The sequence below is a fragment of the Ipomoea triloba genome, chromosome 9, assembly GCF_003576645.1.
Source record: "Ipomoea triloba cultivar NCNSP0323 chromosome 9, ASM357664v1".
Taxonomy (NCBI): Eukaryota; Viridiplantae; Streptophyta; class Magnoliopsida; order Solanales; family Convolvulaceae; genus Ipomoea; species Ipomoea triloba.
Window position 1 is genome coordinate 12,572,067 of NC_044924.1, and position 71,112 is coordinate 12,643,178.

Genomic DNA, 71,112 nt, shown 5'->3' on the forward strand with positions numbered 1-71,112 from the left:
AGGTCATAGGGTTTTGGGAAAATGAACCTTTTATATTGGGAGCAAAATAGGGGCAAAATAGAGAATTCTGCAAAGCAAAAATCTGTACTGCGCAGGATTTTCGACGCGTCAAGCCCTAATCTTGGCTCAAAACGTTGCACACTGGAAATTATGGATGCGTCGAATCTGATCCTGGACGCGACGAGGCCTCAATGTAAGCATTCTTCATCCATTTTGACTCCAAACATGTCTTCAAATGTTCCCTTGCTTTTGAATTTGATCTAAAATGATTCCAAAACACTAACAAACACCATAAAAGCACTCAATTCAAGAATGAAACCATATTTACATGAGAAAGAAAGGAAATATGCATTGAAGATGGCAAATTAACACACTTAAGCTCAAAAGTTGATCCAAATCAATTAGAAAAATATGCACAATTGAGATTATATCAGCCGGCTCCGTGAGAGCGAAGAACACCATGAACATAATGCTAACCAATGTGATCACCACCACCGTTGGCGTCCTCTTCTACTTCCTCTTCGACTTCGCGAACATGACCCACCCGGATACTCTGTCATCGACGGGCTGGCCATGGGGATAGAGCCATTTGCGGTCAGGCTTACAACGGGAAACAAATGAAGTTTCATGGGCTAACCTTACAGAGAACGGTGTTCCTCATCTTATCCACCTCTCATCTCCTTCGTGTGGCTTAACATGACGAACATCTTGTTATGGTGCGGGCAAGATTGGGAAATCGCGTCAATGGCGCACACTTTCATCATCTTTGCCATCCTAATGCGGCATAAATGGAAGTTCTCCATTCACCGCCGATTAAGAGATTAATGAACTCATGGTCATCGCATAACCCATAGTTGGGTTGTGCAAGCTTGGAAAATGTCGTGCTGTTATGGATGTGCATTGCTGCTAGTGGAGAAAATCTGTCGTCTGATGCAATATGATCTGTTGTTGCGCATTCTGGAATATTAGAAGCTACACTGCCATGGCCCATGAGGAATAATAATAATAATAATAATAATAATAATAATAGTCAAAGGATAAGAGGTCATGGCAAGAAAATAGGGAAGACTGTACTAAGTTGCAATTGTACGAAAGTGACATTATATAAAGGCTGGGAAGACAAAGGATCCCTGACTCATATTCAGTCCTAAATAACCTCTCTTCTACGTATTCTTCTTCCTCTTTTAGTCTATGGTCTTAACTGGCTTTGTACATGTACTACACCTACATCATACATATTGAATTTCGGCTTGGCTTAGCCCAAAAAGACTCGTGGTTTTCACCGTTTTAGTTTCCACGTTAAATATCTTTGTGTCCTGCTTATTTATCAATTCCTGTAAATACCTTATCATCTTATATTATTCATTTTTATCTATAGAGAAATCTATTTTCTCCATCACTTTTTTTAAAAAAAACAATTTACTAAACTTTTTTTTTTGTTTAGTAAAGAGGAAAATCCGCAATCACTACCCGATGGTGTGCACTGAGTAAACTCCGTCTTATAATCCCAGTCGACAAAGGGTCGACAAAGGGCCACAAGAAGGTAGACTTCCGGTTTGTTCCAGCAGAGTAAGGTCTCATCTGGCCGCAAGGTGGCCTTCTTTGGAAGGGGTTACAATTAATAACATTATGGATATCCTTGTAATACTTTCTGATCCAAGTGGTCTTCTAATTGATATGAATATTTTCCTTCTTGAAGACCAAAGTGTTCTTCCATTTCCAAATCTACCAGCAAATGACACTAAAAGTTGCATTCCATTCCGGAAAACCATGCTTCGCTCCTTTGGCTTTCAGGTTCACCTCGATCCACTTCATGCAGGCTTTCCTTTGATCACGTTCGACAATCTGAGGAGGGATGATGACCTTCCAATTAAACCTCCAGGGCAGCAGTGTAGTTTCTCAAGACATGTTCAATGTTTTCGCTGGTATCACGACAGAGGTGGCAGTCATAAGAGTGTGTGAAATGCTTCCTCTTTCTTTCAGTGTTGCACATGATTCGGACATGCATGACAAGCTAGATAAAGTGTAAGTGTACAAATGATATACATTGGACCCTTTTATATTGGCTTAATTATTTGTCAAAACATATGTTAAAATTATTATATTGTATTAAGTTCTGGACTTGAGTCATGATCATACACGAAGCAGTCTGGATCTCAGTCAGGACGATATCCAGAGTGGACGAATTTTCTGTAACAGAATTCTGGTTTTCAAACTAGCTTTTCAGGTAGTTTTGAATTAATTAGAACAGCTTAATTTGAGGACTATTCAACTCTATTCAGACAAAGTGGTTATTGGTTTAAGCTATAAAAAGGACGCATTTATTTCTACATTTGATGAAGAAGTTGATTAAACTAATGAATTAATTCTCCAAATCCTCTACAAATTTATTCTCTATATTTCGAGTGGTTTAATCAGTGGTGCACGATTATCCGGAATGTATTTTTGTTGATTGGAAGGTTGTTGAAATCGACATGCGTCTGGAGTACAAAAAGAGGCATTTGCGTTTGGAGTACGTCAGACGCATATGCCGTAGACGCAATTGGTCCGGCCTATCTCCGGACGCAGCTGGTAATTTTTTATTTTTCTTTAAATAGCCTATCTGCGTCTAGAACTTCCCAGTTCCAGACGCAGATAGTCATTATTATTTTAAAAAAATAAAATTATTTGATAAAAATTTGAATTGATAATAATAATAAATACAATTTTTTTTCCCTGTACAAAATTGATAGTCATTACACATTACAAAAACCTCAATGGATAATCCACAAAAATTATACAAAAATTCAAAAAAATAAATATTTAAAAAATTATTATGCTAAAACATGCCCAGTTATCAATAATAGTGAGTAAAGCTCTTCCAGAGTTTGAGTTGGATCATGAATGCCTTTGCCCTACATAAAATGAACATAATATGTAATAAACAAGTCAAATTAACAATCTAACAAGGAAAAATGGTGACCTTTTCAGGACCATACCCTAAAGTATTTCAAGGAAAATAATATAATTAAACCCAGTAATTCAAGCAGCACTAGAATCAAAGCTTGTGAATTGTATTTAGTCCACGTAAGTTATGCAAATAGAACTCTCTACTTAGAATGAATGTAAATGACCCAAATTTTAGTTACCAATTATATGCATTTATAATTACAGTAAGCAACGGCCTGAACAGAGTTGGACACGAAATTAGCAAAGAAATGCCTTACTAGTTAATTTCCTTATTCAATATTTAAAGTTAAATGTTTTTTTATGGGAGTCTATCCGAGGTATGAAACAATCTGTCAGAATGTGAAAACTCACTGGGTTCTTTGAAAAAAAAAATGTATTACAATGCATAGAGTGCAATAGATCTGTCCTACAAAATAAAATTCTTTTGTAATTCATTTCAATAACTAATTAACTGCTAATATTGTATGTAATGTCCTATTCAACTCCACAAAACTATCAGCTGTCATAATCTTTTACTCCTCAGTGGCAATGCCATTAGTATTGCCATAAGTCAAACAATAACTACAACTCCCATGGCAATGAAACAAAAAGTAGAAAGCATAACATACCGTACAAGCAAGTGCATCACAGCCTGCATCATTTAGAGAATCGACATTTATCAAAGGAAGTGCATCACAGCCTACATCAAAAGATTTTGTATATTTTGCTTTCAATAGTTTGCCCAACATAAAATACCTTCCCAGTTATATAGGCAGCATAATACTTCCCATCAGCAGTTCCATATTCTCCCAAGACCCAACAAATGACCTTCAAGTCATGCAAAAAAAATCAAATAGCATTCATTAAATTGAATTGTCAAATTTAGGAGGAAAATGGAGTTGTGTGTAGTAACTTATAACTTAAATAAGAGGGAAAATAAAATATACTCCACATATTTCAGCACCATAAAGCCATGATTTCAGCATTATTTCGGCAACATACTAAAATTTTCATACAAAAGACATTATTTCGGCAACAACATAAGGCACAAGGAATTTACTTGTTCATTAAACCTTACAAGGCCATTTGGAAAAACTTGAAGGAGTTTACTTGTTCATTAAACTGACAATCGTATACTAAGTAGTGGAAAAAAAAAATGAAACCCCAAATTCCCTTTCTCTCATAGGAATCCAAAACCAATAAATTCCTGAATTAGCTAAATGGAACCTATGGAAAAAAAATGAAAAATGAAAAGCACTTTTGCAAACTTAAAAGCTTAAGCAGGAACCAGCCAGATTAATTCCTTCAAACCCAATCAACATTCAATAGTGTCCAAAATTTAATTGTGTAACCAGTAATCCAAAATCTCAAAAAGAAAAACTACAGAAACACAAATTAAATAAATTTTCCAATCCTCTATAAGCCAAAATAACTGCAATGTCCTCGCTACTTATACAGACAAACAGTGAACTGCATCTGAACAGAACAGAGAGTCCCACTATGGCATGAATCTAGAGCTGTTTATTATGCTAGCTAAATGCGGTCAGAATAGCGTGTTTAACTGGACAAGTGTAGAAAATAGAGTTACACAGGAGAAATAGCCACTTAATTATTGAGGTAACCATGAAATGTAAAGAGCAGCATGCACCTTGACAATAGGTGTGATGAACTCCACTAAGAATGATGGAACGTTCAGCAATGATGGCCAGAATGTGTGAATGAAATTGATTAGAAGCCCATTGATGTGAGAACCATCATGATCCTGAAAATCAGATTTGGAATCCTGTTAGAAAAGAAGCTTAAAATAGTGCATATATGTTGTTACAAGTCTTTAACATAAAAATAACCTAATCCGTCATTATAATTAAATGTCCATATCTCAACGTTTTGACACTGTTGGTTTTCTTTCCATCAGCTTTAGTCCGTGCTTTTCTTTGTTGGAATTCATAAGTTGCATCTGCATGTGAAGGCCTGTATGCAAGTGACATTTCACTGTAGTCTGAGGATACAAGATAATGAAAACCCAAAGTTACTTGGTAATGTAAAGTAGGAAATTCACATGACACCCCATGGGAAATGTTCAAAACATGAGAACTTATATTTCTAGCGACTTTAGCACAATACATAATACCATACATGTCTTTTCACATACTTCATACAGAGCACTGGACCATTACAGGTAAGCATAGAAAAACCTTCCTTTTGAAATATAAGGCATAACGACAGAGTTTCAACCTTTCAAATAACAAGCAAGTAAAAATTATAAAATATATTACGTCATTAAGCCATGAGAAATGCACATATATACTATCTTAGAATATAATTCAATCAAAATATAGAATCACTGTAATCAAGACAAATGATACTCTAGCCTTACATAATTTCAGAAATCAGAAAACTAAATACATCAGAAAACTATTAAAATACCAGAATGAAACAATCACTAAAAACTTCTAGTTTTATTCCCTCTTTTGAGTGATTGAGTCTAAAAGGCAGTAGTATAAATCCTTACATTCCCTCTCTGATCAGTGTTTGGTTCTTCAACTTGAAACTAAGAAACAGATATATGTGCTTCATCAGTTCAATGTCATTTGAAGTTTAAATTAAAAACAGTTAAATAAATTGTGCAATATTACAGCTAAACAACCAATAGCAAGAGATGAAGCAGAAGCAAAATGGTAAGAATCACAAAGGTGTTAAGACCATGAGATCAACAGACCTATAGATCATTGTTAAACGAAGTCACCAAGTAATTAAAAATTGAGTATTATATTTGTTAGCAAACTAGTAATGCTTATGACATCAAACTATAATATGAGAACAAGTGAATGATAAGTAGTCACTTAAGTAAATTTGACAATTACATCCTTGATTTGTTCTATCTTGCCCAGTTGCCCATAAATAAACAAAGACAAAATAGAGGAAGCCAATTAACCACAGCTTTATTAAATTCCACTTTGCTTACCCCGTCCAGAGACTGCTGTTCATTTTGATTCATTCAAAACCATCATCTCAAGGCTAAAGTTTTATCTTGTATTCTTGTTTGTGAGAATAGAAGACATTAAGATAGATTACCTTTATAGGAAGGTTAGAGACAGAATCAAGCCAAGTAATAGTCCCTGAGAAAGAAGAAAATAAATTAGTTATCAATTATCTTGAAGATATTTGGTCCATGAAACTATGAAGAAATAAAAATCGGAGTGGCTTTTACCAATCCTTCAAGCACTCTTCTCCCTTTAATTACTACCTCCTGGATCTAGTTTCAAATTTAAACCCAGTGGAAAAAATTAAAGCAAAGAAAAGCAATTTTACAAATATTTATTATTTTAGAGAACAAAATCACAGAAACGCTAGCAATTGAATATATAAACGCATATATTTATGTTTAACGTACATGTGCGAACGGCGAACGGCGGTGGTAGCGTCGGCATCGCAGGGGAGCCGGTGGTTGCGTCACGGTGGTGGAGATCTCGACGAAGCAGATCGGTAGGGGAGGCGTCGTTGGTCTCGACTACTGCTCCGAAACGACGAAGCTGCAGATCGACAGAGGGCTGTAGACCGGCGGCAATGCAGCTAATGGCTAGGGGTGGAGGCAGCGGCTCTATGAGGGAAGATGGAGCTGAAGGCGGCGCTGTGGGAGAAGAAGACGAGCGACCGTGGCGACGGGAGGCGGAGGCTGTGGACGACGAGCGATCTGAATGGTGCGGTGGTAATGGGATTCTCTGCGATGGAAGCCGATTTTGCCCTATCCGCGATGTGTTGTTATTTTAAGGAGGAAGAAGCCAATTTTGCCCTAATTCTCTGCGTCCGAAGTGGGACTTGGGACGCAGATGATGTAACGTGCCTATCAGCTGCGTCCGAAGTGGGTACTTCGGACGCAGCTGGTCCATTTTTCAAAAAAAAAAAAAATTAAATATGGGATAACCACCGCGTCACTTTATGCGTCTGGAGTTGAAACTCCGGACGCAAATTGTCTTATATTTTTGATAAATTTTGTACTAGTGAGAATACATAGAATGTTTGTCCAGAATATTCACACAAAATACACAAAACTCATCCTCCTAACATTCGAATGCACAAACGCATCGCAACATGTGTTAATAACATGAATACATAGAATATTGACACAAAATACACAGAACTCATCCTCCTAAACATTTGAATGCACAAACACATCACAACACGTGTTACTAACATGGATACACAGAACGGTTGCCTAGAATACACAGAATGATTACCTGGAATACACAGAACGATTACCTAGAATACACAGAATATTAACTTAAATACATAGACCGGCCGAAACAGGAAACTTGATTTCCAAAAAAAAGGGACGGTTAATTTACAATGCTCAAAACAACGTCGTTTACATACGTGGTGCACGGTATAATTTGCCGTTTAGTGCTCCAGATGAGATTCAAGTTGGTACCATCCAGGTCCATCTTGTGAGTAGTAGACAGCTTGTAAGTCGACGTAGGGGTTTGTTTTCACATAAGGCCTTCCCCAATAGTGATCGGGTTTTGAGGAGATTTTACAGGTGTGATTAGAAAAGAGAAAATGTAAGGGGAAGAAAAAAGAAAAAAAAAACAAAATAAAATCTGAAATTTAAAACAAAACGAAAATAAAAAACAAACTGAGAGACTTACGCGCCCCGACGCAGATTTTGCGCGCAACGCACTAACTTTTGCGTTGTTCTCTTGCCACATCTCTGCTACACCTCTGCCAAAATTCATACACTTGCAGGAAGAAAATCTCAACAAAATTTCAAACATCACATTCGTTAAAAACTTAATCTGTGGATTTTACTGTTCCAAAACCCTCCCCAATATCACTATTGGGGAAGGCCTAATGGAATCATTGAGATTAGGATCACTTGAAAGCATAATATTTCTCAACTTGCTTCTTAACTTATTTTTTTATCTTTTAGAAATTATTATACAAGTCAAGATCTTCTGATTTAGTGGCACCCGGTTGCATCCCATATGGAAGGGGGTGATTTCGAGTCTTTAGTAGGTTGAGAAAGTAGATATGAACAGATATTGCATTGTAACAGAACCAGTTATACTAAAAAACAGAAGAAATTATTTGTACAAAATTTTCAATTTATAGCCCAAGCGACCCACATTTGAATACATGTTCACGTCGAAACCTCGTTAGTGATAAATAGTAATTAGAACTCATGACTTTCAAATAGGAAAATGCCTCACCATCACGGCTACCTATTTTAGGGTGAATTTTACTATTTTAAACACTGAATTTAATAAACCTTTTTGGCAAATTATACTATGAATTAGAATCTACCTTGTATTGTAGACTCTATTTCAAAAGTAACTTTTGAATTTGAGATAAAGTACAAACAAGCCATTGTACTATTTGAAAAATAGTAATTAACCCATCGAACTCGAATAACCCCAAATAAGTTATCGAACTCGGAAAAAAAAAGCAATTAAGCCACTGAAATTGGAAAAAAGAGCAATTAACATTTTTAACAGGTTAACTTCATGTTAAAGTACAAATACTGAACTATCTAGGAAACATCAATTAAGCCATCAAACTCAAATAACTCCCAAATAAGTCATTTTTTTTACTTTATTTTATGAGTTAATTCCATGTTTTGACCTAGATTTATAAGTGACAATCTACTTTTAGTCTTTTTTTAACAGAACATTCTTATTTATTTATTTGTTTTTTTTTATGAATTATGGCCAAGCATTTATTTAATCAAATGAAAAAAAAAAAAAGTAAAACAAAAATTAATTCGGCCATGGTATAACAATTGAACCTTTTTGGATCGAAATTTTTTTGGGCTTTCCAATTAACTAGGCTTGATCATGAAGAATTGGTCTGGGCTTCTGCCCAATTTACTTTAAAGAATTTCCATCTTCCACCAATCATTTGTCTATAGTTGAAAGAAAAGTGAAATACGACCCGTCTCCAACCTCGCAATCAAACAACTTCGAAGACTGGAAGATCAATTTCAACTCCAACGAAAGTAAGCCATCTCTCTCTCCATATGCATGTGAAGGTGTAGATATATCTTTTCCATTTTTATACATACAGGTTTGTGTGTATTTGTTGATGTAGAGGATATACTGTATTCGTACATATTGCGTGAGAAGAAATCTATTTGTTTTGCTTGATGAGATTTTCGCCAAGAACCGAAGTAGAGAAATTGAAATTATTTATTGAGTTTATGGATGAGTTCATGAAGTACAAAATTGACTTTAAGAAATTGAAAAAAAATGTTGAATTGATGATCGGAAATCAATGGTATAGCCGTTCAAATTAGATCATAATGCAAACCTATAAAATGAGAAGAGTTAGTGTATAATTTTATTTATGTGATTTGACAATAAATGTTACTTGAACTGAGTAATCATAACGAGCAGTTAAAATGGAATGTTGTTTTTTTTTTTTTTTGGTATGGATATGTTTTAGAAGCCGGAGTTAGTGTCATTATCATGTTTAAGATGGTTATCCATTGAATAGTACAGGCCAGGAATTTGCACTAGATATTCTTTAGTTTAAGTGTTTAACAAACTGCTCTGGTTGGACATATTTTTTCTGTGATCAGTAATTACTATGTTTTTGCTAAACCATAGAAAAACAACCTTTTTAGTGGGTTTGCTTTCTCAAAAAAATTTTCAGGCAGGATTAGTTTTTGGAGACATTGAGGCTGGTTCCTGTTTGGAATGGCTAATGATGATGATTTCACATTTTGTCAGGTGAGTTCTTTTAAGTTTGACAAGTTTGACCGACAGTGGATTTTAGATACTGTTTGTTGACCTTGAACCGTATCAACTTTTCTCATAACATTGTTGTAAGATCAATGTCAGCTTGTATAGTTTCTCTCTCTCTCTCTCTCTCCCTGTTAATTAAAAGTTTGTTTACTGTGATAGGTTGCTCGCCCAAATTACCAAGAGGGTACTGAAGCAGAAAAGGTTGTTCAAGATATAAATGGGATCAGAATAGAAGAAAACCCGTCAAATTGTGTTGCTGCTAGCCAGAGTAATGGTGACTTTTGGCAGGACAAATTGCCAAGTACTGCTACCTTAAATAAGCAGGGGAGAGTTGGTTCTTTATCTTTCAACGTTATAGACACTTCTCAAAAACAAGTGAGTGAAAGTTCTAGTCAAGGAGCATCAGGAAACATTAAGACTCCAGTTAAAGCTTCACAGGGGCCAATAAATTCTGCAAGGAAGCCTGCACCTCGAGCAAAAGTGCCTTTTGAGAAAGGGTATAGCCAGATGGACTGGCTTAAGCTTACAACAACACACCCTGACCTTGCAGGTATGAGTCTTCATGAAATGTTTTTGTTCCATGTCAAAACTTTTTCATGCTTTCTCTCATTCTGCTGAAATACATGTGAGTCAGATTGTTTCTTGCTTTTTTTATCTGGAAAAGTATCTTGTGTTGTTCTTTTTTTATTTATACTTGTTTACATGTGCTGTTTGTTTTATGGGTAAACATTTACCTGTGAGAAATTCTGTCCATCATATGGTTTTTTCCTACATAGTTAGAAATCTGAGGGTTTGTCTCACTAGAAAGAGAAATATTAGTCCCATAACAAATGAAAATATAAAATCTTAACAAATCTTTTTTGTCTAACTACAGTAAAAATATTCTAAAAATTTTGAGTCCCATAAATGAACAAAATTTGGATGATCAATTTCTGTTTGAGTATCATGCTGGTATTCTAAGAAACATGATTTCTGGTGCTTGTGTTGTCAACCTATGAGGCTATGATGGCCTTGATCTCTATGCATTGATTCATATTCCAGTCCTTCGCTTTTCTTAACCTCAGGACTGAAAGGGCATTCAAATAGACGACTCATATCTATAAATGAAGTTAAACAGCACCAAAGTGAGGGTTCAATGTGGACTGTTCTTAAAGGCCGTGTTTACAATATATCACCATATATGAAATTTCATCCAGGAGGTATGCCTCTTTTTTATTGTCCAATGTTGTAGCAGTAATATGAACAATTTCCCTTCATTTTCTCAGCTTCTGCTGCTAGTTGTTGCAAATTTGTTGGTGGGTAGATGGATACTTCTCTCCTTATCAGATGTGTTTTAATTTTTTTATAAATTTCACACAGAATTAAAGTTCAAAAATTTTTCTGAGTAGTAGCAGAAAGTGAACTGTCAATCTTGAGTGGATTGCTATACTGTAGTATTGGTACTGCAAAAAATCCACTTCTATACTCTATTGCTAAAAGTTTCAGCATCAGCTAGGCCTTAGTTTGTAACGTGGTTATTGTTAACTACAGTTTAATAACTAAAAGTTGACATTTTCTTGTGCAATATTATTCCTCAGGTGTTGACATGCTGATGAAGGCTGTTGGAAAAGATTGCACAGCTTTATTCAGTATCCTTTGCTAGAATTTGGAAATGTCAGTAGTTCTCTTTGCAATATTAGAATGTCTGAACCTGATAGCAAACTAGTTGAATAAGTCATGAGAATAGCCTTTTTATTTGATCACATTCCTTTACATTAACTCAATGAATTAGTCAATGAAAAAAACAAGATTCTAAAATGAATGACTTAAAATGATATCTGCGTCCCATGCTATCACCAATAGATGATTCAAATGTCTTATTACTGCCTGAAACAAAGCATTAGTGCTGTGTTGTACTTTACCTGCTGGTTTCTAATTCACTTGAAAACTCACTTATAAGCTTAAGATTATTTGATTTAATTGATTTCAATTTAAGACGGTTCAGGGTAATTTGGTTACCAACTTAGCATAGAAGGTACAATTTGGAGTGGACTTGTTCTGCACTTAAAACTTTATAGTTGTTATGATATGGGTCCCTATCTCCATATCTAAATGAAGAAGCTAAATTTTCTAGAGTAGTCAGTCTGTAAAGAAAAAAAAAAAAAAAGGGACCCTTTAAACTTTTTAATCTCTATAAATATCAATTGTAATATGAGTATGTAAATGTGTCAACTAGAGGTCTGTATAAATTGCAAATACTGGTGTTGCTTTCTAATGCTCTCTAACAATTGCTCATTGTCTCAGACAGTTGCAATCCTTAGTACTTCTTTTAGATAAATACCATGCTTGGGTTAATGCAGAATTTTTATTGGAGAAGTGTCTTGTTGGCATTCTAGATGAGAGCCAGTGAAGATGTTTGTATTCCAAGATTCAAGTATGATTCTCAGCAAAAAGTATAATCATCTCCAACATACTGACCTTGAAGAGAAGGCATATTTATCTTCTTTAAATAAAGGCCTTAAATTGTTTGCCTTATTCGCTGTGAAAAAATAAAAAGTTGGCAGAAGAATCTACAATTTGGTTTTTAGATAAAAACCCTGAGAATGGGAATTGTTGTGCTACTTCATTTCATTCTAATATGAGGAAAAATAGAAAAAGATACGAAAAGAAAATGAAAAGCAAAGAAACACCTTCTGGACATGTTGTATAACTATTGCTGTTCTTGGGATTTGCTAATATAAGTTTATCTGCTCATGGCATTTCCTCACATGAATTGGATTTTGTAGTGGTGCTTCTGTCTTGTTCATTGATCAACTGTGTTTTTGTGTGTGATAAGCTAATCTTTGTTAATGCTTTTAGAGTGAAAAAATAGTATCCTGATAAGAAATGCAGAATAGAAAATGTTTTCAGGAAGGTGCACTAGTGGAAATGACAATCTATAGAAGCTATGCTGCGATGAGGTAAGGCTAATACAAGTTCATAAAGTAATGCTTATAGGTTAGTGTCAAGCAGATGGCATTTATTTGGACTGATTTTACATGCTTATTGTGCAAACTTGATTCTTTTGATTTCTTCCATTCTAAATTTTAGTTTAAGCAATTACAAAGTTGCAACATGTGCCTCACAGTGTTCATTTCTCATGTGAGGTGTAAATGAAAAGTTCATATGACCATTACAAACTGGCTGTATAGTTCTGAGGATGATAAACCTAAGCAACAGGGGATACTTTAACTTCATCAATAATAGGACCACAAAGAGTTCCAAAGTTGTTCATCCTAGCATGATAGAAGGAACTGAAGAATGTTAACCTAGTCCTAATGCCTAACGCTGTAAACTTGAAGCTTATGGTCTTGAAATTGCCCTTTCCTACAGATTTGAATGGAACTTTGAAGGCATGCGTTCCTACAAATGCTTCAACCATCATGTCTCCATGGCAATCGTTTTTTGCATCTCCTACAGTGAATGTAAGGATGTAGTTCTTGTTTGGGAGTGTTCTGATGATTTGTGCAATGGCACTCTCTTTCCCTGCTACTAATTCTATGGCTGCACGGCCAAAGGGGACTTTGAAGTGTACTCTGTCAATGTACTTGACAGCTTTTAGTGATTCGATGATCCAGCCTGGAAGTGGGGATTCTACATCTTCTGTCTTCGGGGGGATTAGGATACCATCTGATGCATTTCTTAGACGGTGGGGGCCCTCCTCAAAACCACCATTCTTGACCAAGTTATCTGCAAGAAGTCCAGAAAATTATCAGAAACACAGAATCAGAAAAATTGAGAGAAGCAAAAGGCAAATAGGTTGTTGAAAAGTGAATTATACTTCTAGTGAACCGTGGAGGCAAAAGTTCTTTGATAGCAATCGCATCTATAAGTGGGCCACAAGCAGGATCTTCTTGCATTCCAGGATTGTGTATGATCACCTTTGCAAATTTGGAAGTGGCTCTGAAGGCCCAACCATAAACATCACCGCCGTTGCTACTATACACAGTCTGCATAGGAATGTCCCCAGATGCTGGTGGCACTGAGACCCTCAGCACCTCTTGTTGTGCGCAGGTTCTCGAGGCTGCAAATGTGAGTGCATACAGAGTCCCCTTCTTCACCCGGATTGTCTGAGAAATTGAGGCCTCATTCCCAAGCCTAACAGCATGGATGCCGTTTGACACCGGAAAGTACATCCCGCTCGGCTGCACCCCACCAGAGATGTACTCAACAATTCCAGAGGTTTCCCATTTCGGTAAGGCATATTTCCCTTGAAGTACTGTATGCTTGACATTAGTTGCCTTTGGTTGCTTTTCAAAGTTCCCATTTGGTAGAAAACCTATATAAAAAAAATAAATCATAAATAAAAGCCAAATGAATGTATTTGCTTTAGAAGTCTTTTTTTTTTAAACCTGGAACACTGGAGGATTATGAACCCAAGATTAAGGTTATTTTTTACTAGCAATTCAATATTTGGTTTGGTTCAGGGAATTGGAGATGAGATTAAGTATAGTTGAGATTACCTTCAAGAGGAGCTTTAAGAGCAGAAACTGTGAAGAGTAAGCAGAAAAAAAGCACTAGAGAAATCTTCACTACCATCTTGTAGGCTTGCAGCACCTAGAAGGTGAACAAAACACAGAACCTACAAGTCTGGATAGAAAGGATGAAAAGATTAGCAGTAGGGCCTAATTCTACTACCTACATTTATACACTAGTCTCCAACTCTCCATGGGGAAGAGAGAGAAAGATGGAAACTATGGAGGAAGGGGAAGGGAACAAGAACATAATGAACCACCCTGTATCTTTCATTATTGTTTTCTGTTTGTCTCCAATGGGTTCCCTGATCTAGAAACCCCACTCTTTCTCCATAATCCATGCTGCAGACTTTCATTCTTTAATAGGAGAAACCACTAAACCTGGATGTGTTTAGACTGATAGCCATAAACAAATCCTAATAAGAATATTAGCGTTAGCGAGAATTAAGTTATACTAGTTAGAACACCTTGCTGTTAGCTAACTGCTATTGTTTTTAATATCTTTTAGGGATCAATTTATTTACAAACTCTGTATATGTTTATGCCATAGGCATTCAAACCAATGGCATGAAGATGAATACTAGTATACTAGTATGTGTGACGCTTTATGAATTTAATTACGTCAGGTAGTGATGCATGTTTTTTTTTTTTTTTTAAACTATGGTTCATGACCTCAAATTTTAAATTTTAATACTCATTGGGTTATAGCTAATTCTATATCCAGTTATTGTTGAACATCATATGGGAGATATTTCTCCTAGCTCATGTTGCTAGGAGAAATCTCTCCCATATGACTATATGAGGTTCAACAACTGGATATAGAATTCGATATAACCCAATGAGAGTATTGAACCTTTAAAGAATTGATTTGGAACACAAGTCATTAGTGAGTAACACGATTAATAGGGGATATTAGTGATGATTGATTTTGATTGATCATAACAATTTTCAATTGGTGTATCATGCACACTTTGGTTTACCTTAGTATGTGAGAAGACCTTAATCTTCTTCCAAAAGATTGAATCCCAGACTCCAGGAGCCCCCACATCCAGGCCCAATAAAGTATTTAGGAGGATGTAAATCGCGGTAACTCAGTGGGTCAGTAGATAAGATTAAATACCGTTGTGCACAAAGGATTGAGACATAGTAGGACACAGATTGCTGTGATAATCCAGGGTCAATATCTGATTTTGGCGTCAGGGGCTCGTAGCTTACTTTAAGATTGTAAGAACATATATACAATAGTTTATTCTAGTTTTCTGTCGGTCCTAATAACAAAATTAGCATTTGTCATTAGCCAAAATCTGACTTGTTGCCGTGGTTTTCTCTTTGCCCACGTGTGCTCGTGGCATTTTCTTGCCCATCTGTCATCCGTTTAATAAAAAAAATTTCTATACAATAATACAAATCAAACTTGTTTAAATTTTGCATTCAGTTCTCAGTTATAGGAAAATAGTAGATCTAATTTCTATGTTAGAGGTGTTATCACCTTATAGTTTTCGAGTTAATAAAACGACATTATCAATCCGATTTTGTTAAAATTTATTATGAGAAACTCTAGTTGATCAATGTTAAAGATGTATAATTTCATTAGTAACTCCATAGGACCATACCATAATGGTCAAAAAAATCAAAAATATAAATTACTAACATCCATTAGACTGATTGGAAATTCTTTTTTTTTTTTTTAAGTGTAATTAAGATTAGTGAAATTTCATTAGTAGTTTTGATCAATTAGAGTTTTCAAATAGTAACATAAATTTTGTAATAAGTTCGAGCCTCAGTGGAGACAACTGTTGACTCTTTGTGTTTCAATAGATTGAGAAAGTAGCTATAAACATATACTACATTGTAACAGAGTCAGTAGTACTCAAGAAAAAAAAACATAAATTTTGTAATAGATTCATCAACAGAGAAATCAGAAACACCATCACTAATAACGTGGGACAAAAAGTAGTGTTGACAACGATATAGAGATTCATTCCACTATTATTCTATATGACTACATCTCCCAAATTGCGATTTGTTATTTAAAAAGAAAAAAAGAAAAAAAAAAAAAGATAGAGAGGGAGAATATAGAAGAAATAGATGTTAGTGTCAATAGTTTATTGTAGGGAGATTGGAGGGAATCTTGCTGACCTCTTAATAGTGGACAGGGTTCATATTCCTACGTCTTGAATTTCTTGATGACTTGATATAAAATATATTTACCTTATCTGGACAACCTTAATTGATGCTTAAGGATGATATACTGTCCAAGACATCAAGACTTATAATAGCAAGGCCATTAGTAGGGCTTTTTGCATAATTTTTTTAGGCCACCTAGTCGGAGGGGAGAGAAAATGAGGGAAAAAAAAGAAAGAACAAAAGCTGTCAGAAAAAAATAATAAAAGCTGTCAGAAAAAAATAAAGTAAAACATAGTGTTTAACGTGCCTAGTGGGCGTGTACCCTGTGCACACGCCCATTAGGCGCACTTTGTGCGCAGCACGGCCAATTTTTTTTTTCCTATGCCTCACAAAAAATCACATGAAAAATACTATGTGTATTCTCATTTTTTACTCCTAACTTTTATTCTCACACAAAAAATCTTGATGTAGATATTTGTATTGGCACTCACACGAAAAAAATAGCTTATCAATGTCCGTCACATCAGTGAATAAGATTTGGGTGTCTATGTAGTAGGACTCAAATCACATTTTTAATAATAAACTTTAAAAATAAAAATTTAAAATTAATTAAAAATATTAATACTACCTCCGTCCCATTTTGTTTGTCTGATTCGGTTAACGAGGCTTGACTGAAGTTATTTTTTATTCAATTTTTCATAATATTAAATTTAGTATCAGTATATAAAATTTATATATTTAGAAACTACATTAAAAGTACTATTAAACACAAAAAAATTAAATTTAAAAATAATTAAAAATTACTAAAGAAAATATGCAATGAAGAAAGAGTTAGTTTGACCAATGAATAGTAAACATGACAGGTAAAATGGGACAGAGGGAGTATTAAAAAATATTTAAAAATTAATATTAAAAAATATTAAAATTAATATTTTTAATTTTTAATTTTTAATTTTTGTTTTTAATATTTATTGAATAATAAACTTTAAAATAAAAATTAATTAAAAATATTAAAATATTAATATTAAAAATATTAAAAATTAATATTAAAAATAATAAAATTAATATTTTTTAATTTTTTAATTTTTTTATATTTATTATTAGAAAATTATTTTAAAATGTCACATCACCATCCATGTAAGCAGGTAACCTGATGAAATGGAAGGTAACCTGTTATCAGGTGAAATTGCATGTATTTAGAGTGTTCAGTGGCCTAATTACACATTTTTTTCGTTCAATGGCCTAATTGCACTTTCAGGTTACATTCAGTGGCCAATTTGAACCTTATTCCTTATTATTACTACTTTTTTTTTAAAAAAAAACAAAGAACTATATTAATTCAAATCCAAGGATAATGCATTACAAATGATGGGGGAGGGTTAGAAAACCATGGGGGAGGGTTAGAAAACCACTCTGAGCAACCAGACATAGAAATAGATTGTTGTGCTAACAAATGGGTTGTCTGATTCGTAGATCGCTTAGCAAAAACTAAACTACTCTAAGTAAACATACTCATTAAGTTTTTAATTTCGTCAGCATTACATGAAAAGAAGAGTCTCCCAAATTGGAGTTGAAACCTTGTGTAACTTGTTGCAACAAATTGGCCTAGTTCATCGGCTACTGCATCGACTTCCTTAGAATTGTAATAGCCCCTCCAATGAGACCCTCTTGTTGAAACAAATTGGCCTAGTTCATCTCTTAGGACACAACCAAAACCCATGCGGGCACCTTGCTTGTCAATGGCCGCATCCACATTCAACTTTAGGAATCCTTGTTGACATTTAGTCCAGGTATCATCAGTGGTGATCCTCGTTGCCGCATGTTGTCTATTCATCGTTGAAAGTGGAAGAAACGACGAAACAAGTCGAGCTTCCGAGAAGCGGCCTCAAACCCAAGAAGAAGTCATTGACGTCGAGTCACCACATCATCACAGTAGGCCCTTGGCAGGAATGGAAGAGACAATCTCTCGCCTACCTCCTGCTAAAAGGAGTGTTAAAATTTCTGGGGGCATGATACCTGTCGAGCAGTTGAATGATTACATCATGGGAGCAATCAAAGGAAGGCTCGAGGGATGACAACCTTCATACACTTACACCAAGCCTTACACCTTGAAGATTGAAGACAATTTAAAGATTTGAGAGCTTTTGAAGGCATTGAAGGCATTTTGAAGCAATTAGAGACTTGAAGCATTCGAATACTTGAGGCATTTGAAGATCTTGAAGGCATTGAAGGTATCTTGAAGCTCTGTAGAGTTGATTATTTTGAAGCTTGGCGTTTCCCACTGAAGATCATGCCACTTGAATCCCGGAAGGTCACGTCAATTGAATCCCGAAAGCCACGTCAATAGAATCCCGGAGGCTACGCTGCTTGAATCCCTGAAGCTACGCTGCTTGAACCCCAAGGCACTTCAGTAGAACATGTCAGTGAATAATCAGAGGACTACATAGAGATATTATACCTACACCTTAAATTACACATACTGTAACCCGATTTTGTGAATACATACAATTTCGCTTTATGTGTTTACAGATTTTGGCACGCCCAGTGGGACTACTCTGCCTCTCATCTCTTCACTGTTGACGTTTTGAGCTCTACAAATAATCTAAATGGCATCAAGAAATCCCTTCTCCAAAAAGACCTACGCTCAAGCTACCGGCTCTAAGGCTTATTCTGTGGCCAGTTCCGATGACAATCGCGAGATACAAGGTTCAATGACTCGGATTCGAGCGATGAACCTAGGGGTGGAGTTGGACGAGACCCAGAGCATCGCCCGCAACATCGTCTGAAGGCTTGGAAGCGGCTCAACCAAGTCATGGAAGGTTGCATATGACAAAGGTTCGTCTGCTACAACAGAAACTGTTGGTGACAGGAGTTATACGAGTCTTACTCCCTCAAATAAAACTACCAGCAGCAAGAGTCCTACTCCATCAAGCAGATCTCCTACCAGTGGAAGTTCATATCCTATATCTCAGCTAGGGGTGAGCATAGTTACCGAATAACCGACGAAACCGATAACCGATAACCGAACCGACTAAAAATTTCGATTATCGGTCGGTCATCGGTTATTAGGCCAAAAAATTTTGATTATTCGATTATCGGTTATCAACCTTTAAAAACCGCGATCACCGAATAACCGACACTATATATATATATATATATATATATATATATATATATATATATATATATATATATATATTATACGTACTAAAATATATTATTATTTTACACAATGGCCAAAACCAAAAACCAAACACCAGTACATAATTATATATATACTCACAGAGTGAGTTTGATACCAAGGCCTTGGAGAAGACTCTAAGGTTCGGTGTGTCACTTGCTCTCTAGCCTTAATTTTATTTTGTTTTTTGACGCCACAACCTTAATTGATTAAAACATTTTTTCCCCTGTGATAACGTTGAAGTACACAATAAGGTTGCAAATACTTTTCAACAGATTTGGGATAACATATAGGGTTTGTTTGATTTAGTGGCCATGGCATGGTCTTTTCCAGTTCTGTTTACTTTTTCCTAATATCCTTTTGTGAGAAAAGTAGAAAACTATCTAGCAACAATTTATTCATTGAGTTGTTCCTGGAGTAAAATAATAATAATAATAATAATAATAATAATAATAATAATAATAATAATATATACTCACAGAGTCACAGTTACATACTGTGTTTTTCCAAACAGTTTTGTTTATTTGTTTTGAATTATGATTTATGATTATGAAGACATAACTTTCTTTTCTCACAAAAAAAAATTTTAAAAAAATAATAATAAAGACATAACTCTCAGTTTTTCGGTTACCGAAATAACCGATCGAAACCGACATAATCGGTTTCGGTCGGTTATAGGTATATGTTCGATCGATTATGTAGATTTAAAAAACACGATCGGTTATCGGTCGGTTATTAATCATAACCAACTGATGCTCACCCCTAACCTCAGCCATCGCCAATGTAGAAACCAACATCAGAATGGACTCATTTCTACACAGTCATGCCCGCTATGACAACGAACGCCGCTTGGGTGGAGGAACAATTGGCGAACATCACCAAAGCTCTTGAGGGAATAAGTGTGCTTTTTCACAGTCAAGAAAGGAGGCCCAATGATCTCAGTGATAATGTATAAAGTTGAAGAAACAGCGAAACAAGTCGAGCTTCCAAGAAGCGGCCTCAAACCCAAAAAGAAGCCATTGACATTGAGTCACCACATCATCACAGTAGTAGGCCCATGGCAGGAATGGAAGAGACAATCTCTCACCCACTTCCCGCTGAAAGGAGTGTTCAAATTTCTGGGGGCATGATACATGTCGAGCAGTTGAATGATTACATCATGGGAGCAATCAAAGGAAGGCTCAAGAGAGGACAACCTTCATACACTTACACCAAGCCTTACACCCAAAGGATTGAAGAAATGAAGATGCCGCTGGGCTACCAACCTCCCAAGTTTAAACAGTTTGATGGCAAATGCAACCCAAGGCAGCACATCACCCACTTTGTGGAAACCTGCAACGATGCTTGAACATATGGAGATCTCTTCGTCAAGCAGTTCGTCCGCTCTTTGAAGGGCATGGTTGCATCGATAGCAAGAATGACATGGAGCATGAGTTCTTGACTCACTTTTATAGCACAAGAAGGACTATCAGCTTATTGGAACTCACCACCACCTACCAATGGAAGGGTGAACGTGCAGGCACTTACATCAAGAGAGGGAGGAGGGAGTTATGCCTCAACTGTAAAGAAAGAGTATCACAAAGGTCGGCAATTGAAATGTGTATTCAAGGCATGCACTTCGAGCTCTCACACATCCTGCAAAGAATCAAGCCTAAAACATTTGCAGGATGTATGAGAGCTCGATTCTTTGGATAGTTCCTTGCATAGTTCCTCAAATGTTTTAGACTTGATTCCTTACAGGATGTATGAGAGCTCAAAGTGACTACCTTGAATACACATTTCAATTGCTGAGCTTTGTGATACTCTTTCTTTACAGTTGAGGCATAACTCCCTCCCTCTCTCGATGTAAGTGCTTGCGCGTTCACCTTTCCATTGGCAAGTGGTGGTGAGTTCCAAGAAGCTGACAGTCCTTCTTGTGCTGTAAAAGTGAGTCAAGAACTCATGCTCCATGTCATTCCAGCTATCGATGCAGCCATGCTCCAAGTCAATGTACCAATCAAAGGCAGTGCCCTTCAAAGAGCGGACGAACTGCTTGACGAAGAGATCTCCATATGTTCAAGCATCGTTGCAGGTTTCCACAAAGTGGGCGATGTGCTGCCTTGGGTTGCCTTTGCCATCAAACTGTTCAAACTTGGGAGGTTGGTAGCCCAGCGGCATCTTCATTTCTTCAATCCTTTGGGTGTAAGGCTTGGTGTAAGTGTATGAAGGTTGTCTTCCCTCGAGCCTTCCTTTGATTGCTCCCATGATGTAATCATTCAACTGCTCGACATGTATTATGCCCCCAGAAATTTGAACACTCCTTTCAGCGAGAGGTGGGCGAGAGATTGTCTCTTCCATTCCTGCCATAGGACTACTGTGATGATGTGGTGACTCGACGTCAATGGCTTCTTCTTGGGTTTGAGGCCGCTTCTCGAAAGCTCGACTTGTTTCGCCGTTTCTTCCACTTTTAACCTTTTCACTGAGCCTCCTTTCTTGACTATGAAGAAGCACACTCATTCCCTCGAGAGCTTTGGTGATGTTCGCCGGTTGTTCCTCCACCGAAGCGGCGTTCGTTATCATAGCGGGCATGACTGTGTAGACGTGAGTCCATTCTGATGTTGGTTTCCACATTAGCGATGGCTGAGACATAGGAGATGAGTTTCCGCTGCTAGGGGATATGCTTGATGGAGTAGGACTCTTGCTGCCGGTAGTTTTATTTGATGGAGTAGGACTCGTAGAACTCTTGTCACGAATAGTTTTTGTTGTAGCAGACGAAACTTTGTCATATGCAACCTTCCATGACCTAGTGGAGCCACTTCCAAGCGTTCAGACGATGTTGCAGACGATGATCTGGGTCTCGTTCAACTCCACCCCTAGGTTCCTCGCTCGACTCCGAGTCATTGGACCTTGTATCTTGCGAGTGTCATCGAAACTGGCCACAAAGATGCCTTAGAGCCGGTAGCTTGTGCGCAAGTCTTTTTGTAGAAGGGATTTCTTTATGCCATTTGGATTCTTTGTAGAGCTCAAAACGCCAACAGTGAAGACATGAGAGGTAGAGTCGTCCCATTCGGCGTGCCAAAATTTGTAAACACAAAAAAGCGAATTTGTATATATTCACAAAATCGGGTTACAGTATGTGTAATTTAAGGTGTAGGTACAAAATCTCTGTGTTATCCTCTTATTCTTCACTAACGTGTTCTACTGAAGTTCCTCTGGGTTTCAAGCGGCGTAGCCTCCGGGATTCAAGCAGCGTAGCCTCCGGGATTCAATTGACGTGGCTTTCGAGATTCAATTGGCGTGGCCTTTCGAGATTCAAGTGGCGTGATCTTCAGCGGGAAACGTCAAGCTTCAAAATAATCAACTCTGTAGAGCTTCAAGGTACCTTCAAGATCTTCAAATGCCTCAAGTCTTCGAATGCTTCAAGTCTCTAACTGCTTCAAAATGCCTTCAAAAGCTCTCAAATCTTCAAGTTGTCTTCAATCTTCAATGTGTGTTTTGAGATGTCAAATAAGGGCTCTATTTATAGTGGAAGATGTGACCACTATCCCTCAACAAACTCCCTAAATATTTGATTAATTATTTGTTTAAGGGAATGAACCTTGCCACAATCAAGTCTAGTTCAAGATTTTATCATCTAATTCGAATTCAAATTAAATTATAATTATTAAATTTAAATATAATAAAATTATATTTAAATTATAATTATAATTAGATTCAAAATATGAATTGGACTTGGATCAGTTAATTAATTAATTCAATAATCCAACATCAAATTTAATTGGGATTAAATTAATTCAATGGCCCAATTAATTAAATTGGTCCAATAATCAATCTCGAACTGAGCCCAATAATGATTTAATCAGATCATTTATCAGTTTCAAATTTTCTGTGTCTATAGCTTCACACTAGGCTGAGTAATAACATTGTGTTTTTTTTACTGTGTAGCTAGTTGACTCTACTATCTGGCTTTTCCAAATGATGTCATTGCGCAACATCTAAATATTCCAACAAACATGTAGAGAATACATATCTGATTACTAGAAAGCGTTGCTGTCATAAAGCCTAACCAGTCATGGAAATTATTTACTGGGCCGGTGGGTGTTTGATAACCCATATGGTTCCAACAGGATCTGACATACTTGCACTCAACAAATAGGTGAAAGGTGGATTATCTGCCATTGCCGCATAAATTACATCTATCCTAGTAGTTGATTTGTTTCTGTCTTAGCTTATCTTTAGTTAGAAGACACGATGTGCAAGCTTGCAACAAAAATGTTTCGACCTTGCGGGGAATTATGCTATGCCATAAACTGCTCCAGTGTTGGATGTCCTCCCCGTGCAGTTCCCCTCTGATGGCTTTATAATATCTCTTAACATGAAACTTCCCATTCTCTTCTGGTCCCTAAATAATTTTGTCTTGAACCTGTTGTTTAGGAAGGGAGATCCTTAGTATAAGGTCGTCAGCATCCCTAGGGCTGAAAATGTTTCTCATGGTGGTTTCATCCCAATTTAAATTTGAAGGGCCAATTAAATTAGCTACCTTTGAGTTTTCCATGGGAGGGAAAGGATAAGATGTCACACATGCATTTGACTTTTCAGGCAACCATCTATCACCCCAGATACAAACTTGATTTTCATTCTCTATCCTCCATTTTGTGTGTTTGCGGATGATTTCCTAGGTTGCCAACAAACTTCTCCAAATAAAAGTTGGATGAGCACCAACTTTTGCTGCAAGAAATGAAGAGTTCGGATAGTACTTTGCTCTGTAAATTTACAAAGAAGAGAGAGGTTGAAATCAGGACTTCTTCAACAACTATCTGCTCCTAGAGAAAACTTGGGGCGGCGCCTATGTCGGTAGTAAGACTGAGAAGGTCAACATTGGAAGATGGCTCACGGACGAGACCCATGATCTCCTCATTAGTAGTCGTGGCATAAACCCCTTCTTCCTTAGCATCAAGATCTAGGTTTTCCTCTATCACTTCGGGTAGACCCATGGCCACTAGATCAAATCTTAGAATCTTTTCATACAACATCGAGTAAATTTATTGTTGCATTGAGTATATCCCGATTTCAAATGCAAATTGAGTTTTTGCCTCAACCGCCTCCTAGCTCTCCTTGGTTTCCAGAAACTCTTTGACAACCTTGGGGCCAAGCATGTAACTCATCACGTCTTCTTTGTACTTGGTAGAACGCTTATAGGCCTCCTCCGCCTCGCTAAGGGCAACAACATGGGACTCAGACAATGTAGCAATAGTGGCCGGAGTATTTTCATAGTCTTCTTGCTCTTGTTTGTAGAATAATGCTAAGTCCTTGTGATTTTTTCTCAGCACGCCAAGCTCACCCTCTTTTGTCTTTATGGCATCTTCGCGCACTTGGAGAAGCTCCTTAAGGCGTTTGTTATCCTCAAAGATCTCATGGAACACTGGTGGTTGATAGTTTTCGTGGGAGATGAAATGAATTTAGGTATGTGGATGCAAGGGTAATGATAAAATGAAGAGTTTATGACTCCCCGAGTGTCGGTCTCGAAAGAGAGACGTGGAGGTGTGTCAAGTGCTAGTGCTTTCGATTGATTGAGTCATGTGATGCATTGAGTGTGGGTTGTGGGTGTGGTGAATGGTGGTTTAAAAGTGCAAGTGTTCATAAGGTAATGCAATGTGAAAGTAAAACAAATATAAGTAAACAAATATGAGAAAACAAGGGGTTGGATCGTGTTCTTCTATGTTGCATCCTAGTGTGGCTCGAGTAGTGGATAAATGATGCAAGGATGTTGGCTATTCAAGAGTGTGTCTTCTTAGTCCTTTTCCACCTCTATGTACTAGGGCATCTTAGACTTAGGAGTGCCTTTTAGCAACCAAAGTCATAAGAGACATTTTATCAAACACCTTAGCTACACACTTTCCTACTATTCCTTATGAATTCCATAGGATCTATGATTGCCATAAAGCTTCAATCTCAACTCTAATCAAAGACATGATAGAGTCAAGAGCTCAATCTCTCATTTAGATTGGCCAAATCCATACAAGATCTCATCAAAAAACAATCAATAGACAAGAATAGAAATTCAACAAACAAAGCAATTTAATCCACAATAAGATATAGGATCATCACACTAGCAACATAGCTTCACACAATCCAAGTCCTAGATTAAACTAGCCACACATATTCAAGAATTCAAGAACAATAGCTAATTCAATCAAAGAACAAGATAATGAAAATAGATAGATTAAAGTAGAGATCACCTAGTAAAGAAGTGTATCCTTCAATCCAAGCTCTCAATCTTCCTTTACAAGGTGAAATTGCAAGACTAAACTATCCTAAAAACTAAGAAATGAAGAAGAAAAATGGAATGTAGAACTAGGGAATTTTGACCTTCTCTAGACTGAAAAACCTTTCCAAAAAGAACCTCCTCTGAAATTCTATCAAGTTCCCTTAAATAGTCACCGCAATTTCGCCCTAAACACATTTTTGCGCAGTGTTCCATCCACACCACCTACACGCATGGTTGCAGGCGTGGATGGTTATTGGAAAGCTGCCACGCCACCTACACGCGTGGTTGCAGGCGTGGATGGCTACTAGAAAGCTTCCATGCTACCTACACGTGTGGTTGCATCTTTCCGGGTCTTTCGGGGCTCCTGACTTGCTCGGTTTGCTTGTTTAGCTCGTTCCTTGTTCCTAGTAGCTCCCGGGACCTCTGAAATGCCTCAATTTACACCAAGGGTAGCTTTGTGTGTGGTTAATGAATTTAAAGCACAAAATCTCACAAGATTATCACTTAAGGATGCTAAAAATGCTATAAAACACCCTTATTTATACTCAAATAATAGGTGTCTTGGGAGCTTATCAAACACCCATTCACGTTGGGTATGGATAACTTGTCCCGCTAGCATAGCTTACACAAGGATGAGATGAGATATGCATGGGGAATGATAAACTAATGAGTTAAAGTGATATGGACAACCTCCATGGCGTACTTAAGGTACCGATAATATAACAAGTCTATGTCCATAGCGGCCAAATAGCTCACATTCGCCGGAGGGGCAACCCGAGCAACATACAACCTGATGTTGATACTACCGCTTGTTGGTCCCAAGGGGATGGGGTACAAGTCTAGAGTGTGGGGGGGTGAATAGACTTGTATAAGATTTTGCAAATCTTTTTCGACCTCTCGTGTGTATTGGACTTAGGATGTTTAGGTCCGATACCTCACAAGATGAAGACAAAGTTTTATGCGCAGCGGAAAAGTTATCCCCTTTTTAATTAGCACGAGTTTGAGTTAGTTCGAGAGGTGTGATTATATGCAGTGCAGATCGAGAGATAGTTAGTGAGAGATAAAAGCAGAAAGTAAATGCGAGAGAGATTTTTAAGTGGTTCGGCCAACCCGCCTACGTCCACTCTTCTTCTAGAAATTCCCTAGAAGGATTGCACTAAAACTACTCTTCTTCTAGAAATTCCCTAGAAGGATTGCACTAAAACTTCCCTTCTTCTAGAAATTCCCTAGAAGGATTGCACTAAAACTTCCCTGTTTAGTACAATATCGAGCGCTTGAGCTTTGATCACGAAGCCCGCCTCAAGCCTCAAGTTTTTCGCCCCGCTTCTTGTTACTCCACCTCTCGAGCACTTGAGCTTTGATCACCAAGCCCGCCTCAAGCCTCAGGATCTTCACAAGACAGCTCCTAGGTTACTCTGCCTCTTCTTGCCTTCTCCAAGACAAGGTTGTTCCGGTTGTCACAGGTTGAATGTAACAATCTCCAATCTGACCAAAAGCTTTCGTTGAATGATCTTCCTTGTAGAGTAGCTTTGGTCACCTTCTAGATGTGTAGTAGTTGAAGCTTTGTAACTCTCTCAAAACACTAAGATGTGTTTTCTCGCACTTGTGAATATCAAGGATGATATTCCAGATTAAGCTCTTGCACTTTGAACGTTTGAATCAGACACCTCTTATGATAGCTTAGAATATTCGAACTTCTTTGAACTTGTGTCTTCACGTCCTTATATATGAGAGTTGAGGAATAATTCCGTTGGAGGGAAAATTATTCCGTTTGAAATCTGTTTCCCATGTTGATCATGGGACTTGCATATTTTTAGCATGTTTCATGGAGTGGTGGTCTTGTAACTTGAACCTTTTGTCTTGTAGTGAATATCCCATATTCCACTATCTTGAGTCCATGCTCCACTTACTTCTTTTGGTAAAAGTTACTCTTTTTATATTCCCATTGATCCTCGTTTTAGGGAATAAGACCGACCTTTGATTGGTGCATCTTCTATCCGTTTGTTGTGGAGTTCTGACGTGGCATCCACTTCTGGCTGTTTTATGTTCCCATAATACTCTGTCAGCACCTCCTTAATATTTTATCTCCATGATATTCTTCTTCTCCAAACTTAGATTACTTCATCTATGCGTGTTAACTGCCATTCAGTTCATTGGAGAAGTGCCAGTTTATCGAGACCAAAGTTGATGTCTCGACTACTTGATGTCTCGATCCCATGTCTCGAACTGGATTGATGTCTCGAGAGATTTCATCTCTCGAACTCTGCTTATGTCTCGAGACTTAGTTGATGTCTCACAGACCCTTATTCCTCCAGTGATGTCTCGTGCCTTCTTCTGATCTATCTATAAGTTTTCAACACGAAACTTCTAAGATGTTCAAGCAAGTTTACCTTAAGCTTAAATATTTTCCGAGTTGAGCTCAATTACCCGGTTGTATTCTCGCTTTTAGTTTACTTGTCGAACTTACATGTATTTCCTATCTATCGAGACTTAGGGGATTGAACATTACATTTGGTATCATCAAAACCTATTACAGTATGTTCCTAACACCGCTTACTAGAGATACTCCAAGGGGCACATCCATCCCAAGCCGAATTAGATTAGTCTAAGCATGTGCAGCTTGGTCTAAAGAGGTGTCCCCCGGCCGCTCAAGGGGATAGACAGGGAACACAGAAGGCCCTACAAGAGCTAAGGACCAGGACGGGATCTGGCGTGGCTGGCATTACCCCTTCATTAGTTATTGGTTTATTTTCTTCCCCTTCCTGCGAGAGTTTTCCGTTTTACTCTTCTTGGATGGGGAATTTTGGGAGGGGTAGCTCGAGTAACATACACCTTGATGTTTATACCATCACTTATTAGAGATGCTCCAAGGGGCACATCCATCTCGAGTTGAATCAGATTAGTCCGACCACGTGTAGCTTGGTTTGAAAAGGTTTCCCCAGTCGCTCAAGGAGATGGACATGGGACACAGAGGGCTTAACAGGGCCATGACTGGATCTGGCATGGCTGGCGTCACACCTTCATCAGTTACCACTTTATTTTTCTTCTCCTTCCCATAGGAGTTTTCCATTTTACTCTTCTTGGACGGAGGATTTTGGGAACGCCTAGACATATATCGATTTGATATTGAAGACATAATACATGCAAAATAAAAATATCCCAATACAATGGTTAGTCAGCAAATAAAGTGGGACAGTTACGAATCGTGACAACAATAGAAAGAGTGTGGGCTAGAGGTTGAAAATAAAGGAAGGATACCAGTTAGTTCAATGGTAGCTGGTTGAATCCTCAAGAAACCTAACTTTGCCAATTCCCACTAGTGGTATACTCAATGATCTTTAAAGGACCACCCCTCATCAATGCAACCACATCCCAATGCACATAAAAAATCTTATCTAGGGGTAGATGACATTGCACTTGGGATCCGCACCTGACGTTAAATGGAGGGGGAATACCGTGGGATATAAAGATAAACTTGGTCTTCCACACCTTGTTAAATGTAAAACGGTCGTTAAAAATCTTAGATCGATGTCTGGTGGAAATGGAAACAAAACCTTTATTCTCAAGGGAAGATGACCTACCAACAAAAAATAAGGTCTAAAAAAACTTAGGTTGGGTTCTACCNGGCCCCCCGCCGCACTCTCTCTTGACATAAGGAAAGGAGGACAACAATCACTTGATGGTTGTTAGGGATAAGCTGGCATGGGGATATCTCGTAGTAATTCAAAAATTCTACTATGAAGCTATGGAGAGGAAACTGAAGCCCACCACCAAGGACAGTAATTGGACTCCAAAATATGTGTCTCAAGGAGGGTTGGAAATATTAGAATCAGGCTTAGGGATAAGTGTAAGAATCTCGGGACCAACAAGACCTTGGGTTTCCTCCCAATCTTAGATCTCTTGTTAAGGTCGTATGGGTTCTATAAGGGACTTATCAAGAGGAGAGTGGGAGGCTCTATGCCTTCTCTGTTTCTGGCGAAGTTTTGGTCCTTGAAAGCTAGGGACTTGGGAATTAGAAGAAGCATCGCTACTCGAAACAATAAAAGGGATAGGGAGAATTGTCAAAATGAGAGGTAAGGTGGTCATCATTAGGAAACTATTTCTCATCGTCAGTGGGGAGGTCGTCATCATCAATTAAGTACAACACATCCATTATAAAAGTAAGAAAAACTAACATGGTCAACAAGTTGAAACATTCAAAGACAAATCGCCAAAGGATGGAAAGATAGCTAAGTGGCACAAAAGATTAAGTCATATGCTAATAAAATCCACAAGAGTGCAAATCATGGAAATTTAGGAAAATAAATTTGTAACATTAAATTACTATGAATAATGGCAACGGGAAAGGGTCGAACAAAGATCTCAACTGTACCATTCTCTAGCAAAAAAAAAAAAAAAGGAGGCACCGAGGTCGTGCTTCGGCCAGACCTCGTCCAGCGAATTCCCAATAAAAGAAGAGAGAGAGAGATAAGAATAAGAAGAAGAAAAGACTTACTAAGCAACAGAAGTCTTGAGATTAGTGGGAGAAATAGTTATTGAAATTAACATTTCAATAATGTTTTAAAGGGGGAAGAAGACATAAAAAAAAGAAGGAAATATTTCATGAATAAGGAAATATTTGGAGAATAAAAATAAATAAATAAATAAAATCCTTAGATTCCAAATATAATTTAGGAATCTACCGCTATTATTACTCCTAGGGCTACCCTTGCAGCTCGGGAGTAAGGGGGTTTGTTGACAAGAAAATGAGGCAAGGTGCACCAACCCGGAGAGCCGACCCAAAGAATTCAAGGACCACGTAATGGTCACATACACACGTAAGAGGAGACCACAATATTTACTTCAGCACTACATCATTGAAGAAGAAGCAATTATAATGGTACAAGACACATAATGTAGGCTTCGACATTACTATAGAGTTTGTTACACTAAGCAAAGAGACGTTGTACACATTAGTATAAATAATAGACTTGTGACAAGCAGGGGACACTCAATACTTTCTAGTTAGAACTGTTAAATAATACTACTTGCCGTGTTACTCTTTCTCTAAAATATTCTTCGGTAGCATTTATATCGTTAATTAACAAAAATACAAATAATAAATTAGGTCTCAAATGAGAAGTCTCAGGTTCGAACCCCAGTGTGGTGGCGTTGACTCTTTGTGCTTCAGTAGGTTGAGAAAGTATATATGAATAGATACTACATTGTAACATAGTCAATAGTACTCAAAAAAAATTAGGTCTCATTTTTTTTGAAGGGAAAAGGATTATCATTAATTCAAATCAGCATACAAGGCATTAAACAAGAAAGGAGGAGGTCGAACCAACCATTCCTTCCAACTTGACAAAAAAAAACTTACTCCCTAGCCACTAAATGTACAGTCAGGTTCGCCAATTAACCCTACCCAACTTTAGTGATGGGTGCAAATTGTAAGAAGCCATCTCTATCAGTGTACAAAGCTTCAACTCCTATTTTCATGACTTCTGCATATTCTTGAATGTCTGTTATAGCTTTAGGAGTAACTTTGATGACTTCTCCAACTTTTATATCTTCAAGCCCATCAAATTTAGGATCACTCCATGGAATCAAATTTAAAGTAGAAAATTCTCCCACTTCTGCTATGAAGTTATATTTACTGAACCAAAGGGTTTTGAAACCACTAGTTTCAATTGTGAAGTAATAATGACGAGTAAGTCCTGGCGGGAGTGAATGAGCTTCCCACACTATCCAAAAAAAGAATCCAACAAATCCCCTCTCCATGTTGTGTAATGGCCATTGAAAAGATATTGATGATCCTTCTTCCTTACATGTCATCCATCTCGGAAGTTCATTAGTAGTAACAATGCATTCAAAATAGGAATCTGGCTTGGAACCTATTAAAACCTATTTAATGATGAAAGCAGACAAATGTACATACCAAGAGTAAGAATTCGTCAACAAAAATAATGAAAAACACCTTATGTATTTACTAGCCCACTAACATTTTGTCATTATGTGTGTGTGTGTGAGAGCGCTCAAATGCGGCTAGGCCTTTATGTGCAGCTGATGCAACCGTACCTAATAGTGATAGGAAACACACAATAAAGGAAGGCACCAATGCACTACAAAATGCGTCATTAGGTACGCATCACCACAAAACACACTATTAGGTGTGGTGAAGCCAGGTATGGTACATTTTTTTTAGGTGTGTAGTGCGTTTTGTGGCGTTTCCTAACACAACTTGTGCATTTTTGCATACCTAATGGTGCGGCTGCACCGGCCACATGTTAAGGCCTAGCCACATTTGAGCTGATATATATATATATATATATATATATATATATGTATATATATTATGCAAATTAAAAGAAACGTACCTTCTTAATGCTTTCTGAGAAATAATTGATATGGGGAACACGTATTAACTGCATTTGACGTAAATGAAGATTCTCCCAACCTTGAATTTCTTGCAACCTGCTGCAACCACTGAGATATAACTTTTTCAACTCCGTACAATTTGATAAATTTGGTACTATTTCCATGGACTCACAATTTTTAGCATCAAGATCTCTAAGTTTATGAGGAAGCTTGGGGAGCATTTTTAAATTGTTGCAACATAACAAAGTAATTGACTCAAGATTGGGAGGAAGTTGTGAGATGGTCTTTAGATTCTTGCAATTACGTAACTCAATATCCCTAATATTGGGAGGAAGCTCTTGGATGATTTCTAGGCTTTCGCAATAATTCAAACAAATGCTTTCAAGCCTAAACAAATGAGATAGGTTGGAGGGCAAACGAGGGATATTGGTATGGAATAGATACAAATCTTGTAATGAGGTTAGATTTCCAAAATCTTCAGGCAATTCTTTTAGTTTTAGGGCATAGGCTGCAACAAGATGTTGTAATGAACTCAACTTACAAAGGCTATTTGGAAGTTTCTTTAGCTTGTCACAGCAACTAAAATCTAAATAGAGTAGTCTCCCCAAGTCTCCAATAGAAGAGTGTACCTTTACCAAATTATAGCATCCAACAAATGTTAGCTTACGGAGATTTTGAGCGCCACTAAAGTTCGGAGTGCTTGTGAGATGTTCACATGAATTGAGATTCAAAGACTCGAGATGTGGAAAATACTGTATTAATCAATTCAATGAACAAAAAGTAAAAAAAAATAAATTAAAACTTGTATTAAAAGTTATTATCAATCTTAACTATTTTGTTATAGATCGAGAGAAGAGTTATCCAAAAGAATAAAGTATTACCAAATTACCTTTAAAGGGGCTTTAAATTCTTTGATGTTGCTCTCCACCATTTCCAGACTCACAAGCTTCTCAAAGAAACAATTTAATGGAATAGTAATATATTTCAAAGGACATTGAGTCCATCGCAAATATTTAAGCACCTTGGATAGATGTTTGAACTTTCCATCAATATAGACACCATCAATATGAAGAAACCTTAAATTCTCCATGTTCTTAAATGCTTTTGTATTGTACTTCATATCTTTTGTGGAAGAATCATTGAATACAATCACCTCAATCTTTTCACTACCCTATACACAAAAAATAAATTAGTTAAAGAAGTGCATACATTATTTTATGGGGAAAAAGCATTCGAACTTTATACAAAAAAAAAAAAAGTAATTAGACATCTTTACTTTAAAAAGTCATAATTAAATATATCAATTTGTCATTTTTGTACATCTAGACCCAATAATTGGTTATCCACCGGTAATTAGGGTTCCGACAACCAAAACCAACGACTAGTGAACCTACAAAAATGACAAGTTGATGTATTTAATTGTAACTTTTATAAAGTTAGTGGCCTAATTGATTTTTCCTATCAAGTTTAAGGACTTATTTAACCATTTTTTATTTAATTATGTGGTTAAAGAAATTATAATGACTATATTAATTGAATAGAATAAAATTTTCAAAGGAAGATCTAAGTGAAACATGGTAAACAAAGGGAAATGACCAACGGTGTAGGGTACTAATGCGAATGGACAACATAAAGCAAATAATTCCTAACTCTAAAAGTATTCATTCGCTTTTATCGGACCAATCCCATCAATTTCAAGTTAAGAGTGACATTCCTACTCCCCATGGGTAATATTTAAGCCATAATATTGTTTGTACATGCATGTTTCTAATTTTTTTTTTTCATAATTTTAACTTTGATTGAAGAGACATTCTATCAATTATGTCACAAAATTTTAGAATTGAAAAATGTGTGATTTAAGTACAATTATATGAGCAAAGTGAACCACAAAACTTAGAGGCAAAGAATACCTTCATTGTAATATGAAAGAGCTACCTTAAATACTAATGTTGACTAAAGATTTATGCACAATAAGAATGAGATAAATGGAAAAAAAAAATCATTACCTTTTGTCCTATAAGCACATCATGGATATCATTGGGACACCACAATCGGCTGCGTTCACATGGCTTTTCCGGAGATTCTAAACGAATTATTTCTCTTCCCATCTCTCGTACTAAGCTATGCAAACCAATCCCATCCCATTGACAATAATCTATCAAGCATTTGTCAACCAAGTTTCGAATTTCAATGGTTGAGAAATACCCCATGGCATCAATAGTCTCCTTGGAAATTTCACGAGAGAAACAAACAAGATCAAGAAAAAGGGATTTGATACGATCATCTGGAAGCCCATCATAACTGATCTTAAGTTTAGCTTGAACATCATTATTAGGGATTTCTTTCAATTTATCAAATGCACTAATCCATTCCTCTATTGATTTATCAGAAAGATAAGCCCCTAACACTTTAAGAGCTAATGGAAGTCCCGCACAATAAGCCACTATGCCATCTAAAACCTTAGCATAATCTTCTTTTGGTTTCAAACGCCCACTAAATGCATGTAGGCTAAAGAGTTCCAAAGAATCGTTATGACACAATGGGCCGACTTTATAATGTTCATCCTCCTTCAATTCTTTAAACACATGTGCATCTCTTGTAGTTAAAATAAGTCTACTTCCTTTACCAAACCAATCTCGTTCTCCACATAATGCTTCAAATTGGTTTAAATGTTCTAAATTATCGAGGACAATGAGGCATTTTTTTACTTGAAGCCAATGTTTGATCAATGCTTTTCCTTCACCTTCACTACCAACTTCAATCTTCCTTCTAAGAAGCTTACTAAGAAATTCTTCTTGAAATCTTTTTATTTCTGAAATTCCTGAACTAATCTCAAGGAAGCAGCTCCATTTAAAGTATCCAAAAAATTTGTTATATAGAGTTTGGGCAAGAAGAGTCTTTCCAATACCTGCCATACCATAAATTCCAATCATGCGAACATTATTGTCATCATGTGTTCCATACATGAGCTTGACCAAGCGATTAACATGCAATTCAAGTCCAACTACATGTTTCTCAACAAACATTGGGACTTGACTTACTATCAATAGAACCTCTTGAATGATTCCATCAATGAACTTCGATTGATACCTTCATTAATTATGTAAAAAAATCAAAACAAAACTTTTAAAAATTTGAATACATAATCACACTCCTAAAAAACATCATTGTGCATTCAAAAGTAATCACTGAAAATGGAGAAGTGAATGTTGCTTTTAATTCAAATCTTGGTGTATCTATCTCAGAAGTCAGAGCGCTACACTAAATAACACGTAATGAATTTTAAACGAATAGATGTTAATTAAAATGAACAATTAATTTAATATGAATAAAAAACATATATGTATGTTCATTTTTGTCTTTTTTAGTACTATCGTCTATTAGAATTGATAATATAATATATGTTTTATACTTTCTCAAATAATTAATACTCCATCACCAGGGTTCAATCCTTCCTCAGTTTAAGGATAACACAGAGGTGTCATCTGAGTACAAATGCTTGGCATATGTTCATTTTTGTTAGTCTTAGGCAATACATGTGAAGTCAAACAACAATAAACGGGTAATTATTAATCTTAATTGCAAGTTTGCAACTAATAAACTAAAACAACGTATGAGTAATAATAATATAGCAAGCCTCCAAACAATTAAACTTTATAATGAAGTTCAATTTTAAAGTTCATGATTAAAAAAAGTGTCAAATAAGTCACTAAATTTATTGTTTTTGTGTAATTGAATCATTGAAAGTGTGCAATTAAATCATCAAAAAGGAAAATATTTTGCTTGTTTGATTATTCAATTGCACACTTTTTAAATTTAATAACCTACTTGAACAAAAATGATAAGTTCCATGACCAATTTGACATTTTTTTGCAAAAAATAAATTACCCGTGATAAATAATATATTAAGAATAATATATCCACACAAAATAATGAGAAAACGTTACCCATTTGCCATGCCTTGCAAATCCCATCCTGACATATTTGCAACTTTAGTGAGAGCACATCTCCATTTGTGTACCTTATTGCTTCCCTCAAAACGTTCTTCATGTTTTGCCAAAGCCAAACCATAATTCCCACTTTGCTTACGCACTTCAGAAGGGTCAACGTCGTAAAAAATAGGAAAAATTATCTGTTTTCTGGTCTCCTTGCACTCAACGATTTGCTCTAATTCGTCAAGACACCACCTAGACGAGGCATAGTCTTTTGAAAAGACTATCATAGAGATTCTAGAGCTTTGGATTGCTCTCGTGAGCTCGGGCGCTAGATATTCACCCTTTTTGAGCTCCTCCTCATCTCTGAATGTGCGAATTCTGTTTTGACATAATGCAAAATAAAGATGATCGGTAAAATTTTTACGTGTGTCCTCACCTCTAAAGCTCAGGAAAACATCGTATTCCCAAGTGAAAGCTTCAAGATTGATTGTTGATGAGCTAGCCATAGATGGAGTGTAGAAGCAAATTAAAAAAGACTTGAGCGCTGAACTGCTGATGACTGATGAGGCTAGCTACTTGGTCATTGTTTGTGAAGGAACGGAATATATAGAGAGAAGATGTAAAGTAAAGTATGTAAGAAAAGTGAAAGGGAAAGAGGAAAGAAAAACGCATGACTTGAAGAGGGGAAATTTCCTAGCTTTAATCTACTCCGACCGCGTTTTATAACAGGCATTTCATCCTTTCCTAGCTTTAAGGCAGCGTGGGTCCCACTCCAACCGCGTTTTAACAGTCTTTTTTCTTTTTCTTTTTCTTTTTCTTTTTGAAGATAACAGTCATTCTCGTCCACCAAAAAGTCGTTGGGGAGGAAATTATTGAGGGACAGGGATGACTGTTGCAAATTACCATGGTTATTGCGTGTAACGTGGTCCACACAGCTGTGTAGATTATGATTCTAAAATAATATTATTTTATTTAATTTTATTTTTTCGTGCACTTAATTATAACAATAGCTCATAATGTATATTATTTTAAAATATAATATACATTATATTACTCCATATGTTTCATTATTCTAACATATAATGTACATTGTTTTAATACATAATGTACATTATCCTAACACGTATTGTACATTATTCTAAAGCATAATATACATTATTCTAACGCATAATGTACATTATTTTTATTCATAATATTCACGACGATATTTTGGACCGTGGTCCACAAAACTGTGTTGACCGTAATTTGCCGGCAAATTATTGGGAGGGCAAATAATAAGCTCTGTGTTTGGCAGAGCTTATTTAAGAGCTTATAGCTTATTTAAAGCTACTAATAAGCTATAAGCTCAGTTTGGTAATGCTCTCAAAATAAGCTAGTGGCTTAAAATAAGAGTTTATTTTGAAACGCTAACTTAGGTAGCTTTTCAAAAATAAACTAGTAGGTTATTAACTTATTTCCATCTTTATCCTTATTATTTTAAATAAATGACATCCTTTACCCCTCCCAATTAAAACTCTTTTGTCCTTTTCTCTTCAATATATTTTGATGTAATTTTAATTTGACATTTGTGTTTGAATAATAATTTTTGTATGAACTAATTTTATAAATTATAAACATTTTGTTTTACTTTATATATTTTCAAATATATGTTCTTACTCTATATTTTATTAAAATATATGGATTTTATTATTTTATATTTTAATATGTAAACGAACCTATTTAAATTTTATGAAGATGTCCTTTTTAGTCTTTTTAGATTTATTAGCTTATCAAAAAGCTAATTTTACCAAAACAACTTTTAGGCATAACAGCTAGCTTAACAGCTCTTCAGATTTCAGCTTCGAGATTATAGCTTTTCAGCTTTCTGCTACATTTTCAGCTAGATTTGCCAAACATAGGAAACAACTTTTCAGCTCTTTAGGCTATGTTTGGCAAACCTAGCTGAAAGCTAAAAAGCTATAATCTCGAAGTTGAAATATGAAGAGTTGTTAAGCTAGCTGTTATGCCTAAAAGTTGTTTTGGTAAAATTAGCTTTTTGATAAGCTAATAAATGTAAAATGACTAAAAATGACATATTCATACAATTTAAATAATTTTAAATTTAAATAGGTTTATTTATATATTAAAATATAGAATAGTGAAATCAATATATTTTAATAAAATATTAAGTAAGAACATATATTTGAAAACATATAAAGTAAAACAAAATGTTTATAATTCATAAGATTAGTTGATACAAAAATCAATGTTCAAACACAAATGTCGAATTGAAATTACAACCAAACATATTGAAGAGAAAAAGTAAAAAAGATTTAGCCAAAAAGGTTTTAATTGAGAAGGGTAAATAATGTCATTTCTTTAAAATAATAAAATTAAAGATGGAAAAAAAAAAGTTAGGAAGCTACTAACTTATTTTGAAACGCTACTTAGGTAACTTTAAAAAATTAACTCTTATTTAAGCTACTTGCTCATTTTAGGAGCATTACCAAACAAAGCTTGTAGCTTGTTAGTAGCTTAAAATAAGCTATAAGCTCTGTCAAACAGAGCCTAATGAGGCTCTGTTTGGCAGAGCTTATTTAGGAGCTTATAGCTTATTTTAAGTTACTAATAAGCTATAAGCTCTGTTTGGTAATGTTCTCGAAATAAGCTAGTAGCTTAAAATAAGAGCTTATTTTGAAACGTTACTCTAGGTAGCTTCTCAAAAATAAGCTAGTAGCTTCTTAACTTTTTTCCATATTTGTCCTTATTATTTTAAATAAATGGCATCATTTACCCGTCCCAATTAAAACTGTTTTGGCCTTTTCAATTCAATATGTTTCGTTGTAATTTCAATTTGACATTTGTGTTTGAACAATAATTTTTGTATGACTAATTTTATAAATTATAAACATTTTGTTTTACTTTATATATTTTCAAATATATATTCTTACTTTATATATTTTTATTAAAATATATTGATTTCATTATTTTATATTTTAATATGTAAACAAACCTATTTAAATTTAAAACTATTTAAATTTTATGAAGATGTCCCTTTTAGTCTTTTTACATTTATTAGCTTATCAAAAAACTAATTTTACCAAACACTTTTAAGCATAACAGCTCTTCAGATTTCAGCTTCGAGCTTATAGCTTTTCAGCTTTCAGCTACTTTTCAGCTTTCAGGTACCTTTTCAGCTAGGTTTGCCAAACATAGCCTGAAACTTCTGGATAAATTAGTGTACTTTATGAATTAGAATAATGTACATTATGAGTTATAAAAATATATGTTGCAATGGATCGTGTGAAAAAAATATATATTACGCTAAACGACGTCGTTTTTGGAGTTGTGTGGACCATTGTCCATGCAATAACTATTGATTCAGTGGAGTATAGACCATGATTTACACATCTGTGTGAATTAAGGTAATTTTAATATACTAAAGTACATTATTATGTACTGAATATACATTATTTGATAGTATATAGAATAATATACTTTCGGTATTCAAATAATATACGTTCAAATAACATACATTTGGTACATAAGTAATGTACTTTTATAATATTAAAATTGTATTTTTTTTTATACTTGATACATATCACTGTGTGAAACATGTTACATAGAATAATGATTCATTGTCATTCTTAATTTTGCTTTGATTTTTTGGACCCAAATATAATTGAACATGGACTGGAATTATATTTTGCACACTACAGGGTACCACATTAAGCGTATCCCAAAATCCAATCATCAATTACCTAAGCCCATTAGATTAGGGTCCATTCTATTAAGGCTTGAAATGATCAGGTACTTAATATTATTAACTTGTCCTGTTACAAAAATAACATATAACGTTCAACATATTACATCGATTTTAAACAAATTTTTTTAAATTTTATGTTAGTGGTAGTCGATATACCAAAATTTTTTATATAGGGAAGGGTTCAAGTGAAAAAGAAGCCGCAGGTGAAACGTGTGGTTACATCTCAGCCATTCATCAACTAACTTTTAAAAGAAATTCGCCGCATGTGATCCACAACAATGTGCACTAAAAGGCACAATAATGTGCTCTGGAAGGCATAACAGTGTGCACTAGAAGGCCAAAATGTGCACTATATGAAACTGCTACTCGCACTTGTAATAACATTTTACTTGCACTTCGATGTTCAATTATTTACGAAAATGTCACCGCATTTTTTTACCACTTTGGTCCTCGACAATTTTTCTTGCCCAATTAAGTCATTCACTTTGAAAAAATTAACCAATTTAGTCCTCCGTTTATTTTGGTGTTAAACAACCGTTAAATCGGGATCAAATTGATAATTTTGCTATAGTCAATGGACCATTTCGGTAATTAATTTTTGACTGAAATTATCCATTAACTATAATGAAATTACCAATTTGGTCCCGATTTAACGGATATCAAACAGTAAAATAAACGGAAGACTAAAGTGGTTAATTTTTTCAAAGTCGAAGACTTAATTGGGCAAGAAAAATTGTCGATGACCTCTCAATAGTCGAGGGACCAAATCGGTAATTAACTCTAAAAAAAACAATGTTCCTCATCTGTTAGATATGGACACGTGGACGGATGTTATGTGTTTTGAGCACTGTTGCAAAAATCCCCGCCTAGGCCCTAGGCGCTCATGAACCGAGGCGAATTGCTCCCTAGGCGTCCGCCTAGGTGGCCGTCCGCCTAGGAGGCCGCCTAGTGCCTAACTCGGCCGACTGGGCCGAGTTGGCGGCCGACTAGGCCGAATTTGGCCGAGTTAACTCGCCCAACTCGGCAGAGTTAGCCGTGTTAACTCGAGCGAGTCGGTCTTGTTAATTTTATTATTACATTTATATATATTTAAATTTATTTATTTATATAAGTAAGAGAAGTAAGATATATATATATATATATATATATATATATATATATATATATATATAATATGTAATATAATATATGACATACACCCACACACATGAATTAATTTTTTGTTTTTATAGGTCGCCGCCTAGAACTGCCTAAGTACCGCCTAGACCGCTTAAGCGCTAGGTGCTAGTCTATCGCCCGACTAGCGCCTAGCGCCTATTGCAACCATGGTTTTGAGTTCTCTCCTTGGCTCACCGTTCTCATTTGAATGCGATCATATATATATGATCGCGTTCTGGTGCGTACTGGCCGCCCAGGAGAGAACTGCGAACGAATCACAGTGCGCCACGTGTCCGGAATGTAGTTGCATATAACGTTATAACTAGGTGCACGTAATGTTATAACTAGGTGCATCAGGTGCATAAATGCTAACAAGGTAAATTACTTGCAGCTGTAAGTGAAAATAGGTGCACACATGCAAGTAAAATGTATTACAAGTGCAAGTAAATTGTACAATGAGTATCAATACTAAGTGCACCTAATGTTATAATTAGGTGCACCTAATGTTATAACTAGGTGCACATAGGTTGCACCTAGGTGCATGAATGTTAACAAAGTAAATTACTTGCACAAGTGCAAGTAAAATGTATTGCAGATGCAAGTAAAATGTATTACAGGTACAAGTGAATTGTACACTGAGCATCAATACTAAGTACACCTAATGTTATAACTGGGTGCACCTAATGTTATAACTAGGTGCACCTAATGTTATAATTAGGTGCACTTAGGTTGCACCAGGTGCATGAATATTAACAAGGTAAATTACTTGCATTTGTAAGTGAAAATATTTGCGAAAATAGATGCATGAATATTAACAAGTTAAATTACTTGCACTTGTAAGTGAAAATATGTGCGAAAATAGGTGCACTTGTAAGTGAAACTAGGTGCACTTATAAGTGAAACTAGGTGTATCAAAGTTCTAGTTATTTACGAAAATGCCACCACGTCTCTTTTTTAAAATTGCATCTGATTCGTTGATCTAGACACTGGACGGCTGTGAAGCGTTCTCATTTCTTACCTAGGCGACAGTACGCACGAGAGTGCAACCCTATATATATTGGAATTTTTTTTTTAAAAAAAATGGTAAGAAATGCTTCTAGCTATTTGTTGATTTACAAGATGAAAGACCAGTTTATGCTGATTTATTAAATAAAAAATTAGATTTGTTAAGAATTCATACAAGTTTATATAGGCAGCGCAAAACACAAACTACATCATATTTAAATTCCAGATTGTTGGCTTTTATTTGCTATGTGGCAGAATATCTACACTTATAATAAGAGCCAATAATGTTAGACCCTTAATTAGAACTAAAAAATGTTTGTGTAATAGTCTGCTATAACATATTGTACTTTGTGTTCTTCTTATTGTGCAATCTCCAATTAAATTCCTAATGTATCCTAATCTTTTATAATTTTACCAAATTTTTCCGTTAAATATAACGGAAGTTTAACATTAAACTCTTCAGGCAATTTGTTTCTTTATTGCAGTTTTCAAACAAATTGGCAATATTCTATAATACAATTCTGTATAGATTCCTAACTTAAAATTATAATATTGAAGTCTTAATAAGATTCTATAATACAATTTTGTATAGATTCCTAACTAAACCATTATTCTACCCAAAACAACAGTAACTTAAAATTATAATATTGAAGTTTTAATAAGATTCTATAATACAATTTTGTATAGATTCCTAACTAAACCATTATTCTATCCAAAACAACAGTATATAAACTCCCCCCCTTCTCACGTATTCACCCAAAACTAAACCTAACATATTCTGCAGCACACCATCTACTTGACATTCTATAGGTATGATTGTCAAAATATTATCATGCTAATTCTATTATTTGTATTTGTACTCATAATGATTACAAATAAAAAAAAAATAATCAATGATAGTATACTCATTAATTAGTATAACTTCAATATCGTTATGTAAATTATATATTGTATAATCTGTTCATCTATATGTAATGTTGTGATTCTCATTATATTCCTCTATAATCTATACATTTTAGTTACTCCTAACTTCCTAATCTATGGTTTTTGAATTTATGTTGTGCTTCCCATTATATTATTTCATAACATCCTTTATGAACATATTTTCCATGACACAAGGACATTAGTAATGACAAATGCAGTAAAGTTAACTGATATTGACACACAAACTGTGGGCTGGAGTTGTACAATTCATGTCATTAAGAAAAACGAACCAAAAAACGTTATTGGAACGTACGCCTACTTGATGATGAAATAGTAAGTAAATAGTAATTTTTTTCTCCCATTATTATTATTATTATTATTATATTATTATTATTATTATTTTATTTTTATCATTATTAGTATTATTATTATTATGAAGATGCTCTCGTTTACCACCAACATCATTGTAAATGCTATATTTAAATGCAGCGAACTCGGGTTCAATCAATTGTGTTTGATAATGACATTGGAATGTATGATATCACTTTACAAACCAACAAATGGTACATCATCTCAAATGTCATTGTCAAACTTGTCCGGTCGAACTATAAAGTATTTGATCACAAATACAATTACACATGGATTTTAAATGGTTGGACCGGTGTCCAAACAAGTGACAATGATGACACGCCATTTGCTCCCATGTATTTGTTTCTACTTATTTTAGTTGCGATTTAGCTATTAAAATTTCGTTATGTTTTATTAAAATATATAAGCATCGAGACTATTTCTTTTATTTTTATTAATTTAGAATTTTTTTCTCTCCCATTATTATATGATGACTACTTTAACCAATTAAGGAACACTAATTTAAAAATACGCATTGGGCATTGTTTTAACTTTTAATCGCGCAACGCGCGCGATTGATAACTAGTATATATATACATGTACATAAAAACGAACGAACAAATCTACTGATAATCTAAAACTAAAAGCTATCAATAAACCCTTTTATATATAAATGAATGATACCTCATTCTTTGCTACCAAACACACTCACAGTATGTATTAGAAATTAGAAAAAGTGAATATTGTAAACTGAAACTTCAAAAATACATACCGTATTTTCATGAATGTCCTTTTTGTTTTAGATTAATTAATATTTAAAGTAAAAGGAAATTTATATTGTATATTCAAACATACATTGGGAAAAAATAATTTTTTTGATCATGTAGGGAAAAACTACCACTGTCAAATATTAACATGCACTTGCAAGATCAATATTTCATAGTACAACTAATATCACAGTCATATACACAACAACAATTGACAAATCTACAGCTTCCTACACAATAATCTCATTACATGACAGCTACCCATTATGCTACCACAAGTAATCCAATTGCACATGACACACTACTAATATTAAAAAAAAAAAAAAAAAAAAGAGGACAAGTACCGAAGATGAAGATAATGACAATTTAAAAAACTTAGACTAAGACCATGTTTGGTAAATGGTTGTTAGCTGTTTGGGTTAGAACGTATAATTAATTGATAATATTAACTGATTGTAGAAAAAATGTTTGGTAAATTAGCTGTTAGCTGATAGATGTTTGGTATAATTTTTTTCTCAAAAAGCTAATTGAAAATGTTGCTTTGAGTAACCCTTTGAAATTTAGTATTTTAGAGTTACAAAAAGTTTATTAACCAAACAGTTATATTGATTTTTTAACCAAATAGTCAAATAACTAATAATGGTCAAATAGACCAAAATTGACTAATAAGCTAATTATTTATCAAACAGGGCCAAAGTATTTAGACTAACATTATTACAAAGTTGCAAACATTTATAATCTTGAATTGATATACTTTGAAGTACTTATTTATAAATAAGCATTAACATTATCTCATTCGTGCAATGCGCGTGAAAAACTAGTTATAAGAATAAAGTTTAAAGATTTTGGATTTAATTTATTTCGTAAGTATTGTAACATATAATAATAATAATAATAATAACAACTTAATTTGACTGTTTTTTATTTCAAAATTGAATTCTTTGTCTAGGATGGGTCGGAAAACGATATTTATGTTTATATATATATATATATATATATATATATATATATATATATATATATATGGTCATGTTCAGGTGTGGCCGCGCTCGAACTCGAACAAATGAGCTGCTCGTGAGCAACTCGAAACACGCATCAGTTCTCAAGCTCGATCGAACTCGAGCAGGGCCTTCATTAATGAGCTCGGCTCGACTCGTTTACACCCCTAAATGACGCACCTTAAGTTTTAACAAAATATGCACCTTAAGTTTTCAAGTGTATAACTGACTCACCTTAAATATTAAAATAACGTAACGCAACTTAAGCACAGAAACACGCATCTTAAGTTTGAACAATATGCAAAATGACCAAATTGTCACTGCGTTTTTTTTTTTTTTTTTTTATATTGTAACACCCTGTTATTTTAAAACAATTCATATTTTAATAAAATATTTTCGAAATTAAAATTTATTTTCAATCTTAAACATTTTAACTCAAATACTTTCAAAAACAAATTATCTTGCGTCAAAGTTCAAATAAATTATTTTATACCTTATAATTTTAATATCCAAAATCATTCTATCTTTTTAAAATTATTCTATCTAAACTCCTATTTTATTAAGCTTTTACCATAAAACTATATATGTAATTATTCTTCCTACAAGAAATTATCGTCAAACAAGAGAATAACTAAATATTTTAAACTCTATATTTTAAATGATTTGGTATGAAATAATTATATATTTATTTATGGTTTTAAAAGACCGATGGGGAAAATCGATCCCCGTCATGACGGGGCGGCGTTCGGTGAATTATTTCAGGGAACGGGATGGGGATGGAGAGAAATTCTTCATCCCCGCCGAGGACGGAGAGGGTATTTTCCGCCCCGATCCCGACCCCGGCCCCGATCCCTGGTCCCCGCCCCATCCTTGATTCCCCGTATATTATTATATTATATATTATATTACACACACACACACAAATTATATAAGTATTTATGAGTACGTATTTTTGTTTGAAAGTTAAATTTTGGATATTTGTACTAATTCTAAAGTTTGGATATTTTAAATTTATTAATCTATGTATGTAGAATTTGGATTTTGTTTAAGGATTCATGGCTTAGTTTCTTTTTCATTATATTAATTTTTTTAAAAATTGATATAATTCAAAAAAAATCTCCATCCCCGAAAAATTCCCACGGGGATGGGGAATCCCCATCCCCGCCGGGAACGGGATGGGGACAGGAAATGGGGAAGAATTTCGGGGACGGGGAACCCATTCCCCGGCCTCGCCCCGCCCCTTTGCCATTCCTACTTACGAGTATGAATTTTGTTCATCATTATTTCATTCCAGGGTTCATAATACTATGTGGACCTTGCCTGGTCTATGATATAAATTGCGGAATATAATTTTAGCAAGTTTTATTGATTTGTTTTTAGGGTTCGTTTGGAAAGAAGGAAAATGACTTCTGGAAAATGTTTTATGGAAAATGAGTCATTTTCTAGTAAACATTTTCTTTTCTATTATTTGGTTGCATTCTGGAAAACTGTTTTGGTGTATTTGGTTTATTTTTTGAAAAATGAGTGGAATTGTATAATTAAACATTTTAAATATTTTATTTAGAATATAAAAATATTTATAATAATATTAAAATAATATTATTTATTTAAAAAAAAACTGATTTCTGACTTGTTTTCGGCGAAAACCATGTTTTGAGTGTTGGCAGAAAATTACTTACTCCAAAATTTGGCGGAAGTCATTTTCTGTTAAAATGCCTTCATTTTTCCTAGTCAACAGATCCAAATATTGAAAACTTTAAAAATATTTTTCAGAAGTCATTTTTCGAGTTTTCAAATAGAACTTAGGGGATGTTTGGTTTGATGGAAAAGTTTTTCCATGGAAAACATTTTCTTTAAAATGGAGGAAAATGTTTTTTTTTTTTTTTTTTTTTAGTTTGGTTCATGGAATTCATTCTCCAGAAAATGAATTCCTCACATTTGAGGAAAACAAAATCCTTGGTAAGACAGGAGATTTTGTTTTCCATGCAAGTTGGGAAGAAAAATGAGATAACTTACTTATTTTACCCTTCTTCTTTTCTCTTAATTATTATTGCTTTTATTGTTTTGTAGGGGTATATAGGTCTTTATAATCATTATTCCTTACTATTCTAAATCAAAGCAAATAATAGAATCGATATTTTCAGTAATTTTTTTCTGCAAACTAAATAATAAAAGAAAAAAAGGTCAAATAGGCCCTCAAACTTACTCACAAGTGTAATTAAGCCCTTGAACATTCAAAAAGGTCAATTAAACACATAAACTTGTCATTTTGGTGCATTTAAACCCATATGACCGGTTGTTCTAGGTGAACAATCGGTCATAATTTTTCTGACCAAGATTCCGGCGGCTGGCGACCGGAATCTTCATCTCCAACTATCACGACCGCCTTCTCCAACCCTCACTGTTCGTAACATACTGGATCTTCTTCTCCATTTGGAGAAGACGAACCAGTGCTGTTCGTAGACGAACAGTCTTCTCCAGTTGGAGAAGACGAATAGTACTGTACTATTTCGTCTTCTCCAGTGGAGAAGACGATCCAGTATGGGAGAAGACAAACAAAACGTTCGTACTGTTAAACATTGTGGTCGTGATGGTTGGGGATGAAGATTTCGGCCACCGGGCGCCGGAATCTTGGTCGGAAAAATTATGACCGATTGCTCACCTAAAATAACTGGTTATATAGGTTTAAATGCACCAAAATTACATGTTTATGTGTTTAATTGACCTTTTTGAATGTTCGAGAGCTTAATTGTACTTTTGAATAAAATTTGAGTATCTATTTAACCTTTTTCCCATAATAAAATTATCTTCTTAATAATTATTTTTTCATGAAATTTCAATTCCATTTCTTTTAAAATATTCTACAAACCAAACGAGTGTCACCGTGAATCTCTCAAATGGGCCAAAAATTTAATTGAAGCTCCCGTAAAAGCAAGTGCATATAGTTTGAAAAGCGGTCAAATTAGTGGGACCACATTTCTGTATTTGATCACAGATTCTTCCCTCCATGAACCCTATTTTTTAAATGTCTTAAGAAAACCCTAGCAACCGTCGGATCTCCACACATTGATCCGGACCCTCCATTCAAAATTCAAAATTCAAATTTCCCCACTCCACTTTACCGTTGGTGGCTCCCTTCGTTCAAAACCCCCATTTCCAGTCTCCATTTCCCAATTTCACTTCACCGAAGACACCATCTCTGTGTCTCTCTCTCTATCTCATTTCTCTCTCTAGACTAGAAGACATCAACGCAGTCGCAGCCATGGCGCGGAGCAAGTTGCCCTTACAGTCGAGCAGCAACGCGAACATCGTCAACGCCAATGGGAAAACCATCGAGGAGACTTACCAGAAGAAGACGCAGCTGGAGCACATCTTGCTCCGACCCGACACCTACATCGGCTCCGTCGAGAAGCACACCCAAACCCTCTGGGTGTGGGAGAACGGATCCATGGTCCACCGATCTGTGACCTATGTCCCGGGTCTCTACAAGATCTTCGACGAAATCCTCGTCAATGCGGCCGATAACAAGCAGCGGGACCCCAAGATGGACGCCTTGAAGGTTGTCATCGACCCGGAACAAAACCTCATCAGCGTCTACAACAACGGGGACGGCGTGCCGGTTGAGGTTCATCAGGAGGAAGGGGTTTATGTTCCGGAGTTGATTTTCGGACACCTGTTAACGAGTAGTAACTACGATGATACGGTGAAGAAGACGACTGGTGGTAGAAACGGGTACGGTGCTAAGCTTACCAATATCTTCTCGACGGAGTTTGTGATTGAGACCGCCGATGGCAAACGGCAGAGGAAGTACAAACAGGTAGATATTATTCCCCTCCTATGAATGTATCCATACAAATTCAACTGAGTAAATCTGAAGGTTTGGTATGTTGTAAAGCATTAGGGTTTCGCTCCACGGGCTATTGATTTATTTACTACATAATTGCCCAATTCAAGTGTGGTAGTTCTGAATAATTTGAATTCCTAGTATTCATATTACTACTACAGCTCGGTATGCCCATTTTATTTTTTTTAAAAAAATTGATCCATTGTGTCATATAGATTTGATGTCCTCGTGTGAGCATAAATATAATATGTGCAGTTCAACTATCAGTTTAGACTTTTAGTTAAGATGGAACACATGCTTTAATTCTCTGGATAATTTTTTTTATGAGCAGTAACTGTTGCTTGATAATTTTTTTTTTCAGAGAAAGAAGTGAAGAAATAGTATAATTATTATAAATATCAATCTGAACTCTCTAATTTCTGTTACTCATGCAGGTCTTCTCCAGTAACATGGGACAAAAGTCTGAACCCATTATAACATCTTGCAAAGCAACTGAGAATTGGACAAAAGTCACATTTAAGCCTGACCTGGCAAAATTTAACATGGTTCATCTTGAGGATGATGTTGTTGCTTTAATGAAGAAGCGAGTAATTGACATGGGGGGATGTCTTGGAACGACCGTGAAGGTGGAGCTGAATGGAGAGCGGATCCCCATTAAATCGTTCAAAGATTATTGTGATCTTTACCTAAAGTCTTCCAGTGCAACAATCTCAGAAAAACCCAAAAGGTTTGTTGTTTTGAACATAATTTGTAAATTTATTTTTCTGTTACTTTATATTTGCTGAAATTGCTGAAGTGACTTGCCATTTTGCAGTGAGTATTTGAAAGTGAATGGTAGATGGGAGATATGTGTTAGTGTGCGTGATGGATTTCATCAGGTACTAACATGAAATATTTCAACAGACTAAGTGGGAAAATTACTGTAGCCTGCAAGTCAGTGGATTAACTACGAGTCTCAACCACTTTGCAGGTCAGCTTCGTCAATTCGATTGCCACAATTAAAGGTGGTACTCATGTGGATTACATTGCAAACCAGATTGCAAACCACATTGCAGCTCTTGTTAACAAGAAGAACAAAAACGCTAATGCCAAAGCCAATTCTGTAAAGAATTATTTGTGGGTGTTTGTTAATGCTCTCATTGATAACCCTGCTTTTGATTCCCAAACTAAAGAAACCTTGACTCTTCGTCAAAGCAGTTTTGGGTCTGCGTGTGAACTCCCTGCAGAGTTTTTAAAGAAAGGTATGCAATTTTGTTCCGCTTTTATAATAATTCTCATTAACCTGGGAAGGCCATTTACATTCAAATATATTAGGATGGATCTGATGGTAATTGAATTACTTTGTTGCAGTGGAGAAGATTGGAGTTGTTGAAGCTGTCCAATCATGGGCAGAATTCCAACAAAGAAAAGCACTGACTAAAACTGATGGAAAGAAAACCAAGCGCCTTATTGTTGAAAAGCTAGAAGACGCAAATGATGCTGGTGGGAGAAACTCTGAGAAATGTACCTTAATTTTGACTGAAGGAGATTCAGCCAAGGCTCTTGCTGTACGTAATATGTTGATGCTTTTAAACCATTTATTATGTTTTTTATTACAGTATTACGGAGTATTTATTAGTAATATTATTGTTATAATATGACAAGCATCTTAGGAGGATTGAATTGTGCAACAGATGGCAGGGATTTCAGTTGTGGGCAGGGACCACTATGGAGTGTTTCCGTTGAGAGGTAAATTGCTGAATGTAAGGGAAGCTAGTGCTAAACAACTTGAGGAAAACAAAGAGATTAAAGCCATCAAACAGATTCTTGGGCTACAGCAAAACAAAGAATATGACAGTGTCAAAACGTTGAGATATGGACATTTGATGATAATGACTGATCAGGTTATTTTTATGTTAAAGACTTGTAACAACATATATGTACTATTTTAAGCTTTTTTTCTAACAGGATTCCAAATCTGGTTTTCAGGATCATGATGGTTCTCACATCAAGGGGCTTCTGATCAATTTCATTCACACATTCTGGCCATCATTGCTGAAAGTTCCATCATTCTTAGTGGAGTTCATCACACCTATTGTCAAGGTGCATGCTGTTCTTTACATTTCATGCTTACCTCAATAATTAAGTGGCTATTTATGTGGAAATATATCGTTATGTAGGAGTATGATTTTAGTGTTAATTGCTATTTTTCTGCAGGCTTCAAGAAAAAATGGGGAGAAGTTGGCATTTTACTCTATGCCTGAGTATGAAGCATGGAAGGAGAGTTTAGGGGATAATGCACGCGGTTGGTCTATAAAGTACTACAAGGTCTGTGTACCAAAAATATTCATGAACTTATTGCAAGCTGTTTTTACGAGTCTGATTGATCTTTGTTTGTTGTCCTGTCAGGGGTTGGGAACAAGCACATCTCAAGAAGGAAAGGAGTACTTCAAAAATCTTCAGCTGCACAGGAAGAATTTTTTCTGGGCAGATGACCGAGATGGGGAGGCAATAGAACTTGCTTTTAGTAAGAAGAAGATTGAAGCGAGGAAGAATTGGCTGAGACAATTTGAGGTTTTTGAATTTTTAGATTGTTCGTAATTTTGTTATTGCAATGAACTAAAATTTAAGTGTTTCACACCATCTAAACAATCATTCTTCCTACTTTGCAGCCTGGAACTCACCTTGATCAGAATATGAAGTCCATTAAATACACTGATTTTGTTAACAAAGAGCTTATTCTGTTTTCGATGGCTGACCTTCAAAGGTCTATTCCATCAATGCTTGATGGTCTTAAACCTGGTCAAAGGAAGATCCTGTTTTGTGCTTTTAAGAGAAACTTCATCAAGGAAGCAAAGGTTGCTCAATTCTCTGGTTATGTTTCTGAGCACTCAGCATACCATCATGGTGAACAAAGTTTGCAGGGTACCATTATTGGCCTGGCTCAGAATTATGTTGGCAGCAATAACATAAATCTTTTCAAACCAAATGGTCAATTTGGCACAAGAACTGCGGTGAGAAGCAAAATGATACTTTTGCATATATTATTACTTTTCCCATCTTTTTGCCATTCCTTTTTCAGTAATTAATTTATACACATTCAATTTTTTTTTTTGGAGGATAACAAATTCATTTTATTGTACAACCTCAATAGGGTGGCAAGGACCATGCAAGTGCTAGGTACATTTATACTCAACTTTCGCCTGCTGCTCGATTTTTGTTTCGCAAGGAGGACGATGTCCTTCTTGACTACTTGAATGAAGATGGCCAGTCCATTGAACCCACATGGTAAGTGGTTATAGCTAAAGAGTGTAGATATGACAAATTACTTCTTTTTCCTACTTCCTTTATAATTTGCAACTAGTAAGTTGTTACTGCTAAGAATTATATCAGGATACTGAAATGTTTACTAATTTGCTACATAGGTACATGCCTATCATTCCAATGGTACTAGTTAATGGTTGTGAAGGAATAGGGACAGGTTGGAGTTCATACATCCCAAATTACAATCCAAGGGATATTGTTGATAATGTGAGGCATCTACTGAATGATGAACCAATGACGCCTATGGATCCATGGTATAAAGGTTTTCAAGGGATCATTGAGAAAACAGCAACCAAGGAAGCAGGGGTTACCTACACAATTAGTGGAATCATTGAGGAGGTTGATGAAACAACACTTAGGATTGTAGAGTTACCAATCCGGAGATGGACTGAAGATTACAAGCAATTTCTGTCATCAATGATGGCTTCAAATGACAAGGTCAAGGATCCTTTCATAAAGGTATAATTCTTTTAACTGTTATTTGAGTTGAAACTTGAAAAGTGTTGTTACAGTTGAATAATCTGTGTGTGACATTTTACTTTTGCAGGAAATGAGAGAGTACCATGATGTGAATACTGTACACTTTGAAATTGAATTGTCTGAAGAGAATTTGATGTTGGCCAAGGATGAGGGTTTGCTGAAGCGGTTTAAACTAACTACTACAATTAGCACAAGTAATATGCACCTCTTTGATTCAAGGGGTGTAATTAAGAAATATGATACCCCAGAACAGAGTAAGTTTGCCTTTGAAGAAATTACAAGATAAATTTGTAATCCATTTGAGATTATTTTGATATAGTATTGACTGTTACCTTGTTTTTCTTCAACACTACAGTTCTTGAGGAATTCTTCAAAATAAGACTTGAATTTTATGAGAAAAGAAAGGCAAGTGGATCTGCACTAAATTGGCAAACAATTTGTTGAATGATTTTGTTACTGACCATCCACTAACTGTTACATGGTATTTTATGCAGCGAGTTCTCTTGGAGAATCTTGAAACAGAGTTGTTGAAACTTGATAACAAGGTCAGGTTTATCCTTGGTGTTGTGCAAGGCAAGATCATTGTTAGTAACAGGAAGAGAGCAGAACTGTTTCAAGAACTGAGGGAGAAAGGTTTTACTCCTTTTCCAAAGAAGAGTAAAGTTGCAGATGCAGTTGCTGAATCAAGTGATGAGACCGAAGAAAGTGAAGAGAGTGCTGGAGTGACTCATGCCAAAGGAGTTCAAGCAAGTGATTATGACTACTTGCTGTCAATGGCAATTGGAACCCTGACCCTTGAGAAGGTCCAAGAGCTGTGTGCTGAGAGGGACGGACTCAATGAAGAGGTGGAATGCATGAGGAATGCTACTCCAAAATCTCTGTGGCTTAAAGATCTTGATGCTCTCGAAAAACAGCTTGATGTATGGACTGGAAATTTGTTGTCAATAACCTGAAAGTTTGTGCTTTCCCTTTTCATCCTTATCATTTTTGCTTGTGCATATATTTTCAGGAGCAAGACAAACTTGAAGAATCTATGGAGGCAGCTATTAAGACAAAAAGCAAGGTGGTAAATAAAGCTGGGCCAGCTGAGCCCCGACGACAAGCAGCAGCTAAGAAACCACCACGTAATAAAAAGGCTACCCAGGAAGAAACTACTGGTGAGCCTATGGAGGTTTCAGCTGGTTCTGCAATGGATACAGGTTAGAGAATAATTTGAACCTCTGGTTTTGTTTTTATGGACTGATGTAATAATACTGGTTTCCTCATCCACTCCAGATAAGGGTCCTGAGGTTGTGAAACCAAAAGGTAGAGGAGGTTCAAAGAAAGCTCCAGCTAAGAAGGTATGTAGTTTCTGGAATAAATTAATACCCCTATTGTTAGTAAAGAGCTATTTTAATGAACTCTGGAACACTCCTGTCTGCAGGAAAAATCATCTCTTGATCTAATAGATGAAGAAGATGATGATGATGAGGTGCTAGAGCTAAAGGACAGACTTGCAGCTTACAATCTTGACTCATCTCCTGATCACTCAGAAGGTGAATCTCTTGTGCTTTAGTTGAGAAGCCCATTCTGTTAATTAACTGTAACCTTTATTAATGAAATATAAAATTGTTATTTTTTCACAGCCATGAGTACTGATGCCCCAAAAGCTCAAAGAAAAGAAACCATTAAAAGAGCTGCTGCTGCAAAGAAGACATTGCCCAAAGTTTCTGAGATTACAGATGATGTAAATGGGATAGATATCAGTGATGATGATTTTGAGGCAGAAATAGTGGCAGCAGAGAAAAAGAAGGGTGGAAGGAAACCAGCAAATTCAAAAGCAGCAGCCAAACCCCCCACTGCAGCAGCAAAGAAAAGAGGAGCTGCTGCTGCAAAGTCACAACTCACTGGGCAGAAATTGATAACAGAAGTTCTTAAGCCCTCCTCATCCTCCTCAGAGAATCCAGAGGGGATCTCTCCTGAAAAGAAAGTAAGGAAGATGAGGGAATCTCCATTTAACAAGAAAAGTGGGTCTGTGCTGGGAAGCAGCAGCGTGAGTGGTGGCGATTCAGTTTCGGACAGCACGGAAGAAGTAAGCAAGTTTGTGCTTCCAAGAACAAGTAGACCGCAGAGGGGAAACCGTACAAAGGCAGTATATGTAGTTAGTGATTCTGAGGAAGATGATGATGGCAGTGATGATCCTGAAGAACTCATCGAGTCTGACTTTGAGGATGAAGATTAGGATTGAACAAGTGTTGGTGCATCTTGTCTTGTAGGCACAGTTCATTTCTCGTGAATACTCGTGTTTGTACTTTTCTTCTGAATGTGGTTTATATTAGCCATTTAACTTCAACGCTAGGCTAACCCCCCATACTTATGGTCTTGATCAATGACGCATGTCCAAATGAGGTTTAGAAAAAATTTTAAAGATTTTTTTCTCTCAAAAATACTTTAAAACTTGTGTCTCACGTATTATATAAGAGATGCAAGTGCCACTTGCATTTGTGCCACTTGTGTATTCTTTCTATTATTGCTGATCATGAGAGACGTAAGTGACATTTGTATCTCTTATATGTGTGTGTGAGTGTAGATCTAATAGGTCATATCCAAAGTATACACCAAAACACCATTTTGGTGTAAAAATTTGGTGCAACCTTCCTCCAAGGAAAACACCAAATTCTACACCAAAATGGTGTAAATAAAGTGTTACATTGTTACACCAAATATGGTGTTTAATTGTTTCCTAACAAAATTATAGTTTAAACTATAAGAATATGCTGAGAATATTTTTTTTGGTGTGAAATTTGGTGCAAAATTTGGTATTTTGGGTTGGAGATGATCAAAGAACCACTTTTCATAAATATGAAAAAAATTGTTAAAAGTGAAATAATGTATAGGTATGAAAACCAACAATTCGTAATATAGTAGTGAAATTGTTACAACTTACAAAATGAATGTTTAGTGTTTTACATAATGGCGCTGTTTGGTAAATAATCAGTCTATCAGTCAATTTTAGCTTATTTGACCACTATTAGTTGTTTGACTTGGTTAAAAAAATCAATATAAGTATTTGTTTAACAAGCTTTTTGTAACTCCAAAATACTAAGTCCCTATTTGGTGGCTGTTAGCTGATTGTGTTGGTTGTTTGGGTTAGAAGGTATGATTTGTTGATAATATTAGTTGATTGTAGAAAGTTGTTTGATAAATTAGCTGTTAGCTGATAGCTGTTTGGTATAATTTCTTTTCTTAAAAAGCTAATTGAAAAGGCTATTTTGAGTAGCATTTTGAATTTTAGCATTTTGGAGTTACAAAAAGCTTATTATTTACCAACTAATAGTGATCAAATAAGCCAAAATTGGCTAATAGGCTGATTATTTACCAAACAGGGCCTAAAATTTAATAGGCTACTCAAAGTAGTATTTTCAATTAGCTTTTTGAGAAAAGAAATTATACTAACAGCTAATTTACGAAACACCTTTCTACAATAAGCTAATGTTATAAACTAATCATACCTTCTAACACAATCAGTTAACAGCTATCAGCTAATAGCCATTTATCATACAGAACTAACATCTATTGTTGAAGAATGCTTAGATACATGAAATATAAACAACACACCAGCCATCTAGGAGCTACCCCTCTTAATATAAAGAAGTCTAATGCGGAACAAGAGATTGGTTGGCCAAATTGCTCGGCAACAACTTGCTAACAAAGAATAGCGGAGTTCATGTGACATGCATCACTGCCAATTTCTCGACCTTCCTTTATAAGACTTTCCCGATCTGCAGACGAGTAAAAGTTTGTGAATTTTAATTGAAATCCATTATATCGTTCTTTCACACCCAAAACATTGTGTCAATAATTGCTGCACATGAGTAAGTTGCAAAAAAGAACACAAACTCGTCATATTGCACAAGATAAAAATTGTGTAATAGTAATAGGAATGTAAAGAAAGATCTCATGTTGTATATAAGATCTCAAATGTAGTATATTTATAGCCAAAAGTTTACAATACGGACAAAAAAAATTTTAAACAACAATAAAAAAAAATTAGCACATGTTATAATAGACCCATTTTATGGTTACTGAGACCCATCAAATGGAATTCTGTTTTGGTCAGCATGGTCAGCCGCGTACTGACACATTCACGTGGTGTGTCAGCCGCGGCTGACAACTTATGTGGTGGTAACAAGACCCATCCAATGGGTCTTGTCAGCCCTTAAACAAAATCCATTAAATGGGATTTGTTCACGTTTTCTTGCTCAACTATTATACGGTTAAATTTTTGAGTGAAATATTTTTGCTTACCATTGAAGTTATAGAGAGCTAAAAGGTTAGTAGATATGTATTTTTGCTTATCATTGAAGTTATAGAGAGCTAAAAGGTTAGTACATGTGTAGTTAAATTATTTGTACCTATTGAAGCACAAAGGGGAGTTAGTATCGCTTCCACTGAGGCTCAATCTCATGACCTCCCGTATGGGAGAGCCACTACATGCCATTTGAGCACAAGGCTAATGGCAAATTATTAAAACCCTATTTGTAAACTACATTAGTAGGATTACAATTTTCTTTTGATTCATCAAAAACTAAAATTTTGAGTCCCGTCTAGTTGACTTATTCTTGATGCCGCCACATATAATTGGCCATGCACAAAAATTGATTTCTTTAGTATCAATTCAACATTAGAAAGTGTTTGTCCTTGACTCTTGTTGATAATCATTGCATATGACAACATGAGTGAAATTGTCTTCTGTTGAACTGGAAAGTAATCTTGGGTCTGATGGGGTTATAGTCATTCTAGCGATTAAAACCTTAGTGACAGCATTAGGACCTGCCAATATGCTTCCTTCAACCACATTGTTAGCTAATTTGGTTTACAACCAACCTAGTTGCATTGCATAATCCAAGACTATGATCAATGTTTCTCATTAACATTACTGGTGACCCACCTTTAATGTCAAAGAATGATTTGGAAGCTCGGATTCTCATATGGTACTCAGGAATTCATGTGTATGCACATCTGCAAGCACAGAACTGGATCCATATGCTTTACAGGTTGTGTTAGAACTAAGCTATGTCTTTCCTTCCCCTTAAGTTAAGTGTGACATATATTGATTGACTTCATTAGCCACCTCTAATGTTGGTACTAGAATTGCACTACTCTTAAAGCAACTTCCATCAATGTTGACACCAGTAAAGTTGGGGAAAGTACTTCGAACAATAGTGGAAATAGGATCACCAGTTGACTTCAACAACAATTTTGATGGGATATCAAACTCAGCGTAACCATCATTATCTACTCCAATAGTACCATCACCTATTGAAGTTAGTCAATTAGCAAATTCTTCCAATTTTTCTTGATGCTAGTGATGGCAAACGGAGCGGGGCAGGGGCAAGGAGTATACTCCCCGTCTCCGTCCCCACGACCAAGTCCCCATCCCCGAAGATATGAAGAATTTATAGTTTCGGATACAACTTCTCGCCAAAAGTCTTACTATCACTATCCTCATTGACAAACCTTAATAAATCTCTCATTGTTTTATCCAACGCCTCAAAACAATGTTTGTGTATCATTGGTGCTTCATCCCAAATGATTAGTTTAGCTTGAACAATTAGTTCTGCTAATTGGCTACCTTGATTAATATTGCACGTTAAATCTTCATTAACAAAGATTGGTATTGAAAATCTTGAGTGTGCAGTTCGTCCCCGAGGTAGAAGTAAAGACGTTATACCACTTGAAGACACATTGATAACAATATGACCTTTTGCTCTAATAGACGCTGACAGTGCCCTCCAAAGAAAAGTTTTTCCTGTCCCCCATAGCCATAAACAAAACACAATCCCCCGTTGTTTGAATAAATATATGAAATCACGGCATCATATATTATTCTTTGTTCTTCGGTTAGTTGTTCCTTTCACTCTCTTCAGATAAAGCAGCCCGATCATATGCTAACTCTTTCCACAACAAGCTGTTTTCGAACGTAACATTACTTCGTTCATTCATGACAAGCATGTTTGGAAAATCTCTAAGAGTCTTGTTATAAACTAATAAAAGCTTTGACAACTCTAACAGTGCAAATTCCTTTTTTTCGTTATCAGTTATAAACAAATCTGTAAAAAAGAAACTTACATTAATTACCAAATAATTTTGTTTACATTCTTTAGGTAATAAATAATTACTATATATAATTTTCAAAAAAAAAATAATTACTATATATAACTTAAATATTTTAATAGTAATGCCTATTTTAATAGTAATACCTGGTTGGTTCAATAATCTCCTACGATTGTGTTAAGCATCATCAGCGGAATGTGTCCATACTTGGTTCCACACTGATTCAGGACTAACCATTGTATTTGCCATTAATAGAGTAACAAACAACTTTCTTAGTGAATGGACAGTTGACCGATGGCTAGCTTTCTTAATTGCATCAATGTATACATTATCATCTTCTAATAACCCCTTGGCATAACATGCCTCCTTAAAAGGATTATATTGTACTCCATTGTATGTCTTTATGTCATTAAAACTTGTAGGGCTTCTGACTATGTTCAATAAAGATCTTAGGTAATACAACTCACCACTACCCGGTATGACATAAAAGATACGGCCAATTAAAATACTAACCATTAGTTAATACGCTTAACGGAGTAGATAGGGATGATTGGACAACTCCAAATAATTGGTTTTTAGATCGATTCGAAGAAAACCCATTATGTTTTCGGTTAATGATATTCTCCGGTTGTATCGAATTCTCATTTTCTAAAACATACCAAGAAAACATATTTTTTAAAGCAATTATGAAAATATTAATACAATGTTTTAATATTACATATATACCTAAATATATATATTACTCCCTCTGTCCCGTAATGTTTGTCCGGTTTACTTTTGGCACAGAGTTTAAGAAAATTAATCAAAGCTCACTATCTTTCCGCTTATGCCTTTAGTCCTTACTGATAGTTTTGCTACAGGGAATTTCTTCTTCACTCTTCATCTTTGTAGACATTTTCTTCATCAACAAACCCATTTCTTCATCTTTCTCCAACAAATCCTCCATACCTTCTCTATCTTTTATTCTTCTTTTAGTTCTTTATACACCAGTGATTATACAAGAATAAATGAACTTAATACTTGAAAACATATAAAAAATGAAAAAAAGAAGACAAAAAATAAGTGGTGTTTAAAAATAGATGGAGTTATAAAAATCTAAAACTTCATGAAATTGATGGGATGGCAGCGCGGATTTGAGATATGGTTAGGATTGCTACACTAGTGAAGGTGGGTAATGTTTTTCTGGAGTCATACTAGCTTAGCCTCTTCGCAAATCACTGTGACAAATTAAAGAGGAATATCTAGGATCTCATCAAGATATAAAAATGGGCGTTGGTGGCAGCGGTGGCGGAGTTATTGTTACTGCTCGTCTGCTCTTGCTTCCGATGGTGCTACCCCGCGCTGCTTCTCCTGCGACTAAGGAAAAAAAAGGAAGAACAAAATGTTTACTTGTTTTGATAGATTTTTGTTTTTTGTTTCCGTTCGAGTTTTGAAGTGAATGATTTACTTTGTATGGAGTATTACAAGATTCTTCATCTGTGGACTATGCCAAATCTTGAGTGGAGGACAGTTGTGAAGATTATGTACCATTGTCATATGAAATTAAAGGGCAAAGTTGAAAAATAAAAATATAAAGATTTTTGGAAAGTGGACAATATTTTGGGACGGACAAAAAAGAAAAGTAAGACAGGTAAAATGGGACGTATGGAGTATAATATAAGATACATACATATATATATATGTGTGTGTGTGTGTGTGTGTGTGTGTGTGTGTCTATATATATATATAGACACACACACACACATATATATATATAGAGGACTATGCAATACCCGACCCACCAGTGATTTTTGCCCGACCAGAAACCCGAAACTAGAGCAACCGAATCGAACCGTATCTGAAAAGCTAAATCCGATCCGCTATGCTAAACAACGTCGGTTTAGGGGGTTCGGGTGGGGTTGGATATTTTTATATCCGACCCGTCCGAATATCCGAAGTTTAGGTAGGGTGTGTGTGTGCTGCATATTATACGACGTCATTTTGTCAATCAATATATATATATATGTGTGTGTGTGTGTGTGTGTGTGTGTTTTGTGACCTGAGACTAGGACTCATCTCCCATTTCATTTGTGCACAGTCTCCGATCTCTCAACTCTCCCTTCTCTATGAGTTCTCTCTACCTCTCTGGACTCTTCTAGGCTTCTAGTCTTCTTCTCCGATTCTCTCCAAAGTCCAGACTCTATACTTGATACTCCAGTTCTCTTCTTCTCCGATTCTCTCCAAAGTCCAGACTCCATACTTGATACTTCAGTTCTCTTCTTCTCCTCACCTCGTAGAGTCATTGAGTACTTGAGTCTTTCTTTTGTTGTCAACTTGGTGGAAACCCTTTCGCAAAGTCGTTGGTCAGTGCTCACGGAGTTAAGGTGGAAACCAATCGCTGGAGACTAAATCGCCTGGAACTTGGAAGTCTTGTTCGCTACTTCGCTTGTTGATATTTGAAGCCCTAGTTCTCAGAGGGAAACTTTGAGAAATCAAGTAAAACTAAGACTTTTTTTATTGTTATTATTATATGTTCGTGCTACATTGCTACTAGGGTTCATGATTCATAAATTTTAAATTTATGATTCATGAACCCTAATTTGTAAGTGACTAAGTGAGCCCTAATTTTTTGGGGCTTTCTAAATGCGTGATGAATTTGTATAATTTCGGATGTATTTGTGCAAGTTTATGGGTAGTGGATCCTTAAATATGTAATTATGTATATGATTTTAACTTTATGACAGTATGAGTGTATGGTGGAAGCCTACTGTTTGGGTATTTCCATTAATAGGAATAAATGTTGAATTCTGAAAAATATATGTTTGATTGAATGATTGTTCGTTTGAATAATTGAATGTATGGTGGAAGCTTGAAGCTTACAGTTTGGGCATTTTCATTAATATGATAAATGTTCAATTCTGAAAAATAATTGGTTGAAAATTGAAATATTGAATGATTGATTAATTGTTGAATGTATGGTGGAAGCCTACTGTCCCAGTGTCCCTATTGTCTGCCCTAATGTAGTAATATTTAGGCATTTCCATTAATATGATGAATTCTGAACACAAGAATCCTGATTATGGAAATAAGTTTATGAGTAATTGTTTTTGACTGATTATTGCATGAGCACAGAATTTTGGGCAATTCCATAAAATGATGATGGAAGTCTGATTATGAAAGTTATTTGTTTAAGTGTTTGTACATGTTTAATGTTTTACATAATTACATGGGGTGGAAGCAACCTGTATTCTGTAATTATGTAAACATGTAAATATGTAGACTGATGCTCAATTGCCCATCCTTTATAGATGGAAAGTAATCAAAGTGTCAGTGGAACTGGACCTCTTCCAACCTCTACAGTAGATGAACAAGGAGTACAAACCTCATGCACTGAGACAGATACTCAACAGTCTATGGTCACTCCTACTGTTCCTGCTGCTAAGAAGAGAAAGGAAATTGAGTCTAGATCTAAAGTCTGAGATCACTTTGAAAAGATCATAGATTATGAGGGGAAAGTGATTAGAGGCAGGTGCCTTTACTACAAAAAGATGTTTGCATGTGAATCAAAAAAACATGGCACATCATCTTTGAGGAATCATATGTTGGACTGCCTTAAAAATCCTCATTCAAATGATACAAGGTAGTCCCTATTGACATACAATACTGTTTCTACTTCTGGAACAGAGGATGCTGAGGGGGTGTTGGGGACTTGGGTATTTAATCAAGAGGCCATTAGAAGGGCCTTGTGTGAGATGATAATCATAGATGAGCTCCCTTTTAGGTTTGTTGAGGGCCAGGGGTTCAAGAGGTTTATTCTATTAGCTTATCCTAGGTTTCACATTCTTTCTAGGTGGATAATATCTATGGACATCTACCAAATATTTCTTGATGAGAGGCTGAACCTTAAGAAGTTGTTTAGGGTGGGCACCCAAAGAGTCAGTTTAACCACTGGATTAATTATATGTGCATAAATGCACATTTTATTGATGACCAGTGGAAGCTTCAGAAAAAAATAATCTCCTTTGTTCTTGTTTCTTCTAATAAGGGGGAGTACATTGCAAAAGCCTTAGAGAGTTGTCTATTAGAGTGGGGGATTAGAAATGTGTTCACTGTAACAATGGACAATGATTCATCTAATGATACAACTTTGGTGTTTTTTAAGAGCAAGTTGTTATCTTGGGGTTCTTCTTCTGTTAGGGTGCAGTACATGCACATGAGGTGTATAGCCCATATCTTAAACTTAGTGGTCCAAGATGGTTTGAGGTTTGCAGATGTGTCTGTGAAAGGGGTTAGAGATGCAGTAAGATGGGTTAGGAACTCACTTGCTAGGCTGAAAAAGTTCAGAGATCTTGCTGATCTCATTGGGGTGGAAGCTAAGTCTGCTTTGCAATTAGATGTCTCTAGCTACAAGCTGGAACAACACCTACATTATGCTAAACATTGCAATTCTGTATCAAAGGGTGTTTGAAGCATATGAGCAAAACGATCATTCTTTTTCTGCTGATATGGGTGATTCTGTTCCCACTTTTCTAGATTGGTGTACTGTTGAGAGCTTAGTGAAGCTTCTCAAAAAATTTTATGAGATGACAGTGAGAATATCTGATTATCTTTATGTAACTTCTAACACATTCTTCTCTAAGATCTATGATCTCAGTTGCCTGCTGGAAGATATGGTTAAAGGTGATCCTGGACTCAAATGTAATCTGTTGACTGTTTACTGTTAATAATGTGTTTATTTTATTTGCTTTGTGTTTATTTATCTAACTTACTAACTTTGATGCTTTTGTGTCACACTGTAATAGGCAATGGGGACACAAATGAAGCAGAAGTTTCTGAAATACTGGGGGGTCAATAAAAATTGAACTTTGTCATTTTTTTTTTGGTAATATTCTGGACCCTAGAGATAAGGAGGAGTACATGCCATATCAATTTGTTCAGATGTATGGAGAAGAGAAAGGAAAAGCTTGCTTTACCAAGGTTCAATCTGCAATGGTTGAGTTGTTTAATGCTTATGCAACTACATACCCTGTTAGTTCTACCCAGGCAGAACCATCTACCAAGTTTGTCTAGCCTAAGGCTACAAATCCAACTATTGGTAGGCTTCTATCAGGGTTGAAGAGTCAACTGAAAAAACAAAGAATGGAGACTGGTGATGGAAGCTCTAAGCAGACTGAGCTACAGGTTTACCTGAGTGAAAAGATTGTGGAGGATGATGACTCTAGTTGTTTTGATGTTTTAAGGTGGTGGAAAGTAAACAGTGAGAGATTTCCTATTCTTTCTAAAATGGCTAGAGATGTGCTTGCAGTTCCTATTTCCACAGTAGCCTCTGAAAGTGCATTTAGTACAAGTGGAAGGGTTCTTGATGCATTTAGGAGTTCCTTAACTCCAAAAATAGTGGAAGCCCTACTATGTGCACAAGATTGGTTGATGTTACCAAATCAGCCAATCTCAGTAGAGAAGAACTTAGATGAAGTGGAAATGTTAGAGAAAGGTAATTCTCTGTTTCCCTTATTCTTATTATTAATTTTTTTGTAAATTAGTTTCTTAATTCTTTGTTATTCTAAGTTTCTAATTTCCTTATTATGTTTTGCAGATTTGCCAAGTAGAGCTCCACCTACTATATCATCAGTATTGCATACAATTCCTGTAATGTATTTATTTCCTTGTTTTTTATGTTAATAATATGAATCTATTATGTTGTATTGTTGTTTGATGTTTTATCATGTCTGTTGATCTGATGTAAGTGTTGTTAAGCTGTTGCCTCATCTAAGTAGCTGGGTAACTTTCTATTGTTAAAATGTTGCTGCTCTTAGATTATTTGAGACTACAGACTTGACTTTTGAGCCCTTTCTGGAATTCTGGTAAGAAGCTGTTGCCTCTGGTACACTTTGACTTGCAGTTTTATTCTTTTAATGCATTTTTTTGAATACTTTAATGCATTATTTTGTTAAGTTATTAATGTGTTTTTTGTTGCATGGCTATGATGATGCTTCCACCACTGTCTAAATAAATGGAATGGTGTTGGTATGTTGCCAATGTGTTATTAAAATACATTTTGAGCAATTTGCCCCCATTCTTACTTGATATGAAAAAATGCAATCTGAGCCAATTAGCCTAATGGATACAGCAGTAAATCCTAATATTTATACTTAGTTGTTTAGTGTTTACTAACTAAACTTGCCTAATATTGTTTTAAGTTCGATATAATGTGTTGGTGGAGGGGAAGGAGTGGGGGCCTATTATTCCTTTAAGGGGATTGCGGCAAGGGGACCCGTTGTCTCCGTGTCTGTTTATTGTAGTTGCCGAGAGTTTGAGTGCTATGCTCCGGGTTCAGGAAGAAGAAGGGGGTTTGCATGGGGTGCGGGTTGCTAGAGGGGCTCCTATGGTGTCTCATTTGTTTTTTGCGGATGATTGTTTGTTCTTCTTTAGGGAAAATAATCTTGAAGCGGGAACTATTAAGGCCATTTTAGAGAAATATGGGAGGGCAAGTGGTCAGCAGGTCAATCTTGAAAAATCTGCTATTGTGTTTGGGAATAATGTTACGAGGGAGGATAAGGAGGCGGTTTGTGAAGTTTTAGGAATTCACGAACAGCTCATGAGAGGGAATTATTTGGGTTTACCGAGTTGGGTGGGTCGTCGGAAGCGAGAGATATTGGGGTTTATTAGGGAGAAGGTGAGAGCTAGGATTTTTGTCAAGGGCAGGTCGGGAGGTCTTGTTAAAGACGGTGTTGCAAAGCATTCCAAATTATGCAATGAATGTTTTTTTGTTCCCTAAGGGGTTGTGTGACGAGATCGAGAAACTTATGAATGCTTTTTGGTGGGGATGTGAGGGGAGAGGGAGAAAGGGGATAAGATGGGGGACTTGGGCTAATTTATGTCGGCCTAAGAAATTAGGGGGTATGGGTTTTAGGACGGTAAGAGAGATGAATGTGGCTATGCTTGGTAAACAGGGTTGGAAATTTTTAACTGAGCCGGATTCCTTGGTAACAAAAGTTTTTAAAGCCCGTTATTTTCCTAAGTGTTCTTTTCTTGAAGCTGGGCCGTGGTCTAACCCATCATTTGTTTGGACTAGTATTCGTGAGGCTCAGGGGGTGATGAGAGAGGGGACTAGGTGGAGGATAGGAAATGGGGAGAAGGTGAGAGTGTGGGACGATCCTTGGCTGCCCGATGATATAAATCCCTATGTTTCGACCATGAAGCCGATGTATTTGGATAATCCCTGTGTTAAATCCCTTTTTGCAACTGACACTACAGAATGGGATGTGGAATTACTGCAAGATATTTTGTGTGAGAGGGATATTAACCTCATTTTAAGCATTCCTACTTATGTTGTGCCCTTCACTGATTCATTGTATTGGAAGGAGGAGGAGAGTGGTTTGTATTCGGTTCGGAGTGCTTATAGACTTGCCCGTGGCTCTTATGTTCATAATCAAGGATATGAGTGGACTGATATGTGGAAATTGAATCTTCCTCCTAAGATTAAAAATTTTTTCTGGGCTTTATGTACAAAAAAGTTGCCTACTAAAGATGCTTTGGTTGTGAAACAGGTCCAATGTGACCCCATTTGTCCGTTGTGTGGTGAACATGATGAAACTGCTATTCATTTGTTTGCGAATTGTAGTTTTGCTCATGCGTGTTGGAAAGTTGTTAATGATGATTGGGGTCTTGGTTGGATGGAATCAGTCCAGGAGTGGGTTGCTGATATGTGGACTAACCTGCTTCCAGATTTAAAGGAGAAGGTAGTTACTATATGTTGGGCTATTTGGGCAAACAGAAATGATGCAATCTAGAATAACCAAGTGAAAGACCCTTATGCTTTGGTTTATCATGCATGTATGTTTGTGGTGGATTGGCAATCTATCCAGGAGAAGAATAAAAATGGTTTACTACATTCTGGACATCAGCAAAGGGTCCGTAGGTGGCAGCCTCCTCCGTTGAATTATTTTAAAATTAATATTGATGCTGCGTTGGATGCTAATAATTGGCGGACTGGTTTTGGTTGGGTGGTCCGTAATCATGAAGGGGTGGTACAAGGGGTTGCCATGAAATGTGTGGATAGTCTGTTTTCAGTGCAAGAGGCCGAAGCGATGGGTGCCCGAGAAGCGTTGAGCTGGATAAAGGAGAGAGGGTGGCGTAGGATTATTCTTGAAACTGATGCTCTGGTTGTCACAAATGCGGTTGATAGGGATGGTGGTCTCTCTCCTTATAGTGGTCTTATTCTCGAGATTAGTAGTCTTCTTCAGCAGATTGATTCGGCTACATTTACGTTCGTTCATCGTGAGATAAATAGGCCGGCTCATGCGTTAGCAAAACTGTCTCTTAGAAATCCTAGTGGTATTCTGTTTGAGTATTTTGATTTTATTCCCCGTTGTTTCTCAAACTTTATGTTGTCTGATTCTGAGTTTCAATGAAGTTCTGTTCGTTTTTTTCAAAAAAAAAAAAATATTGTTTTAAGCTTTGAAATTACAGGAAGAAGAGTAGATAGTGTTTTTTGGCGTGAATGGCGAAATGCTGAATGTTGTGATGCTGATTTGCTAGCGCTGACTGCTGAATGTTGAATGATTTTTTTGTAAATTGATCTTATATGACTTTTGTATGTTGTAAATACTTATTTTGTTTAACTTAGAATTTTGTAAGTTAACTTAAACTCTGAATAGCCTTAATAGTTCTCTGAGGCTATTTTAATTTTGTTTACTTATAAGAGGCTGAATGTGAATAGCCTTAAGCCTTAAATAGTTATTACTTATTAATATTACTTATTACTTATTTCTTATTATAGTATTTGTAAGTTGTACATGAATTATTAGTTTGTTTCAGTTTTAATTAGTTTTTTCTTTAAAAAAAAGTTTTAATTTTTTTTAAAAAAAAATTACTTTACTTATATCCGAGAACAACCCGATATCCGACATAAAAAATCCGATTGGATATAGTGTCTAAAAAATAAGGATCGAGTGTCTTGTTTGTAAACCGAACCCTGGTCGGATGGACGGATGTGAAATCCGATGTGTCCGTATCCGACCGATGCATAGGCCTATATATATATATACTAGTTTTTCTTATGCGCGATGCGCAAAAAATAGGTGCCCAATATTAGTATTTTATATTAAAATTTTAAATTTTAAATTTATTTAAGTTTTAATATAATAATAATAATAATGTAAAATACGGAAGTTATAACGGTAGGGGTATATTTGTCCAAAATATTATGTAGTACAACTTTTATAGCATAATGTACAAAAAAAACTTAACGGAAAAAACGGACATAAATGAGGGGTATAACCTTCATTCACATTTATTATGTTTTTAGATATATATATATATATATATATATATATAGAGAGAGAGAGAGAGAGAGAGAGATTTAGATTACACGTGTAATACATACTCCAATTCAACATGTGTGTGTGTGTGGATTAGTTGATAGCTTCTCTTCTTCCATCCCGTGTATGTTTTCCTTGTCCTCATCGCCTAAAGCAGAGAGTATGTTTTCCTCATTCTCTCGATCTATCTTTTCAGATTTATGCAACTAATAGCTTTCTGTTCTCAAAATTCTTCGAATCTGGAAAGCATACTATACTCCTACTATGTAATCTCTAAGTTGCGATGAAGCATTTATGGTAGTCTACGACCCTCTAAATCAAGTAAAATTTGCAAATTTTACTGTGGACCGCATTCCCCAATGAATTGTTGTCAATGCATCAAAATAACATCGTTTTGATTAATGAAAACAAACGGTTGAAATGGCTCTGTTCCACGTCGTTAACTTTTATTTTATATATACTGCAGTTCCCTTTCAACACAACTACAGTTCCCTTTCAATACAACTACAGTTCCTTTTTAATATAACTACAGTTTCATTCGACATTATACACTCAAATATGTATAATTATTATTCAGTTTCCTTTCAACACAAGTATAACTATAGAACTTGTCAATTTCTTCATCTCTAGAAGTTAGGCTCTAGACAGTGAAGTATATACAAATTGTATTGTGGGGTTATTGTGACTTTTATAGATTGTAATGGTCTATTGCAATTAATGAGTATATGTCTTTACTTATTCATAGGAAATCCAAAAGTTCTTTCTTAGTATTCAATTGCATTTGTGTACTATTTACTAGAATGTTTTTTTCTTCAATTGCATAGATACCAAGGAAAAAAAATTATAAATTTAAAACCTGCACAGCCTAATGAACATTTCACCAACTAATAAGACATTATTTGTTTTCAAAAAAAAAAAGACATTATTTAAAAAGTTTTAAAAAGTTAGACCATTAAAATATTTAAAAATACAGGAAGACAGGAGATTTATTTTAAATACTTACAAAGAAGCTAAATTAACACCACTAAGTCAATTTGTCCTATTGCAACTACTACTGAAGGCGTTTCATCATTCAATTATACTTATACTTAACCTACAATTGCATGAAGACAAACACTATGAGTTCACTTTAGAGGAAAAAAAAAAAAAACATGTCTGCATGGGCAGCTCAACTGGTCATATGGGTGAAGTTTGGGAGAAGTGATCAGAGATCGTGATTTACGTCCTCCCCCACCAGCGGCAGTGTGGGAGCAATCTTGAGTTAAGAAAAAACCAAAACACAACTAAATCCAGATCCACAAAGACTATGAAAAATAACAATTAAGTCATTGAACTTGAAAAATGTACAAATTAGTCACAAAATTTTCCAAGTTCATGGATTAATTTAGAACTTTTTTCGAGTTTAGTGACTTAATTGCTATTTTTCAAATTGTTCGATGCCTATCTATACATTTTCTCAGAACATGATTACAAGTGACAATCCATTTCCGCAAAAATCGAGTAATAACCTGTTAAAAATATTAATTTCAACTTTTTTTGAGTTTGTGGATTAATTTAAAACTTTTTCTAGTTCAATGACTTAAAATTTTTTCTAGTTCTTTGTATCTTTTCCTAGAATTTTATTTCCATGAAAACCTTTTCCCATGCGTTTAAATGATTTTTAGTTTAAGTAAAAGTTTGAACTTAATACCGTCCCAAACACAAATAAGTATATATACACATCAATAATAAATGAATAAATATGCAATCTTACTACAATGAAGAATGAACTCCAGCAGCAGCAGCAATATAATTCAACTGTCTAATAGTACACGGCTGATTGTCTTTGTGTTTTGTAGCTAACACTATATTCTAAATGCTATCATTTCTGACCATCGCTAAACTTTCTTCAAAAACCTCAGCATTACAAAACCTTCAAGATATCACAATGATACAAACAAACAGCAAATGGCCACAGGGTTCCGTTCAGTACTCGAGTTCAATTTTTCTCAGATTGTTTACCACCACCAGGAAGACAGAGACTTGCAAAATGGATCATATATATATACACTCCCAGAAAACTGCTATGGTTGAAAGTTTGGATTTAACTTCCAGCAGCCTTCAGGAAATTGTCGAAAGGACTTGAAGCTGGCAGCACAAAGTAGCCGGGATGGTGCTGGAATTCGGCTGCACATGTCATTGGAGCAGCGTCGATTGATTGCACCAAGGAAGCAACGTCAGAGAATGGATTGCTGTTTGCCTGTGCAGTCAGGAACTTCAGAATGCATCTCTAAACATAAATGTAGTAGTCTATGCTAACAAATAAGCCTCGCTGTAGTGTTAAGCGGAGGCCGGTAAAAGCCAAGTCTAACACCTAGTGGCTGGGATTGTTGGACGGAGGCTGGTAAAGGGCTTAAAAAAACAAATCCGGGACCCAAAGTCTCTAAAATGTGTGGCAGTATAAGGAAATAATTTGCAACTTCGCTACTAGGTATAGCTTTTGATGTAGTGGTAAGCGTTTAATCTTACAAGTTGTATCAGAGCTAGGTCACGGGTTTGAGTATCTAGTATGTATCAGAGCTAGGTCACGGGTTTGAGTATCTAGTATGTATGTACTAATGTTTCAATTTGTGGCATGTTTATTAATAGCGTCTCTATGTAATGTAGCTCTGCTGAAACTATAATGAAAGTATGTTGCATTGATAATTTGATACTTACTACTTCAGGGTGCTGATCAAGGGAGTGCGATTCTACAGCGTAGTCCCGGTCGTTAAAGAACACTGCAGTTTCTCGAATCTTCTGGGAACTCATAAAATGCATCTTTTTCAGCTTTCCCACTTGAAGGGCTTCGCACCGGCTAGCCATATCTTTGAATGTCATGCCAGAAGGAGTTGAAACCGAGAGCCTTCCAGCATTTGTAGTCTCCGGTATCTGCAGGAGGAGTTCACTTGTAAGATTAGAGAAGAGGATCTGAAGCTTAGCAACTTATGTTTTAGTTTTAGAAAGGATTCCTATATGCCACATTCTCCATTGCGCTTTTTAGCCTTTAGATTATGTTTCATTCTTGTCTCAAAATGTCTCGAACTACTTCCTAAGTGCCCTTTGGAAATACAAGAAACAAACATGGAAACTACTATAACTTATATACAATATGCTTC

At 35.7% G+C, this 71,112-nt stretch overlaps 6 protein-coding genes and 1 long non-coding RNA gene across 22 annotated transcripts in view; 2 read left to right on the forward strand and 5 right to left on the reverse strand.

The window, feature by feature from the left end:
• Nucleotides 1–2,683: 2,683 nt before the first annotated feature.
• LOC116029300 lies at nt 2,684–6,773 on the reverse strand. 8 transcript variants are annotated; one of them, XR_004100308.1, is made up of 7 exons: nt 6,323–6,773; nt 6,004–6,047; nt 5,441–5,479; nt 4,776–4,927; nt 4,577–4,690; nt 3,558–3,756; nt 2,684–2,894 (listed from the first exon to the last, which is right to left on the reverse strand). It is a non-coding gene; the product is annotated as an uncharacterized LOC116029300 (long non-coding RNA). The 8 variants fall into 8 exon arrangements; XR_004100309.1 differs by lacking the exon at nt 5,441–5,479 and having other exon boundaries at nt 4,776–4,899; XR_004100304.1 differs by lacking the exon at nt 5,441–5,479.
• Nucleotides 6,774–8,816: 2,043 nt separating this feature from the next.
• Nucleotides 8,817–12,416, forward strand: LOC116029299 (cytochrome b5 domain-containing protein RLF). 2 transcript variants are annotated; one of them, XM_031271235.1, is made up of 6 exons: nt 8,817–8,920; nt 9,577–9,653; nt 9,828–10,218; nt 10,733–10,867; nt 11,246–11,296; nt 11,981–12,416. In XM_031271235.1, exons 2-6 carry the CDS (start codon nt 9,621–9,623, stop codon nt 12,055–12,057), a joined length of 687 nt encoding a protein of 228 aa, XP_031127095.1. In that variant the 5' UTR covers nt 8,817–8,920; nt 9,577–9,620; the 3' UTR covers nt 12,058–12,416. The 2 variants fall into 2 exon arrangements, with proteins under 2 accessions (XP_031127095.1, XP_031127096.1); XM_031271236.1 differs by lacking the exon at nt 8,817–8,920 and adding an exon at nt 8,939–8,988.
• Nucleotides 12,417–12,648: 232 nt separating this feature from the next.
• Nucleotides 12,649–14,261, reverse strand: LOC116029298. The gene is made up of 3 exons (XM_031271234.1): nt 14,150–14,261; nt 13,468–13,965; nt 12,649–13,376 (listed from the first exon to the last, which is right to left on the reverse strand). Exons 1-3 carry the CDS (start codon nt 14,223–14,225, stop codon nt 12,856–12,858), a joined length of 1,095 nt encoding a protein of 364 aa, XP_031127094.1. The 5' UTR covers nt 14,226–14,261; the 3' UTR covers nt 12,649–12,855.
• Nucleotides 14,262–30,951: 16,690 nt separating this feature from the next.
• On the reverse strand, nt 30,952–36,677 carry LOC116029288 (TMV resistance protein N-like). Of its 4 annotated transcripts, none has more exons than XM_031271217.1 (6): nt 36,021–36,677; nt 34,080–35,163; nt 32,963–33,244; nt 32,703–32,825; nt 32,073–32,169; nt 31,466–31,599 (listed from the first exon to the last, which is right to left on the reverse strand). In XM_031271217.1, the coding sequence occupies exons 1-5, from the start codon at nt 36,512–36,514 to the stop codon at nt 32,077–32,079; spliced, it is 2,076 nt and encodes a 691-aa protein (XP_031127077.1). In that variant the 5' UTR covers nt 36,515–36,677; the 3' UTR covers nt 31,466–31,599; nt 32,073–32,076. The 4 variants fall into 4 exon arrangements, with proteins under 4 accessions (XP_031127073.1, XP_031127077.1, XP_031127076.1 ...); XM_031271216.1 differs by having other exon boundaries at nt 32,073–32,172; XM_031271214.1 differs by having other exon boundaries at nt 32,073–32,181.
• An 11,465-nt stretch (nt 36,678–48,142) lies between these two features.
• Nucleotides 48,143–55,069, forward strand: LOC116030419 (DNA topoisomerase 2). Its single transcript, XM_031272665.1, has 19 exons — nt 48,143–48,770; nt 49,232–49,524; nt 49,612–49,675; nt 49,768–50,038; nt 50,148–50,344; nt 50,471–50,680; nt 50,766–50,879; nt 50,994–51,104; nt 51,186–51,350; nt 51,449–51,790; nt 51,931–52,064; nt 52,202–52,559; nt 52,648–52,834; nt 52,936–52,985; nt 53,075–53,500; nt 53,590–53,779; nt 53,856–53,920; nt 54,004–54,115; nt 54,206–55,069. Exons 1-19 carry the CDS (start codon nt 48,216–48,218, stop codon nt 54,799–54,801), a joined length of 4,440 nt encoding a protein of 1,479 aa, XP_031128525.1. The 5' UTR covers nt 48,143–48,215; the 3' UTR covers nt 54,802–55,069.
• Nucleotides 55,070–57,651: 2,582 nt separating this feature from the next.
• On the reverse strand, nt 57,652–59,622 carry LOC116029569. The gene is made up of 5 exons (XM_031271620.1): nt 59,520–59,622; nt 58,481–58,672; nt 58,294–58,371; nt 58,057–58,194; nt 57,652–57,878 (listed from the first exon to the last, which is right to left on the reverse strand). The coding sequence occupies exons 1-5, from the start codon at nt 59,620–59,622 to the stop codon at nt 57,652–57,654; spliced, it is 738 nt and encodes a 245-aa protein (XP_031127480.1).
• A 10,050-nt stretch (nt 59,623–69,672) lies between these two features.
• LOC116029856 overlaps nt 69,673–71,112 on the reverse strand; it is a 12,924-nt gene continuing 11,484 nt past the window's right edge. For all 5 annotated transcript variants that reach the window (XM_031271896.1, XM_031271895.1, XM_031271899.1 and 2 more), the window contains 2 exons: nt 70,673–70,885; nt 69,673–70,214 (listed from right to left, as the gene is read on the reverse strand). In XM_031271896.1, coding sequence (XP_031127756.1) covers nt 70,059–70,214; nt 70,673–70,885 — 369 coding nt within the window. In that variant the 3' untranslated portion in view covers nt 69,673–70,058. The remainder of the gene's footprint in view (nt 70,215–70,672; nt 70,886–71,112) is intronic.

Coding starts and splice junctions, on each gene's coding strand:
- LOC116029299 (XM_031271235.1), top strand. CDS start 9,621: ATGGCTAATGATGATGATTTCACATTTTGTCAG. Junction 10,868..11,245: donor TATGAAATTTCATCCAGGAG/GTATGCCTCTTT, acceptor ATTATTCCTCAG/GTGTTGACATGCTGATGAAG. Junction 11,297..11,980: donor AGATTGCACAGCTTTATTCA/GTATCCTTTGCT, acceptor TACTTCTTTTAG/ATAAATACCATGCTTGGGTT.
- LOC116029298 (XM_031271234.1), bottom strand. CDS start 14,225: ATGGTAGTGAAGATTTCTCTAGTGCTTTTTTTCTGCTTACTCTTCACA. Junction 13,966..14,149: donor TCTTAAAGCTCCTCTTGAAG/GTAATCTCAACT, acceptor TTTTTTATATAG/GTTTTCTACCAAATGGGAAC. Junction 13,377..13,467: donor GCCTCCACGGTTCACTAGAA/GTATAATTCACT, acceptor GACTTCTTGCAG/ATAACTTGGTCAAGAATGGT.
- LOC116029288 (XM_031271213.1), bottom strand. CDS start 36,514: ATGGCTAGCTCATCAACAATCAATCTTGAAGCTTTCACTTGGGAATAC. Junction 33,245..34,079: donor ATGTGCTTATAGGACAAAAG/GTAATGATTTTT, acceptor TTTTGTGTATAG/GGTAGTGAAAAGATTGAGGT. Junction 32,826..32,962: donor AATTTAAAGCCCCTTTAAAG/GTAATTTGGTAA, acceptor TGATTAATACAG/TATTTTCCACATCTCGAGTC.
- LOC116030419 (XM_031272665.1), top strand. CDS start 48,216: ATGGCGCGGAGCAAGTTGCCCTTACAGTCGAGCAGCAACGCGAACATC. Junction 49,525..49,611: donor ATCTCAGAAAAACCCAAAAG/GTTTGTTGTTTT, acceptor GCCATTTTGCAG/TGAGTATTTGAAAGTGAATG. Junction 53,501..53,589: donor CTCTCGAAAAACAGCTTGAT/GTATGGACTGGA, acceptor ATATATTTTCAG/GAGCAAGACAAACTTGAAGA.
- LOC116029569 (XM_031271620.1), bottom strand. CDS start 59,622: ATGGAGGATTTGTTGGAGAAAGATGAAGAAATGGGTTTGTTGATGAAG. Junction 58,195..58,293: donor TATCAATGTGTCTTCAAGTG/GTATAACGTCTT, acceptor ATATTAATCAAG/GTAGCCAATTAGCAGAACTA. Junction 57,879..58,056: donor TGTCAATGAGGATAGTGATA/GTAAGACTTTTG, acceptor TAACTTCAATAG/GTGATGGTACTATTGGAGTA.